The sequence below is a fragment of the Ruditapes philippinarum genome, unplaced genomic scaffold (genome assembly GCF_026571515.1).
Source record: "Ruditapes philippinarum isolate M1 unplaced genomic scaffold, ASM2657151v2 ctg1816_1_1_1_1, whole genome shotgun sequence".
Lineage (NCBI taxonomy): Eukaryota > Metazoa > Mollusca > Bivalvia > Venerida > Veneridae > Ruditapes > Ruditapes philippinarum.
Window position 1 is genome coordinate 46,807 of NW_026852786.1, and position 64,343 is coordinate 111,149.

At 32.3% G+C, this 64,343-nt stretch overlaps 2 protein-coding genes across 2 annotated transcripts; one reads left to right on the forward strand and one right to left on the reverse strand.

Annotated features, from left to right (window-relative positions):
- The first annotated feature begins 14,144 nt into the window (after positions 1-14,144).
- LOC132724238 (uncharacterized) lies at positions 14,145-21,710 on the forward strand. The gene is made up of 3 exons (XM_060709072.1): positions 14,145-14,655; positions 20,031-20,550; positions 20,844-21,710. Exons 1-3 carry the CDS (start codon positions 14,590-14,592, stop codon positions 20,978-20,980), a joined length of 723 nt encoding a protein of 240 aa, XP_060565055.1. The 5' UTR covers positions 14,145-14,589; the 3' UTR covers positions 20,981-21,710.
- Positions 21,711-31,482: 9,772 nt separating this feature from the next.
- LOC132724258 (nucleolar protein 14-like) lies at positions 31,483-57,642 on the reverse strand. The gene is made up of 20 exons (XM_060709094.1): positions 57,523-57,642; positions 53,992-54,195; positions 53,518-53,652; positions 52,718-52,859; positions 51,433-51,551; positions 50,140-50,241; positions 48,356-48,439; positions 47,912-47,980; positions 45,879-45,967; positions 45,262-45,503; positions 43,471-43,620; positions 40,945-41,075; positions 40,316-40,540; positions 39,174-39,338; positions 38,678-38,768; positions 38,025-38,100; positions 36,633-36,713; positions 35,623-35,767; positions 34,765-34,886; positions 31,483-33,745 (listed from the first exon to the last, which is right to left on the reverse strand). Exons 2-20 carry the CDS (start codon positions 54,172-54,174, stop codon positions 33,487-33,489), a joined length of 2,610 nt encoding a protein of 869 aa, XP_060565077.1. The 5' UTR covers positions 54,175-54,195; positions 57,523-57,642; the 3' UTR covers positions 31,483-33,486.
- Between the last annotated feature and the right edge of the window lie 6,701 nt (positions 57,643-64,343).

Here is a 64,343-nt window from a genome sequence, read left to right on the forward strand (position 1 = left end):
ATTAGAGAATTTCCACACAATTTTCAGCGATAGTATCTAATAAAGTACTGTATTACCGTTATGACTGCTCTAACAACATAATTGTTGGTTTATAATGAAAATAGTGTAAGCCTGCCATCACATTCTCTCGTCTGTAAACGTGATTTCACTGATGTAGAAATAAGATAATAAACTGTCTGTAACCACACAAAATAGCAATAATTATTTATAATTTGTTTACTTTATTTTTATATCTAATTTTGTGGTTTTGTAAATATTTAATCCGCCGCCTGAGATATCTTGTTGTTGCAAATAAATTGCTTGTCACAAATTAACAGTAGATGATCGTCAGAAAAAGTGGTCGTCGGCTCTCCAACACACCAGGGTTTGGTAACTTTCATGAAGTTAAGAGGAAACTTTTGGTGAAAGTAAGTAACACCAACAGCTGAACAAGACAATATTTAGTCCGGAATTAGTCTCTTTGGTGTCATGATCGGTCCAGGTGTTTTGGGAAATCTCTCTAAAAAAGGCTGTAAGGAATTGTTCTACAAGATTTTGACGAAAACTGAGTTAATCTGGAAGGCGACGGGAACATAGTATAGGTCATATGGCAATATTCCAGCTAGCTTTACTGATGGAGGAAGACCTCAGATGCTTTCCGTGCATTATTTCAGACACGGACTGGCACCTGCGTAGAACAACCGACGTTCTGTTAGCTAGCTGGATAGCTTTCTTACATGAAAGAATCCAAAGTCCCTGTCGGGATTCGAACCCACAGCGATGAGTGGCAAGTTGTTTGAAATATATCGGTACACTTTTGAAACTGAAGTGTTGAAAATAATTGAAAAATAAACAAAACTTTCATAAAAACTAAAATGATGAAAACACAGGCCGTTCACGCAGTACAAAAGTTTTACAGTTTTGTTCTCATATAATTCTGTATCTGGAACTTAATGTAGTTATATACCATCTTCGTCGTTACATAGACACAACTGACACTTATTTCATTTGATTTCACATTTATCTTATTATTTAATCTATTCTCTCAATATAATTCACTAATGTTCTTTTGTTTTAGAGTGTGATTTTTCCCAGGAACCTGTTTTCCCATGGGCACACAGTCGCTACTGTTTATTTCAACCATCTGTTTGCTGAGGAAAAAACTTTCCACTTTTAGTAGAAGTAACATAAAAGTACCGTGAGTGCATACCTTTATGTCAAAATAGTTTTTGCTGTTTTGACGTAAATGTTCTTTTTATACCATTTTCTTTCAACTGAGTCAATGTTAAACATATTTCGTAACGCATGCTCTTGTTTACTGATTAGTCAATATAAAACATATTTTCAGCCATATGGTCTTGTTTACAGGATGTTAACACGACAGATTGATGCTATACAAACAGTTATTATACTTGTTAATACTTTGATTATATATTTAGAGAAAGGATTAAATCACGTTTATGCCGTCCCTTTATCGGTAAATAGTGTATTATACCGCCAGACAGAAACGGTGTATAGCATTGAATACTTTCTCTACGATATGAAATGTCTCGGCGGTCAAGGAACCCTTATCGTCGCTTTCTCGGGCCCATATAATCCCCAGTTAATTCATTAAAGTGTTCTCTCCGAATCTCCTTCTGCAATAATAAATGAGATTAAAAGCAATTTAGAAATTTCTAGATAAAGAACATAGTTGTTTATATAAGGTGTATAAGGTGGACAATTTTAATTCCCACTTTTGATAATACATTTTGTAATAATAAGTGAATTTTGACACCTGTTTATGAAGTAAAATAGGGGCTTGAAGGGAAAGTCTTCATAAGTTCCATATTGAACCATGCTACGGCTATGTTTTAGAATTTGACTTGCATATAAGAATAGAAATAGTCCCACTGGGAATTTCACGTTTGAATATACAATAGTGCCTTTGCCTCAGAAAAGTTTTCACCAATGCTCTCAAAGTTTGTTTGGTTTTTCATGTTTTATTTCGTTTTTACCTTTCCTTTTAAGACAACACTTAAGGTCTCGTGTTTTACAATTTTGTACCTTTGTGATATTATTAGAGTTGACCAGATTGCCTTTTAAATACGATACACAAAACACATAATTATACATGAATTATATAAAAAAAAATTAAACAGTCTGTTATCCTAACAAATGTAAACAATGTGTCTATCTGCCTGATGTATTTGCGTACAATTTTAGAGGAAAGAAATTAGTATCAAAACACTGTTGACACATTTTGGTTTAATGGAAGGCTTGATTTTTGGCGATTTCATTTCCCAATTTTAATGATTCTTTACAAAAACGAAGGCCAGCTTTATTGAGAAGAATTATTTGCTGAGAGTTAATTGTATTCAATAATTTAAACATTTTCTACAACCTGCGATCCTTTCTTCCCCCTTTTAATTGATTGCCCCTATTGAAGAGCAATGAATGAGGTTTCAGCGCGAAGGAAACTGTCGTCTGCTGTAAATTAAAAGGATTATGCAAAACGGAAATATTGACATTACATCGAAAACTTCATAATCTTATCAGATGAGTACATCATATCAATAGCTTGTATTTTTTCTTGAAATGCAAACAACTAGAGTAGATTCATTGTCGCGCATGCGAGGCAGATGGTTTTATTTGTTCAAGGTGTGCGCCATGCGCCGCGTCGGGCTCTCAACGGATAATTGTGTCAATAATGAACTCCTCTATATATCACAATGACAGAAGAAATACCCTATATTTGAGGCACAGTATAATGTAATCTTTATAAATATATTTCAGAAAACAATTTTTAAATGTGTTTTTTAAGCAGTTGAAAACTTAACCGCATCAAGACTTCGCTGTTGCCGTTATCATTGTCACTATATTGTCATTATCAACATCATCATCATCATCATCATCATCATCATCATCATCATTATCATTTACACCAACGAAATGCATACACGACTTATGAATTGGCTGTGTCATTCATAAATGCTCACCATTTTCCCTTTAATTACCGGTATGAAATCTTCTATAACAACTTCAGTTATCACTAGTTAATAGGTTTCTTTTGCAATGTATTTATAACATAAATCATACGACGTCTGAGTCTAAGGTTAAATTACAAAGACTGTTAATGAATGGGTTATAATGATCCCGTATTAAAAGGTGGTCATGTCTCGTTTTGGCTATTATAGTACAACGGCACTATGTTTAATCAATTTGCATAATACGAAAAGAATTAATCACGATATTTATATAAAAAGATTCATATCTCCACACCATCACTATACTGTATACAAGTATAGTGTGACTGACACAAACAAAATGAGCCGCGTCATGACAAAACCAACATAATGGGTTTGCGATCAGGATCCATGCTGTTCGCTATCAGTTTCTCTACTTGTTATAGGGTTTGTAAGCGAACAGCATGGATCCTGATCAGACTGCGCAGATGCGCAGGCTGGTCTGGATCCATGCTGGTCGCAAACCCATTATGTTGGTTTTGTCGTGACGCGGCTCTAATGAGGACAATTGAATGGAATATCAAAGAGTAACTGAAAGTTATTTCTATGGTTAATAGTATGCCATATTTTACGTTATAATGAATCTGAATATATCATAAATTGCTGTATTTCATTGCTGTAAGTTGTATTATACATACGTGGTAAATAAAACATATATGTATACATGTGAGAAAGACTGCACTATTTAGTGCGTGTAAATGTCATACAGTGTTTAAAGCGGGACGCCTGTATATCACCGATAAAAATAAAGATATAGAGTTATCTGAATTAAATGTTTCTGGCTCGTTTACTATAAACAATTTTGCAATGTTTTGGTTGCAATGTAAATCTTGCCGGGTGTATATTGTCAAAAATAAGAAATGTGTGTATATGCTGAAAACCAGTTCCATGTTAGTTCACTGAACAAAAATATTCAATTTTGATAAATAGGACAGACTTTAACAAGAATGTAAGCAAATTATGCTCTCAATGTGTTATGTCAAATGATGCCCTAAAATAATTTGTTAAAGATGGGGAATACTTATTTTGAGATTTCCTTGCTAGCGATCCCGTCAGACTTGAATCTCCGTAGAACGTAGCTCGAACGCATTACAGTAGATAAGGATAAGAATGACGTTTCCTACAAATGCTAAAATAACAGACAGGTATTAATTCTCTAGAACAGTGGTGTAACATTGTCACACCCTACATCGATTCTTTAAAATAAAATAAAGTTTCCTTTTAAAAGGAAAGGCTTGCACAGTTGTGCCTTCATCCCAACATATTTAGTTGTTTTTATTTTTGTAAAAACGAATATTTTTGTCAAAACGATTTGAAATCTATTCTCTACTGTATTGTATAAAACTAATAAAGAAAATAATCAATCGTAAAAATACTAACGTGGAGATCTATCTATCATACTGAAAGGAAACAAGTGTGCACATTTCATTTCCACTCCGTTACGTGGTACCAATTAACACGGATTTATATGTAATATAAATCCGTGCAATTAATAAGCATCGCTATCATCACGTGGTAAGGTTAATGATATGCATGGACTATTTTTAGATTACCTCACCAAGTTCAGTAGAACTAAATATAACTCGATCATGCACTAATATTCTGTGTGAATTGGGCCACCCTTTGAAGACGGAATACTACTACAGTCAACATCCTCTATTGTATAAAACTAATACAGACAAAAAACAATTATAAAAGAAACTAACTTTTGCGTCTTGAAAAAGAATTGAAACGGAACAATTTCGTTTATAATTATTACGGTTTAAATCAATAAATCAGGTAAAAATACGAATCCTATTTATATAAACAAACCGGGATTACCGAAGTAACTAAAAATAGCTTAGATTTCCGTAATATTACTTCGTCTGATTCCGCAGCATTCGATAGTCTGGATTACCTGCCCTTTGTCTAAACTATTTGTTTACAATAGAAGCTGGGAACCAGACTAAGCATTCGATTGATTCTGCAGTATGACGGAATCGCCCGAATTGTCACGATTGCAATCGGAAGTACATCGGCTATTATCATTAATCCGAAGAGTGACGGAAAAGGCCGAAAAGTTGCGATTGGCACGATTTCAGCTGGTTTCCCGTTCAATCATGCACTTATAAATGTAAGCAGAAAACCACCTAACCGGAACAGGTTTTCCAAATGAAATGGCTTGCAGCCGTGGCTGCAAGCCAAAAATAGCAAAGGAGAGCTCTATTGGTGAAGACCCAACATGAAATATGGACAATACGGCGTAAAGCATTTACATCGCCGAATAGAGCTGTTGTGATTGAACATGGTTTTCACTCCTGACTTATCTAAACAAAGACTTTACGGGGTTTTATTCAGATATTGATCAAAAGCAAGATTTTCTATTGAACAGTTTCAATTTTGCCTATATGTCTATATGAAAACTACCCGCCTATATGACTGAAATACTGTTGGGAAAAGGCGTAAAATGAAATAAACAAACAAACAAAGATAATTGAGAATCTATATCCCACAAAAGCAACAGTTATCTCAATAAATTTTGGAGCACTATCCGATGAAAAAGGTCGCATTGAAATCCTCAATGAATATTAGGAATAATGCACCTCTTGGTTCTCTATTGGAGAGGATTCACGACTATGGGATGTGACATTCCATGACCAAGTTACCGGTCGGAGATGGACCAGGCTGTAGAAATCAAAAAGCTGACTACAGTAAGACCTACGATAATAAAAATAAATTTTCAAATTTCGAAAATTGCAATTATATCAGTACTTTTAAGCAATTTGATTTTATTAGTTTGTGATTTTTATTTTCACTTAAGGTATCTTTCTTTTTGCGCGCTTCAATGAAGAAATCAGCAAAGTTTACTAACTGATTGTTTTATATGATATAATCTTTTCGGCGAAATGAAGAAACAATTTATATACCTTGACAGGTGTAGGTAGCTGATAGAAATCTTTGAACTTCATCGAGTGAAAGTATACTGTTGTACTTGAAGTTTATAACTGTATAGAAGTTACTTCAAACATCCCGCAACAATCAATGCCAACGTCGATCATTTTATAATCAAACTCATACACTGATAATTCTAGTTAAAATAAAGATATTTAAGATGTTCTTTTTCAGTAAAACTTCTTCATTAATGTTGTACTCTTGTTTTGTATGAAACATTGCATTTATGAAAAGTTTGCGTGTTTCAGAAGTGCAATTTTTCGCATTTACGCAAAAGACAATGGATGCGTGATAATCTTAGCCAAAGAGCCTTAACTATATTCTCTAGTGTTTCTATCTTTAAAAGTGATAATGAGTTACGGATATCTTCAACCAAAAATAAAAATAAATAGTATATTAAATGCCCGGCAAATCTATCGCAAAATGACGAGAAAGGAAAGACACATTAGCCTAACAAAAACGAAATCAATTTCTGCTGAATTTATTTATCATTTCGATGGTTCACAATTAAGAAGCAGGTCAAATGTCATAAAATAGTTTTTGAAATAGCCTAAATACACCTACAACCCTGGATTAATGTTCAATCACAACGAGAATTGCTAGGTGCTGGTAGGGTTCGGGTTCCGAGGTTGTAAAGCAATCTTCTGGGTTCCAACTCAGATCTCAGGTACATGTATTTTATTGGCCAGATATCGGTACATAATGCACACTGCCGAATGAAAATCTGAGTTCGGGAAAAAAATCGAGGCCTGGTTACGATTTGTGATTCATGGGAGACTGTTTCATGTGGATATATAGCTAACAAAATAGAGAAAATTGATAAATTATTATATTGTTGTGTATTATATAGTTCTACAGGAGCCAGAAATGAATTGTTGAAAAATAAAACGCCCCTGTTTTTTTAACCCACGTTTTATCAAAAGCATATAAAACTTATTTTTCATTAAGTGAAGTTCATGATAAATTTATAGGATCCACTGAACTTGATATAAAAATTTCTATGTGAAAAGATTGAAGTTTTCATTTTTGCTTTTGGTATTAAAAAGAAGTGACCTTTGTTTATCTCGACTCATCAACAATTAAATCGCTTTTATTAAATTGCTTTCTTATCTTAACTAGTTATCGGACATTTTCATTTAAGACCATTAATGTTTTAAACACTTGTAGCTTTATGTTTGGGACAGCAGAAATTTCCCAATAGACTAGACAGATCTAACGTTTATTGAGAAAATAAGCATTCTATTCAATGAAAAATGAAAAATAAATAATAAAAGTCACTGGACGGTAAGATGTATCTAAATGATAGCTCGGGACTAGGGATGAAGAGCAAAAGATAAAACTGTCGTGGGAATATGATATATCAGAATACTGACATCAAAGAAACCGCACAATTTTAAAGATTTATATATAGATTTTGCCACAATGCGTTTAAGATAAATTTCGTAATAGAAATAAATTTTCTAAGAGAAATTAAGATTAAGTTAGTTATTTGTCTCTTATGACGGTACTTAGGGGATCGTCAGAACGATACTATTTATTACATGGGTACAAGTTTACAATTACGTGCGCACATGTTACAAAGGTAAGTTGTTTTGTTCATTCATTTGTCCTGGTAGATTTATAACCAAAAATGTTTATATAAAGCTGGAAAGTTTCCATACATGAAAACAATTTAGTGTCCATGGACGAAAGAATAACTGATTTGAAGTAATAACGACTTTTTCTGTCAGGAGCGGGACAAGCCTAAAACCAAAAAGGGAGATAATCTTATATTATGATTTATTTGGTGCTTGTCCTTTCAAGCGACCAGTTTACAGTATTCGCAGGGTATAATCAACAGCCCTAAATAGAAATAAGTTACCAGATCTTTATATCAAATTATAGTAACACAATTTCGACCGAATCTTCTGTGAAACTATTCATCAATTTACTAACCATTTAACTTTAATGAACTGTCCGGTAGATTTACGAGGTAATGCCGCATTGACAATGTCAACGCTGTCCGGGTACTAGTCAACAGTCGAGATCTGTACCCACAGCGACGTTCTTTTTACTTCACAATAAAAGGTTATAAGATGGACTAAATACTGGTTGCCCTTTTGATCTATTATAGTCCTTTATATCACAATTATAGTGACTATCTGAACCCATCTTCACTGAATTCTGCACAAGTGACCGACGTCTATTATTATGGTCGTATTAAACATTTGAGGGAAGGCGGTAGTTATAGAATTGATGGATTTATAGTTCCAATCTAATTTACTTTAAACGTTTTATCACCTGCTCTGACCATGCTATATAACAATGGAAAGTGTTTTATATAAATGTAATAAATGTCTGACCGGAGTTGACAATAGATACACACAGATAATTGTCACCTTATTCTTTTTGTCTTGGCTTTTTCTACCGGCTGCTTGTCAATATGCCTTTATACTAATTGAATAAAAAAACGCATTTAATGAAGTTGATGTGATAGTTCCGACTTAAAAACGACAAACTTCACAAACAGTGAGTGATAATAACTAAAAAATAATTGATTTTGGGAAAAGTTTTATGCTCGTAAAAATATAATTGATTTAACTGGCGGAAAAAAAAACAGAACAAAAAAAAACAAGACAATATCTGTTACACATCTCACTTAAAATATCTGATAAGATGCAACAATGTAAACTAAAATCAAAGAAGATAAAGGAATAACCAACAATGAGATGGAACACTTCTACAAGGTCCTTTTAAGGTTTTGTTCTGTGTCATTTTCAAACATCAGGTCATGATTTACAACAATTTGGTCTGGTTTACAACTCTTATGGCCCGGTTTGTTCACGGCAGTATAATTCATTTGAAATTCACCTAGATTTGTTCACAACCATCGGTTAAATTGACCTCGATTAAAGTCTTTTAATCCGTTCTTAACTCATAACACAGTTTAAAGTCTCTGTATTGTATATCTCGGTTCCGATGATAATGCTCAAAACCGCATACCCTTCTCGAACATGTTTACAAACCCATGTCTGTGGTAAACTCACATACCCGTTCTTCTACATCGTAAAAGGGTTTGAGTCACAAGGTCATTCTATGATATAAAATCCCATTATCGTCATAAAGGACAAGCTATGAGTTTAAAACCTTTGCGACCCAGTTCCTTTTCCTTATTAACACTCATTGATTGATACTATTCACATCCAAATGACCAAGAGCTTTACTACTATAATAACACAAAACAATATACCTGTAATTGTGTTAATGACCTCATGACACATTTTAACCTCTAAAGTCTAATGTTGAGTTCCTAGTTATATGGCTCGAATCAAAGTCGCAGCATAACTCTGTTCCTAATCTTATAAAGTTACAGACCCATGGCTCATATGAAGACCTTTATTACCATGTTCAAAGTCTTTTGTCATATTGTTATTAAACTCATGACGGTGTTCGTTACTTACATAAATCTATGTACAAAATCATGAACTTGTCTTAATGATCTTGTCATAGTTCGTGTCTAATGACCCTGTCTCATAGTTCCAAGTCAAATAACCAGTCAATATAATCATTATCATGATTATGAACATGTATAAAGTAACAACCTGTACCAATTGTATTTAGGCCATTGGGTTAAATCCTAGGTAAAGTAACTTTTTAGGTGAAAGTTCGGTTAACCAATTGTATAAAAGTTTGGTTTATTTTAACCAGGATAATTATATGGTTAACTTTAACCACTTGTTAAGGTTTATATTTTATGTCCTTGTTTAGTTAATACAAGCATAGTACTAATCAGAAAACAGAAATAAAAGAACAAAGTGTCAAAAAAAGGAAAGAAACCGTCTTTATGAAGACTAGTTTTACAAGTGCCATTAGAATACATAAGTATGATACATTCATTTATATCATAGAAATAGATTTGTGCAACATTATTTCATGCAAATATAAATATATATAGAGAATATTCAAGTTTTTCGTGTAAATACGAAACCGCCACTCATGAAATATTTATTTTTATATCATAAGACGAAAATAAATCCTGTATTTATAGAGAAAACTTTATTTTCTGTTTATTATATACATTTTTCTTGTTTTAGATATTATAATTTGAAATACTTCCAATTAAATATTATGAATTGGCTGAATTAAGAAGAAAGTAGTCTGGCAAGACACCAGTAATAATTCGAAAAATATGTTTCACTGCAGTGAAAAAAATAATGTTTTACAGAATGAAAATGCGCATTTTAATTCATCAATATTTCTTAATATTTCATTTATAAGTATATAACAAAACACGGTGCTGGAACAGTAAATATCAACGAAGAAAATTAATTGGTTGCAAAAGGCATTTTCTTTAACTCGTTGATACCGCAAATGCTGAAGTAAATCAAATAGAAATGAAGACAAAATGCGAGCAACATTTTGGTCTTTTTACAAGCAAGTACAGATGCCTCCTTCATAAGGCAAGGAAATCCGCTGTTAATGGACATTATATTGTGGTATAAATCTAAGGATTACTGTTCATTCATCATGATCAATTTGCGGTAAATACCATTTTATATCTGGTGCAGGAAGTTTAGTCAGTAAATGCGCATTAAAATGGAAATAATTTGAATGCAGTGATTTTAATTTACATTTTAATTTGATACAGATAAGAAAGGTATTTTAATGAATACACATTTTTAAATTGATAAATTTCCTGTCGGCTTTTTATCATCTGTTGAAAGGGTTTTGTCTTATAAGGGCAACCCACGTTATCTGCAAGAAGACCACAAAACTTGTCAACATTGTCAAATTAGTCAAAAATTTTGACAGGTGGTTTGGGTTTACACTTTGTGATAAAGATAATTCTGAGTCATACAAAATATTCCTGAGGTGAGCATAGCTTGAACCAATCCCGACTCCTACCAAACTTCTAAAATTGATGTCAAGGTAATGTTTGAACAGAATACGATGACAATTCAGAAATTTAGAAGACTTTCTTTATAACATTACTCTGCTATGTTGACAGAAATAATGTCAGTGTATTGTCGTATAATTTTGCCATCTTACCACCAGTTTGATAACTTTTGATGACTCTAGAGGGTCACAAGAGAGCCAGACGCCGAACGATAACACGAAAATACGACAAAGTCAACTTACATTGTGTCGTACTTTCCCACCGAGGGTCGCAAAAGCGACAGCACGAAGATACGACAAATTCAACATTCTGTTGTACTTTCGCTCCTCGGGGCGTAAAAATAACAACATGAAAATACGACAGATAACTTCGTGTCGTACTTTCATTCCATGGGGCGCAAGGCGAAAACACGATAATGCGACAATATGGTGACTTTGTCGTATTTTCGTGTTTTGCATGGCGCCCCAAGGTGCGAGGGCACAAATCAGCCACCATATTTTGCTTGCATTATATAAACCTTAATGGAGATCACAAGCGCAAACTGATTGTTACTGATAATGTGTTACTTAGTTGAAACGAGAACGAAGAATTCACAATCTCTTTCTATGGACTTCCTGACGTAAGGAATATTTTGCACAGAAAACATAAAGGTATTGACTGCACCAGCGGGTTGGTAAGGAAAAAAAACGAAAATAGATAGTGTGTTCTTATCTTGTGTTTATCACGTACCTTGCTTCCAGCGGGAATTATTGCATCATAAAGTAATTTATCATAAAGATAAAGAAAGTTTGCAACTCTCAAGTAAAATGTTTTCAATTTATTTAAAAGATAACGAAATTTGAATTCATTTGTTTTAATGTTCAAAGAATATTGACAATGTTCAAATAAACATAGTCATATAACTTATCATTGATTATACAGAATTAAAGATTCATCGATGAAGAATTCTTTACAAACTGATTATTTGATAAACTTTTATTATTTATTAAATTTTGATCAAAGGAATTTTAAGAGGCTTGGTTTTAAATATTTCATAACTTCCCAACGGCATAGTTGTCTAAATATTTCCATGGGAGAGTGTGTATATTTACTTGATAATGATTTTATCTCATGTCTCTAACGAAAAGAAAATCCAAATTCAATTATTTATTTGATGTGTAAGAAGAAAATCTTTATGTAAATAATAATGACTTTTTCTCTCTTAACATTCTTGTGCTGTATTATTAAATAACAGAGCGTTTAATTCTATATATAATCCATGTTACGTGCATGTTTCCAAAGACAATATTACATTCCAGCAGGCAAATTACTTTACAAAGCTTAGAGAGCAAATATCAGGAGCAATCGGTCGCAAAGATTTGTGCACGTATTAAGTAAAATAGTAAAGAAATAAATGACCATTGGCAACACAACCATGGAAAGCATTATGCTCATGATGTACTTTGGTACCATATGGCCTTTGCACCGAGTTCATTAGAGTAAAGTAGACCGGTTACGAACCAGACTCCTTGGAAAGTGTTTACAGTAAGAAACCATTTAAGGATATTCATCCGCCAGTAAACAACTTTGTAAGATTGGCAAATAAAACAGATAACAACTTTGATCCATTCTAAACTTTAAAGTAAGTCGTGGGCTTCGTTTTTGGTTAACGTTTTGATGGAAGTGAAGTGAGCTTCGGAATTTAAAGCTCAATACAAATATTAAGTATCAATGTATGATAGTGATTTGTAAATATTGAAACAGTCTACCAGAAAGCCGTAAAGTAAATAATCTTAAACATAATCATAACTATAGCCATATCAAAAAAGAAATCTTTGAAATCCTATCCAATTAATCTCTGATCGTGTCCTTTTTTGTCACATATAGGGTACATCTGTTTGATTTTTATTTTACAAAATAGTGTGATTTTCTTTGAAATCCTTTTTTATGATCAATTAATAATACAAACGACTTATTAATTGTCCCTTTTCAATTCAGGTTAAAGACGTGTTTTCGCTGATTCGAGTATAAATCTTTAAAAAAAGAAATGAAATGACCCTCAAACTACTTAAATCGGCTACAGTGACCCACACTGACCTGCACCAGGCTCGAGTGGATACCAAAAAGGGTGAAATATAAAAGGAAAAGAGAAACATCAAAATATTTTCTACACCTTTTGATTTTTAATTAAGACAAGTTTCAAGACTATTCCGGAAGTGTCGTATTCATTGGAGTGCTTGATTATAATGAAGAAAGAGAAACCTTTATAATAATATCATGTTCTAAAACCTGAGCCAACAGTAAACATAGTGATTTATTGTTCATTAAAGTATTATAATATTAGAAGAAAGATGTGAACGTCAAACATGATAGTTTTAACTCAGATATTTTATATCCTTCATGAAAATGATATGTAAATAATGCATTTCAGAATAGTGTTTCACGTAATAAATTAGTGGTTACATTTGGTGCGACTGTTGGAGAATTAATATTGAAGCCACATACATATCACATATCAGTAAGATTTACAAGATCAATGAGTTAAAGGTTTAAGGTCACTTTCAACTTTAAATTTTAAGCGAAAATTTGCGCGTGTCATGTAAGCATTATTTCTCATACAAATGCAGATTTGATATGTGCTGATAAGCAGACAGTTCGTAAGCACACAATTGTTTGTCCAGCCTGCATCAGTGTTGCTAATATCTCAGTGAAGATCGCTTAACTGACAACGTGGATATTGGTCCAAATTTTTATAAAATATTTTATATCTGTTATTTGTTCTGAAATATGGAGAATCGATTTTTTTGGGTTCTTTGGTTCATTTATCTTTTAACTTATTACTTACTTATTTGTAAAATATTACCAGTACTTATTATAAAAAAACTCAATCACAAGCTTAATTTTCATTAAAAAAAATGTGAACGAATATCCCGGAATAAAAATAAAGAAGATTGAGACATTTTTAGATCATAATGCTTGATAGTTGGATAGTTTTCAAATGAATTGTTTTAAATTTGCTTTTACGTGTTTTTTGGGTTTTTTTGTATTTTTTCTGAAGATAAAAGTGTGTTTTAAGAACGAAGTGTATTTTTTGTTATCACATTAAGAATGGAAACTCAATACTGTCAACTTATAACTGCATGTTTGATTTCAAAATATTGTATTTCTGTTAATAAATGTCCTACTAATTCAATACTACATTTGTCAAAGTAAAAAAGTGTCTCGAGATAAAAATCAAAATGTTTCAGCTTTTTTCAGCGATAACGTTCCCGCCTACTTTGCCCTACCTGAAATCTGATTGGCTAATGACACGCGGACAGTCATGAATATTTAACACCTCGACCGTAAACATGAATATTTGATCTCCGATCAACCTCAAAACAGTTTATTTTTCTTCCAGTATTGTAATATTGCATATGTTGAGTTTATTAGATGATCTCTCACTCATTTTAAATCCTTCTACAAGATATTTACTACTAAGAATAGCAGCTTAATTCATCGTTAATTTAACGTTACAAAATTAATAAACTGTGATTTATAAATCACTCCGGACATTGAAGTATCTATCAATTTAAAAAGGAGTTCATCAGTGGCATGTAAAGATTTGGCAAGGTTGGAATAAAACGTGTGACATTAGATAGATCTTATACTGTGATATTATAGATATTGTTTCTATTAGAAGACAGTAACACCTGGAAATCAAAAAGGGCGTGTCTTTGGAGCTTTTTACAGGAATGTGAAAGATATTAAACTTTAAAAAATTAAACATTTTCAACATAATCAATTGATATAAAATTATCAGACGGAGATAAATCAAAGATGGAGGGTGTTTATATTACCATGTTTCTTACATCAGTCTTGATTAAAGTGATCAATGCAGAAATTGTAAGTTGTACAAATTTATAATTATATTTGTTAATTAATTGATTACTTTGTAATCATCATTACTTTACTATATAAATATTTCAACAATTGTTTAACACCAATGTCATAAATACTTTACAGGCGGTTATGAAATATAACATAATAAAAGTAGTGGAAAATATACACGTATCAAAAGAAGAAGTGTGAAATTCATGTGATCTTCAATAAAATATGTAATTGCATAATGTTGTATCTGTCACTAATATAGATAGCTAGGTGCAATAGTTATAAATGATTAAGAGTATTCCCGTGAATTATTTATATCTCGTTATCTGATAATTAAAACTAAATATTTGATAGATGTTAATGTCCTTTTAGGCTTAAGAATTAAGGACGTACATCCAAAATGACCCTATCTAACATGCTTTTTTCTGTTATGGCTAGTTTAAAAATAGATCAGATTTACAAGAGTATTCTAGTTCTTATTTGTTTTATACGTAAATAGTCAGATTATATATGATAATGGTTACATATGTCTCTTATAAATCTTAGTTGATTGGTCTTACATGTATTTCTAAATGTACATTGTATATGAATTCCATGTACTATATTTGTAAATGTGAGAAAGAGACTTAAATAAACGAATAAACTAAAGACATTGACCAAACTGACTGTACATTATAATGATTACCAAATTACCAGTGAAAGTTAAAACAGTGTTCTTCTAAGATTTCACCCGGTGAATATTTAGAATAATAAGTTTAAAAAGTAATATTATTCACACAGGCCAAAACTTTGATCATGAACACGATATGGTATGTAAAACCTTAAGAACCCAAGATTCTTATTTCAAGTACAAAGATTTATTTTCATTTGTTTACACGAACACTGAATTCACCTATCTAAATTACAAATAAGCCCTTTAGAGAACATTCTTAACTTTAAGAGATAAAACAATAAACTTATTTTGTTTGGAGTTAAACAGGGTGTCTTTATGTATACCCAGTCATTCACTAGTTTATCTATTTCACTAAACACGAGATTATCTTTTCACTGAAATTATCCACTTCAGTCACTCGAATCATCAGAGGGTTTCGATTTCATACATAAAAAGATCCGAATAATTCATCGGAGTTAGTCAACTGTTAGTCTAACTTTTCGCTTAATATTTACGCATAATTCTGCACCCAGGTGTCCAAATGAAATCATAATATTCTAAAAGGTTTGCAGAAAATGAGTTTTGTGGTGTAAATATTTCAATCAAAGGATTTTCAACTGATAAGTAGATACATGTAAATTCGTATTTCACAGTGTCAATTTAAGTCTGTTTAAACAAGAAGCAGAAATACAGGCGATCTTTCATTTCTACCAGACTGAGTCTTTATATAGGAGAAATCACACAGCGCATGAACCAGCAAAATTGAATTGAATTTAAATATACAGTCTTTAAGACAGACAATTTATTTGTATATCTAAATGAAGCACCGTCGTCAGTACGAACAGCAACAAATAAATAATTATCTTTTTCATTCACCTTTGTTTAACATGTTACCGTGTCTTACAGATAATGTTGTCAAACTTGACATTTTGTTGTTGTCTTCGGTGACAATTTGTTATTGATAATCATATACTTTACTGTATTATTTGCTGTAAAAAAACGAGTACAAGATAGACTCGCCCAGGCATCGCTGCTCATTCATTTATATTCATAGCAGTTTATCGTTCTCTAAATTTTGTGTATATGCCAGTTACCTGTGGTAAGTCTAACATAAGCAGCTTAATGCCTTTAATCATTGTTTGATTGAATATTTGCTGGGGTTTTTTTTGTAACATTTTATTGACCGTGATGCAATCTGCCTTTTATAACTCTTACCACGCTAAATATCTAAAATGGACTTGTCCATCTTTCAATCTGGACAGAACCATTTACCAATTTAGGTACTTCTTTTAAAAAAAAAGAAGAAGAAGAAGAACATGTCGTGACTGAATGGCAAACGGTATCAGACAACATGGATGTATCTCTACACTGGTTGCATAGGTAGAATCAATATACGAAAATCCATCTAAATAGTCATTAAGTAACACTGTAAGAGCATTGGTCGGCGCCTTTAATAGTTACAAAAAGCTTGATATAACTAATTATTTCTGAATATGCGTTTTTTAATTAAGTTCATAATAAACCCCTAAACGTAGCCGTTCATTGTAGTCTCTCTAACCGTTTATGTGAAATATTTTTACAAACTATTAACGTTATATCAGGGCTATAAAAATGTTTATTATCAATTAGTTGAGTTACATTTCATCAGATTATGGTGTTAGTATTCTCTCATGTAAGAATTGCATCGCCATCAAGCATCTGTTTATCTCCATCAATCAAAGCTCAAAGTGGATTATTTACGTACTTTATGGGCTGAGAAGATTCGACTTTGTGTTAAAGGTCTTAATTCTTAACCATTATGAGACAGTACTACAATAGTTTTTTTTCAGTTTAACTTCAAAGACATAATTTCCTAACAAGTGTTCTAACGTGATAATAAAAATATTATTTACAGTATAAAACATTTATTATTCAGTCATTATTTTAAACGGGGTTTTTCCTATCTCATAAAAACGCTCGTGTATCTTAAAACAATTTTAATGGGTTAACAAAGAACGTTATTTCAATGTTTTTCGCGACTACGCCAACTTTAAATTGTTAAATAAAAAAAAAAAGAATTTTAAACACGTGAAGAGGGAGGTCTAAAGTTATAACAGACGTTTAGTAGATGTAACAGAGCAAGAACATGCGGCCGTCTCAGTGACATGTATTTTTCTACTCTCTCATACCCGTCACATCGGATTAGTTCCGGTCCCTGTCAGAACAGAGTTTTATAAAGGCATCAACGTTGATCCCCACCCTATAGAAAAACTATTTTCAATGCACTGAAAAGGAACAACGCGTATCTAATGCCTCAATGAATTTAATAATGTACGTGTTTGCAAATCCAAGGACACAATTTTCAGAGTTTTTACCTCTATTCAATTTCTGTTTAAATATTAATTACGAAAGGATTTGATGGCGAACAGTGCGCGAAGCACGTGCCGTCCCGGATGTTGCGATTTTGACCAGTGGGACGCATCGCTTATGCATTTAATGACACATAATTTACTCTCGCAAGAAAAATGTCTTGTCTCTATCTGTATAAAGCAGAGTTTTATCAAACAAATGCACTGAACAGGTGATTTCTTATCGTGTATAATCAGAAAAGAGATAAATGATTGGAGTGTGCTTTTTTCTAAAGAACTAATTTTTCAGCTGTCCTCGAAAACGTCAGCTATGGCGACACTCGATAACACTTCCTAAAGCAGACGACCCGTTGACATGGATAGGTAATAATTAAAGACGATATCCGTATGATTGCCAATATTAATGTTGACCGTTGTTTGTCATACTTTTGTCAAAAATACCGATAAAAGACAAACTGAACTACGGTTGATCACAGACAGGCATAATTAGTACACTGTTCTATTATATTGCGTGCAATAGAAACGACCCTTCCTTTTCAACATCTGTAAAAAACGAAGAAAGGACTTTAAATTATCTATGTGAAAAATCTTTTTAAAAAATCTGACGAAATTAGAAATGTTGTACTTTTGATCATTTGTTAGCATAAATATAAATGTATCACAAATATTGTAAAATAAAACTACTATTGTGAAAGTATGCACATCAAAGAGGCATGCTTGTTTAATGTTAGATAATAAAAAAAAAATTGATAGACATACTCTCTGATTTAGGCCAGAGATATTTATTTAATTTACGATTTTTACATTCCGATTTGACATGAAACAATCGGAAACATATAGATTAGCCAACGATGTTTACATACAACTGTAGAAGAAATATGTCAATTATTTTATACTAACTTTAATTTCCTCCTGATAGAACGATAACAAAATTGACACGACAATAAAATAAAACTAATGTGACACAAATACCTCCAGGATATATTCTCTTCTTTTATATTCATTTATTTTAGGTTTACTTCGTTGTATTTTGAATTCACTGTTTATATAATTATAATTAATTTAGAAAGGCAAACAAACGACAAAATATCTTGCAATTTAGTCAAAGGAGTTCTAATCTTGCATACTAATTTAATGTTTGTGCAAATAACATGTATATATAATACTACACATGTTGAAGCAGCATATTTAAAATATGAATCATGTTAAAGCATCCACTCTTAAAAACTTTATTTTGTAAGAGCATGTTCTACTTTACGTGACTACTCACAAAAAGACTTTATTACAACAAAGTTAATGTTATACTTAGATTTGCATAGAGACAAGTCAGTTAAATAACAAAAATAAACCTTTGATGTCATAGAGTGAAAAGGTCAATTAACTTTATTAAAGTTTTAGTACAACAGTAACCAGACTCTCGTAGCGAAAACAGAACTCATCTAAGCACAAACATGTCTTTATACGGGAAGAAATTAATACGTGAAACTTTCGTCTTTACGGTCACCTATATCGTGTGAAGTTGAAAGAAAACCCCTCTCCCTTTCTTTTAAAGTGAGAAAATACTATACAGGTTGCATTGTTAAATGTGGGAGTAATTGGTCAGATAGGTTGGATGTTGTTTCAAAGTAAGATAGAATGCTCGGCAGCACGGTTAAATTTCCCCGGTTCCCGTGTCAGGGGATATTTGATGCTACCCGGACCACGATAAGATCTGCACCACATGGGAAAATCAAAATCACATTAACAAGTACATGAACTATAGGTTAAAGGATTAAATCAATACTTAAAAGACAAAACAAAAAACATGAAACAACAGAAACATACAAACAAAACACACCAAAGATAGCAAGAAAAAAGGACACATAACAAAATAAAACGGGGAAAGACCCGGAATGACATGAACACACAATTAAATTAACTGGTGAAAGTGTAAATCATTACTTTTGCTTCCACATTTCTAGATTTAAACTTGATATAAAAAATAGCTTTTAATGTTTCTACTGTAATTCAAACTAATTCAAAGTTCGGACCTGAAACAAGTTCTTGTAAAGTCATAGCAATCACTTAGCCTAAGAATTACTACTTCTTGCTCTAAATGTATAATAGTAAATGGACGATTTCCTTTCTGATCTAAATGTAAATCTATATATAATCCAACGAAATTTACTTGCTGCTCTAATGATAAAGGAAACTCCTACTTTTCATATATTATAATACAAGCAGAATATAACTTCGATAATAATTACGAAGCCAATGTTCATCATGACGTGTATCTGATATTCGATGTTACTATTCGATATGGCTAGCGTCATATATTCTAGTTAAGCAATAGATATTTACATTATGTATTTTCAACTATCAAATTTAAATTTTATTAATCATTATTTCAGATTCAACTACCACCATTTTCTCAGATGAAAAAGTATTATCCTGGATTCTACAACTTTGGAGGATCTTGCAGAAACCATGAAATCATCGCACTTCTTGGAATAGAAGATAGAGAAAGTATGCTTCTCCACGATACCACCGCTCTGCGGCTATCATATACTCTAAACAAGATCGGGAACCAACATTCATTAGGAAATGACGTAATCAGACTTTCTAAAAATGGAACCGATAGTGTTTCCGGTAAAGACGGCCTTCAGTACATATTTCATCCTTTAGCCTTTGGACCATATCTTGCAGACAAATACGGCTATCCTACAGTGACAAAGATGCATTTGTTTGATTCTGTTAAAACAAAAGCAAGTTTTAGTAACAAACAAGGGATAATGCGTATAATAACTTACACTCAACATGACAATAAACCTAAAGGTCACTTAGTACTGTGGGATTGCAATGGCGTCTACCAGTCACGTGATTTCTTCTACGGCCATACACTGTTATCAGTAGAGTTCTGGGAATCACCAGGTAAGGCATTTACAAAAATTAATTTATTTTCATACACAATAGTTTCAGTCAATGTCTAGCTAAAGTTTCTGTAAATATTTTGTTCACATTCTTTAACAACGTTCTGAGCAGTGTTAACCATATTACTATAAGACATATTCATCTGTTTGAGCATCAATCATGAATCAAACGTTATAAAGTAAGACAATTGACCATCGAACTGACATTAAAACAAATTACAAATGATTTTTTATTTTGTTTTGATGAAAATACATTCCTGTTGTTTAAAATAATCTTTTATATGTATCTTTCAGATACAAACTGCAGCGATCGGCAACATGTTGAAACAAACGATAACGACAAAGACGAAGTAGACTCATATATTCTATCAGTGTTAAAAGAATCACGACACGAGTCCAGACGCCGAAGACACTGCTTACAACATGGATGATGTCGCAACACGTGTTCGCCGCCATATTTGGGATTGTGCAATGTGATAAAACATAAATAAAATGTGCCCCATGTAACATATGCAGGTTCCATGTGTGTAATATGTATGTTTCAAGTGAAAACAGTTAAGACATATAAGGAACTAGTGGGTATCAACCGGTGTTTGCGCTTGATAAGACGTAGCAATCTGTGAAAGAACTTACCGCAACATTGACGTACCTTGGTAATTGTCTCTTTAAGACATTTACTGGTTCGTATGAAAAGAGCAGGAAGACACAGCATGTTTATTTTGTGTACAAAATTAAAGCGATGTTAAAGCAAATGATGATAAACAATGGTTAGAGTAAGAATGAAAGTATGCCACGGTCATTAGTAACAGAATTTGATGTGAATGCACATCATGTTGAGAGAGTCTGTTTCGTTGAGGAAAATACAGGTTAAGAGATGTGTTTGACGGTTCAGACTGCGAGATAGAAAGACATTTTGTATCATATCTGTGACATAGCAAGGTACCTTGTGGATATTAATATATTTATATCATTACCAAAGGTAGTTTGTAAATGAATATTTTGAGAAGAGATCTATTAACGAAGTTCTGAATGCAATTTAATCTGAGTTCCCAGATAAATTCTAAAAACAGTTATGTATGTCTTGATAATGTTGTAATTCCTTTCTGTTTGTAAAACCCTTTATATACATCGAATTTATTTGAATATGAAAATAAAAGAAAGTTTGGCAGTTTGGTACATGTTACAAGCTAGAGTTAAGGATTGTCCCAATATTTATCAAGAAGAGTGGAATCAAATTAAAGTAGTAGTAACTGTTACATTTCAAGTACCAATCTGGTAAATAATTAAGTTAATTCAAGGGCCAAACCTTATAACTTGTCATTTAAAATAGATTTAATTTCGCATGAGTATTTCAAATTACTTCTGTATAGAATTGAAAAACTCAATTGTAAAATTGAACGTTATTTATTTCATGACTTTCACCAGTGCTTGAAATCATAGTATAACATTACACAATTGATACAGTCTAATTTTGGAATATGAAATAGGGTCTCTCTTCCTCTATTCAACCCACACCCTTAGCATGATTAGCGTCATTAAGGTATACAATAAGCTGTCTACTTCGGGCACTTCTACGTGAATTGCCCGTGAAGAAAGTGCCCTAGAGTGCCTAAATATTCAATGACAGCAGGACTTTCAATTAGCAATCTGACATTTCACAGCATTGGCTTTTAGCGTTCGTTAATCACATGGTAATAATTGGCCAATATCCATGCGCCGTATTCATGCGCAGTTTCATTATGCAACACACACAAGGGGAATGCAGTGTGCATTAATAATTGTCATTATGAATCCTGTCGTTGTGTAAATTTCGTCTTTCATTCTCTTGTTCAAAAAGAATAGAAATTGGCGCAGACATCAAGCCTAACTAGAAAGTGAACAATTAAAACGGGGCGGTCAAATTAGGGGTTGGACGCTGAAGATGCTGGCGAGACTGAACGTTTATTGTCTAAGATCCAATGTCCCGTCTCTAACGACTCAGTTAACAATACATCTTACGCAAGCATTGTGCAGTAATCTCATGCCCATTGCTCGATCATTGGTTCACCCGCTACTGAAATGCCTAACCGGCGGACCCTACCTTGTCTAGGAGTCCAAATATGTTCAAATTTTACTGCGTATAGAATTATAGATATAATTTGCGATGTATAAAATGTTATTATTGCAATATAAATAATGGGGGAAGTCAGGCAATATATGCAGTCCTAAACTGCCAGATATTCGATAGTTGAATTCGTGGATAAATTTATCCCTTCTTCGTTGCCATTAATGGTTATATTCACATTTTATAACTACATATATATTGCAGTATTACTCATCTTTTTATATGATTGTAAGGTAATACTTTTTATATCACAGCAATAGTGCCAAAGAACATTCAATAATACGAGTATTTACTTGAGATAATATTGGTTATTTGAGAGACCAAGAACTTTGAAAACTCGACAAACAACATGCAAAACAATGTTAGAAACGTTTAAGTTTTGATTAACGACAATCTGATTCTGTCAAACTATAATCTCTTTTTTTCTCAAGAGCAGCATTGATTGAAAGGCATGCTATCTCAGAACCCGCATATTGAATTAAAAGTTATCACAATGTCCACTTTAACTGCCCAACAAGCGGATTTTAGCCACTGTTGAAAGATATTTAAAATTAAATCGCATTAAAATGCTCTAATGCAAATTAATGAAAGATGATACGTTGATTTCTATCAATGATTTTCCTTCTCATTTATGTAAATCCGGGTAAATCAGTGACAAGCGTTTTATAGAACTGGTGTAACCATCCGCCATGTTGTTTTGAAAAGATGGCGGTAAGTGTTATTGATGAGGGTCATCAAATACTGTCCATGGAATGATCTTATCTAGATAATTACAACACTATTAAATTAAAATAAGTAAGTCCGTGTCACACGGTGAAATGCACAAACATACTTTTTGTATGAAATATAAAACGGTACTGACACATAGTTCAATATGGTATTTTACTCCTATTTTACTATGAAATGACCGTTGGAAGCGGTTTTCTTCAACCTGATTTGAACAATATCATGTATTTGTAACAACAACAACAACAACAACAAAACATTGCATTAATATTTAAGATATTTAATGGTTTTCTTCAAATATCTTTTCATTAAGTTTAATTAACATAAATAATAAACATCATCTATCAGCCTACATGTCAGGTGTGGTACTGTAAAGAAATGTTGCAAACATGGATAAATTCACATTTACTGAAAACTTTTAACATTAATATTTTAGCATTCACGCTGTTACTTGCAAAAGTAATGAAGATTGAGGATTTTAGCACTATGAAACTTTTTTCTCAGCGCTCGTGAATTTGAGACCAGGTGATGTCAGATTTTGGTATTCATGAATGAGTCGTCTGCTGGTATTATCATAAGGGTTAACCTGTAATCTAGAGCACTACACGACCATTCCTTTTCTGAGGCACATATCATTAAATTTTCATCATCAATTACATAACCACACCCACAAGATTTGGTTCTTTAACTAACTAAAATTGCGTCGTGGGGGTCACGTAATTGCGTGACACGGTTCCGTGCAAACATCATTTACGTGAAATTCGATCGACGCATGCGCTACTCCTAGTTAATTACATAACAATGGAGACGCCCCTGTTTAACATAATTTTTTGTAACAAAATATGCTGCAAATTGATTCATGTTTCTAAGTAATTATATAGCAATATGTATGCTAATTCTAACATTCAACTGCCGATGGTATATTTAAGTAAAAGCAATCTTAATGTAATTGAAGATATAACACGAGAACAATAGCCGCAAAACAGGGGTTTCAAGCTAAAGTAGAAATATTTAGACATTGTCGAATGTATTTTCTCGACAGGTGTTAATTTTACCACGTTTGTATATTTTATGAGTTCTTCTCTTTCCTTTTGTTCGATCAAATATTTTATTTGAATTTGGGATCTCTCCTTTCCCAAGGGGCGGAGTGTTGCCCTTACAAAATACAGGAAAGACGGTGAGCGTAATTACTGTACCCGCTGTGATAATCGCTAACCTAGTCTGAAGTATTCATTGATATCACTTACAAAATCTATTTACTTTAAGTTTATTAAAACACTGGTCTAGAGAAAGGCTTAAAAATTCACAAGTTCATCGTATCGCATTTCCGCCCTTATTCTACCTTGAGAAGGTAATAAAGCAAGTAACTTAATAAAATAACGTGTGGTACCTGTTGCTTAAAGAATTTAGAAACTAAAAATAAAGTAATTTGTCTGAACATGTGAAAGGGACATGTGATTTGTCAGAGGTAACAGGTCACCTCAATAGAGCTGATGGAAAATGTCAGAATCCAAATGTTCCTTTAACGGAACGCCGAAATGAAAAATAGTCACGAAGGCCCTAAAATGGTCTAGTGAGAATTCAACATGGATTAGCGGACGTATATACATATGCTCATTCCGTCATTGTTACATAGTAAATTTTATTATATTATTTTAGCAACAACGAGGTACTCTATATGTACAAGTTGGGAATGAACTTTTTTCCTTCCTCTGTAAAGTCAACGAAATGACACATGCAGGCATGGGACAAGTCTGCTTACATCATTTTTTGCAATTGGTTATAGTGCACACCACGTATCTTGTTTCAGGATGTGTTGGATCAGAATGAATATAAACTGATAACTTATCATAAAATTGTCTTTTATCCTATTTAGAAGTTATTAATCAGCCAAAAGAAGTTCAAACACAAATAATTATAGATACAGGTGCACGGAAATTCCTGCTCTACTTTAATTATGGGTTAGTTGGTTTTAAAATCACAGTGAACTTTTTTTATATCATTTAAGGATAAATGATATCGTGTGTTCAATGCTAATAAACATTGTTCTACAACTTCGGAGAAGACACATGCTCAATTTTATTCAATGTGCCGTAAACGCAACATTACACATTAAAGACCACTGCGCATGCTCGTCCGTCATGGCACGAGATTCACAATTGCAACTGGTGTCCATAAATAAATTGATCATAGTTCAAAATAGCACTTTAATGTCCGAGATTTACAGTCAATGATAATCGGTAAAAGCAAATTTGTTCACCGCATAAAACGTTCTAACAATACATGCAATAAATCGGGTCATTTTAATTTTCATCAAAACGAAGCTCGCTCCGTAATTTTTCATCAAATCCCAATACCGAAGAAATTTAATTAATGTTTATAGCACACGATTCATTCAAGTGACTCTGACTTTTTGATTTGTGGTCTTTGGATGCGCTTATTTTGATACAGCGTCTTCAAAATTACATGAAGCGGAAACATGGACTGTCATCGTTTAACAGTGGGCATGGCACAATTAGCAAACTTCACACAAAAATGGGGCTCGTAAATTAAATTTTGGGAATTAGAGTGATAGGCAATAGGTGCAATATCATTTGGCGCACACTCTAAAACTAATAATATATTCAATTACAAAATAAAATTTCAACAGTCTGAACTTTCTTGATATACGCGATTAAATTTTCAAGATTTATTTTTTAATAATTTGTCAATTTTCATATTATAAAAATATTAAATGTGATAAGCACGTGTTTCAAAAATGCCGGATATACATTAAACATTTCGACTAGCGGCCTTTCAACTCAATATATTTCAATCTTGATGAAAATTAAAGACCTACATCTAAGCTTTCAATAACATGCATTTAAATCGTACATCAGTATTGTTTTTGAAACCACGTTGAGAGCCCGTTTGTTTTCAAGGAAAGAAACCAACACAATTTTCACTATATTAACATGTTTGTAGACAAAAGGTAACCTATCATTGTAGATAAACCGTATTGTAAAAACGACGACCAGTATTTCAATGGTCTAGATTAGTCAGCTTAAGTCTACGTGGGCAACTTTATTTCAAACTTTCAGGTACATAGCACATACGTGAAAGTACACTTATCATAATAATGATAATTTATGAACTTCAATGTTTTATGAATACGTGATAGCCTGAAGATGACAAAGCATCAAAGAATTAATTAAAAATGGGTTTACATGAACTTCAATGAAAATTTAAGGGCGAAAATACACTGCCTCCTGCCAAGTTTGTTCATAACATAAAATTGTAAATCCTAAATTTAATGTTTTAGAGATGCCAAGTCTAGTTACGTATCCATCATATAGTGGAAGAAATAAAAGCGAGTAATGCATAAGTTTATTTACTTTTGTGCATAGTTTTAACAAGTTTATGATGTTAACATCACTTAATTTAAATCTTCAAAGATTCTAAAACTAAACCAAGGCATTTAACATAAAGGCAAATACAGAGTTTAACGAATGAAACAATATTTTGAGCTCGATATTTTCCAGGTATCTGTTACCTAAAGAAAAAAGAAAGCTAATGGCCCCGAATGGGTTATTTATGAATGTCTCATATCTTGTAAGCAGTCACCCGAAATGAGGAAATTAAACGGACGAGTAATGTGAACACAAATCGATTCTGGCCACTTGTTTTCTTCTCAGGTTTAAACAATCTCTTGTTGTACCTTACGCAAATAATTCATGAATTTTCTTCGTTGAGGGTCCTCCAAAGTTCTGTCAAGTAGTTCCGAATTCATAAATGCTACTTTTATCAAACTTGTTCGTATTGCAAACTATCCAAGGTTTCGCAATTTTGTAAACTGTTCATCAAATCGTTAAAAAAAACCCAGAAAGAACGGGTGTTCTGTTATTAACTGCGGGAAGCACTGTTAAATGGTACTGCCAAGTCTTATTTTATTATCGAAAGTATTTTCTTGAGCTATGGGAAACCAGGTCACTAGGATCCGGGTAAAGTGAATAATGTCCAAGGCTTTCTCAGGGCATATCACCTATTCAGTCCGATTACAATTACTTTTCCAAAATCTAGGGACATCGGAACGTTACACTAAGACATATGAGAGGAAGCTTTGCTGTCAATGGTTTAGTAGAATCGCTAAGTGACAATATGTCAAGATAAATCAGTCGCATGCACAACTAGTTAAAAGATAAATGTATACATTTTTTCGAACTGAAAGCAGGCATTTCTCACCCTTTCAACTACTCTGTGACCTAATCATGAACCTTTGGGTTTCTGCAATGACTAAGGAAATGCCAGATTATCGCAGCCTTAGTATTTTTTCAAGAACTCACGTGCACATTTTATCTATCCTCTAAAATAAGCCAATGTGGGGACATACCTTTACGTATTTTTCATGACTGTTTCCTGTTTTTTTGTGTTTTTTTTTTTTCTCTCTCTCTGATATACCAGTACAATTGGCTATTTCGTTAACCTTATTCAATCAAGACCTAACAGAACTATACCATACAATTAAATATCTTTATAAAACAAAGTGCTAGTACCCCCAGTTTAAAATAACTATTATTTGAAAAATAATTAGCATAATATACAGATATCGTTACCTATTGGACACACTATTCAAATTCAATAAAATGTTAAAATACTTGGAAGTAAATACATGTGACAAGCAGCAGAACTCTTTAGCAGGACACTGGCAGTACTGGTTTCATACCTTGGGTCACATTAAAGGAACTCCACCGAGGCCCCAAAACATTACGTTTGAAATTCTGACAAAGATCAACTGGAACACTAAACGGAAAAATGCAACAAATATATACAAGAGGGTCATGATGGCCCTGAAATCGCTCACCTGTACATAGGCCACTGGGACAAGGCCATTTTTAAACCAGGGCCTTTTATTTGAACAAACTTGGTAGACACCCATTAGAAGATGTTTAATGAAAAATATCTAAGCTCTCGCTCTTTGGGTTTTTTTATAAGATTTTTTAAGTTTTTACTATATACATATAGGGAAAAACAATGACCTCCCTCCCCCCCCCCCTGGGAGGGGCCACTTTTGACCCCAGGGCTTTTATTTGAACGAACTTGGTAGACTTTCACTAGAAGATATTTCATGCTAAATATTTTAGCACTAGCTCTTTGGGGTGTTTAAAAGAAGATTTTTTAAAGTTTTTTACTATGTACATAAAGGGGAAAAAAATGACCTCCTGGGGCGAGGCAAATTTTTACCCCAGGTTTTTTATTTGAACAAACTTGGGAGACACCCTCTGTAAGATGTTTCGGGCTTAATATCTAAGCTCTAGCTATTTTGGTATTTTAAAAGAAGATTTTTTTAAAGTTTTTACTATATACAAATAAGGAAAATCACTGACCCCTCTGGAGAGGCCAATTTTTACCCCAGGGCTTTTATTTGAACAAACTTGGTAGACACCTAATAGATGTTTCATGCTTAATATCCAAGCTCTAGCTATTTGGGTTTTTTAAAAGATTTTTCTAAGTTTTTACTATAAACAAATAAGGAAAATCAATTACCCCCCCCCCCCCGGCGGGGCCAATTTCGACCCCAGGGCATTTTTTTAAACAAACTTGGTAGACACTGACTAGATGATGTTTCATGCCAAATATTTAAGCTCTAGCTCTTTCGATTTTCTAAAAGAAGATATTTTTAAAATTTTCTTTCGGTTGCCATGGCAACCAGAGTTCTGCTTGGCTTTACATTCTTTGAACAATTTTTAAAGGTGACCAAGCAAAGGAACATTCTTGTGAAGTTTGGATAAAATTGGCTTTGAGGGTTATGAGGAGATATTGTGATCACAAAAGCTCACCTTGTCACTGTGTCAGTCCCATCTACCTCAGTGGGGTCTCTTTGAACCGGGGTTATTTTTGGCAAATGGCTCATGTTTTATACTGGTAGCTGTGAACCACGGGGGAGGAAGTGTTACACGAAGGATGGAGTTCTTATGATAACTTGTTCAAGAGTTCTTGTGATAACTGTCACGGAGTTCGTCGGAAAACATCTGTATATACTACAAAAACACTCGTTAAAAATGGTTATTTACATCGTTCAAAAATAAGTTTAGGTGCTAAATTAAACTTTAATGATTAAGCTTGTCTAACATCTTGCATTATGTGTCAAAAACTAATTCACAGGCCATTTTTAATCGACTCTTGCTTCAAATCTGGTAGTTTTGAGTAAAATTTCCAAATTACTTGCCAATTCACAAGTATTGACCGGTTTATTTCTGGTCTTCATCCTTGCCATACATAATTACCTAATTATAATGCAAAATTGCAAACATAAAGCACCGGCTAACAGATTTATACCCGGTTTTTCAAATGTCACGGAGTTCTTGTGATAACTCTAAAGATGTCACAGAGTTCTTATGATAACTTTTGTTATTGCCAGTGTGTTTCTTGCGCTAAATCACGGCACGTTTTGACGTTTATTATCATTCAATAAGATTGTAAATCATTATGAAATGCAGTACGCTCATCCTTTGCACAAAAATGCGGACAAAACGTTGGTTTTAAGTGTCTGCAAAGGATAAATAGGTGATAGGATATCATCTACAGTAAAGATTGAACCAGCAGCCACTGATATTCAGCAGTATAATGGCTTACACCACAAAACAAAAATGTCTCAAAACGTACACGTTGTTCTCAGTTCCACATGTTTTAAGCAACCACCTTTCTTCAGCAGACAATATATAGGCATGCTTCCCTTACCTAATGGCTAAGTAATTTGTATCATTTTATACCATAATAAATAAGTATATAACCAGGATAATTTCCACACCTATGTCTTAAAAAAGTACGATACATGATAAAAACTCAACTGCGGCGAACTCTAACTACCGATCTCTCGAAAAAATTTGAACTGTCCCTCCAGGTTCCAGATTTACCTAGAATGGGATTTCAGTTATTGTGCATGGGCATTCAAACAAGAATTCTCCAGGTGTTGCTTGTAAGTGTCGCAAATTCTCTAATGTAACTTAAAACAACAGACAAAACTTTGAAACATATTAATCGCTGTACTTAGTACTATTATAACTGCTGTTTTACATAGAAAACAAATGTTTCTCTGATTGATGCCGTAATATAGATGCTTAACTGAGAAAAATAGATTGTAAGTCTGGATGAAAATGATAAAGGGCCAGAAAACTGCTAGGGGCCGGAAACTGCTAGGAAACCAGTACATAAATCCTTTTTCCAGTCTACGAAATATGCGTCAAACAAAAAAATACCATGAAAAAGATACAAGGGTAAGAAATGATATCTCTTGAACTAAAATTCACTCAAAACCAACATTATATATCCTATTTTTTGCGCAAAGGATAAGCGTACTACATTTCATAATGATTTACAATCTCATTGAATAACAAAAAACGCTAAAACGTGCCGTGATTTAGCGCAAGAAACACACTGGCAATAACAAAAGTTATCATAAGAACTCTGTGACATCTTAAGAGTTATCACAAGAACTCCGGGACATTTGAAAAATCGGGTATAAATCTGTTAGCCGGTGCTTTATGTTTGCAATTTTGCATTACAATTAGGTAATTATGTATAGCAAGGATGAAGACCAGAAATAAACAGGTCAATACGTGTGAAATGGCAAGTAATTTGGAAATTTTACTGAAAACTACCAGATTTATAGCAAGATGCGATTAAAAATGGCATGTGAATTAGTTTTTGACACATAATACAAGATGTAAGACAAGCTTAATTATTTAAGTTTAATTTAGCACCTAAAACTCCTTTTGGAAAGATGAAAATAACCATTTTTAACGAGTGTTTTTGTAGTATATACAGATGTTTTCCGACGAACTCCGTGACAGTTATCACAAGAACTCCTGAACAAGTTATCATAAGAACTCCATCCTTCGTGTAACACTTCCTCCCCCGTGGTGAACTTCCATTCAAGAAAATTGAAAAGTATTTTCCTAAACAAGTCTACGTAAATTAAGTGACCACAGGGCTAGGGCAATATTAACCCTAATGAATAAATTTTGTTCTAATATTAACAAGTAGGGGACAAACAAAACTTAACATGGCAAACTTTCAGATAAAGGTATGAACCCTCCAGATATCGAGATGAACATTAACAAACAGTCAAGTGATACCTTTTATTTCATCAAATCTTAACAATTTTCAAAAATTAACAAATATTAAACAATTTCATTTTAGTCCTTACAACTCCCTGCAAATTATACTTTACAAGTACAAATGTAATGATTTGTAATGAAGACTATTTTGTTAGGTACATGTTGATATATCTTCTCATAAAATTTCTTGAAATGCAATACCATATGTAGAATTACTAAATACATGTACATGTATATCATGCATTTAATCAGTATTGCTTTACTTATGTCAAATACTTAGATGATCGTAAATTCATGAAAGATAAATACTCATTTATTAAAAAGAAAACAGTTAACAATACAAAACATATTCTCATTGAAGGCAAATGTACTTTCACTAATAACACAGCCATTCATCTATTATTTTGTCAACATGATTTGATAACAACTTGAGAACAAGAGGGCCATGATGGCCCTGAGGTCGCTCACCTGTATATAGCCCACCCCCCGGGCCAATTTTTACCCAAGGGCTTTTATTTGTTTATTTGAACAGACTTGGTAGACACCCATAAGAAGATGTTTCATGCTAAACATCTAAGTTCTAGCTCATTGAGTTTTTTAAAAGAAGATTTTTTAAGTTTTTACTATACACATATAGTTAAAAACAATGACACCCCTGGGGCAGGGCCAGTTTTCACCCCCGGACTTTTATTTGAACAAACTTTGTAGATATTTACTTAAAGATGTTTCATGCTTAATATCTAAACTCTAGCTATTTGGGTTTTTTCAAAGAAGATTTTTAAGTTTTTGCTATACATATATAAGGAAAATCAATGACCCCCGGGGCGGGCCAGTTTTGACCCCAGGGCTTTTATTTGAACATACTTGGTAGACACCCATTAGAACATGTTTCATGCTAAATATCTTAGCTCTAGCTCTTTGGGTTCTTTAAAAGTAGATTTTTTAAGTTTTTACTATATGCATATAGGGAAAATCAATGACCCCCTGGGGCGGGGCCAATTTTGACCCCAGGGCTTTTATTTGAACAAACTTGGTAGACATTCATTAGAAGATGTTTCATGCTTAATATCTAAGCTCTAGCTCTTACGGTTCTTTAAAAGAAGATTTTTTAAGTTTTTACTATATGCATATAGGGAAAATCAATGACCCCCCGGGGCGGGGCCAATTTTGACCCCAGGGCTTTTATTTGAACAAACTTGGTAGACATTCACTAGAAGATGTTTCATGCTAAATATCTTAGCTCTAGCTCATTGGGTTCTTTAAAAGAAGATTTTTTAAGTTTTTACTATATGCATATAGGGAAAATCTATGACCCCCTGGGGCGGGGCCAATTTTGACCCCAGGGCTTTTATTTGAACAAACTTGGTAGACACTCATCAGATGATGTTTCATGCCAAATTTCTAAGCTCTAGCTCTTAGGGTTGTTTAAAAGAAGATATTTAAAGATTTTTCTTTCGGTTGCCATGGCAACCAGAGTTCTGCATGGAATTAAATTCTTTGAACAATTTTTAAAGGTGACCACCAAAGGAACATTCCTGTGAAGTTTGGATGAAATTGGCTCAGCGGTTTATGAGGAGATGTCATTTAAAGCAAAAGTTCACGGACGGACGCCGGACGGACGCCGGACGAAAAGCGATCACAAAAGCTCACCCTGTCACAAAGTGACAGGTGAGCTAAAAAGACAAGCATAAACGCTTTCTAGCTGTTAATTTAATATAATAATAGTATCCTAGCTTTTATTTCAAATGAAAACCAAGAATATTCAACATTTACACCATACACAGATGGTATGCTACAATAGGTGACTGACATAAGTGCCAGTAAACTACTCTCTGGTGTTACTTTGAAGTCTTCTTTTTAATGTCCATGAGATAGATACTGCACTGCAGCTGTAGATAAACTTCTTCACATTTTATTCTCACTTGTGTGTCAAGCCTCTTTATATAAACCAATCTCCTCTTAAATAAACCTATTTCCCTTGTATTTAGAACCCAATAAAGCAATCTTAGGTTCACTCTGGTTTAACTCCTCTTTTCATTTTCTTATAGTCACCTTCCTGGTGAGCAAGTCCGCCCATTATCTCCTTCACTTTACGTTTCCTCTCCGCGTCCTTCTCCATTACCTCCCCTAGTTTCTGTCTCGCCAGGAATCTTGTATCTTTCTTCAGTTCTCTTACAGCACCTTTCATTTCTTTCTTATATTTGTGAATCATTTTTTGTTTCTCATTAAAGTCTTTAGTTCCACGCTTACCTTTCTTTCTTCCATCAAATCTGTAAAGTAAAATAAAAAAATTCTTCAGAGTAACATAACAAGCAAATAAACTTCCACAAGCTTCATCTGTATTAAATTTTAGAGACCACTCATGATGGTGCATGTATGACATTTACAAAATAATAATTTGATTCTGTTAACATTAATTGCTTAAATGGTAAAAAGCTTAATATTTATGGAATATTTTTACAAAATTAAATAATGGTAAAATTATGTTGTTCCAATAATTTTCTGGTCGATTTTTGTCAGAGTTGTAAAATATAATGTCCATGTTATTTGACACATTATGTCTATTGTACATTAGATGAATTAAGTGTCTCAGAACAAAATACTATACAGCAAATTTAAGTAAATTTTAATCTTTTAGCAAATATTTTGTGAATTGCCATTGGCTTTAAAAGAAATTAACAAACATTTCTGTCATACAGATATTCAGGAATGATTCTTTTTCAAAATTCAAACAAAGATTTTGTTAACTACAGCCAGCAGATTTACACATTTTATTACTTTTAGCATATTAAAGGCACATTGTGCTCCACAAACTCATTTATTTTCATTTCTCCAAAGCTTTTTATTTGTTGATGTACGTTTTTAGTTCCTGAAGTTTTATTCATTGGCCAATTACCTAAATCATCTTTTTCTTCTGTTGTTATTTGGCAATTAATACAGTTAAAGTGACTTAGTATTTTGTATGGAAGTTAAAATACTACTTTGTTTACATTTTACTACTTTTATGACAAATTATTTCACATTCAACGCTACTTTCCCCAGGCAACAACAATCTTACATGCCCTAAAACCATTATTTATAGGTTATTCAATTCATGTTTGCCCTTTCCAAAGAAGTCAAATTTTATTCATTTCTAAGACATAATGTGCCTTTAATTCATATTATAAACACATTAAAGACAGTGTATGATAAAATACATTCCCAAACCTTCTCACAAATATTTAAATGTACACTAACAAACTTCTAATTTCAAGTACAAACAAAAGAACTTCAACTACTTATAACTTACTTTTCTTCAACTTTAGGTTCAAACATTTTAAGAGGTTTTGGTTTCTTTTTCTGCATGACTAGTGGAGCCCTCATTCTACAGCATAAGTCTTCACATCTTGTTGTTAACTCATTTATTCTGATCTGTAATTTATGACAATATCATTCCAGTTAAATAACATGTGGAACTGGAGGTATAAGAAACATGTATAAACAATGTTTAGTGTTACATCTTCATACTCAATCATTATCTATAATCATTCTGTTACTTTACAGAAAGTATATACACTAAAACATATATTTCATGAAAAAAAAGAAGATTCAAATCAGATAGCCCATTTCAGATTATTTATGACTACTGCCAAAATAGTAGCAAATAAACTTAACTTTATGAGTAAATGTAAACAGATTTGAGGTACAATATCAAGTCATGCTTACCACAAAATAACAGTATATTAAATGACTAAACTTTTTATTTTAGTTAAGTTTGATTTATTCTTATTAAGTTTAACTAGATATCAATGAAGTTTGTTATTACTACAACAAAAAGCTACTTGATAAAAACTTGCATGTATAGGTATAAAAACACATACAACTCTGCTACAATTATCATTTTTGATTATTTTGTCTAAATCCCAGTCACTAAATTGTATTACAAAAAAATTTATTAAATTGGTGCACCTATATCCCTAGATATCGCTGTGTATTAGATTGGGCAAAAGTTTTTACACACACCGAGGTAAAAAAATCAAAGACAAATTATTTAAAACCTGCAATAAGCACTACAAAAACAGTATAATCTTGTATAAAACACAAACAATGTGTGTGCTTGTTTATTAAACATTAAAAAATATACAATATTCTTCTAATAAATTCTTACCTGTAATTTAGATGGATAATTGTGTTTTGGTAGTTTATTACACATATATAATACAGGGGAGAATATTTCCTTGAATGAAGATAAACCACAGTAGATCTTTATATATTCTGATAACAGCTGTATACACTGATATATTGAAGTGATCCTAGAAAAAAAGCACAACTTTATAATATAAAATATATAATAATGTTCATAATTATATTCAACAACATGTTGATGAAATTACTTTATTTCATGTAAGTTGAAAGGAGTTAGCACTTAAGGTACTATATCCTAAACTGTAAAGAAAACTAGAAAAGAGTTCCGCAGGAAACAAATGGCTCTACATTCCATCATGTTGCCAGTCTAAGGTCCGAAAATGTGACAGACAAGGGCAAATCTATATGCCTTCCCCTCCAAGCAGTAGGGGCATAAAGATCAAACTCCAAGGTATTATAATTTTATATCATCTTGTACATGTATTATGTGTAGTTCACCAATCAAACTGTATCATAGTGTTTGTCCGACACAGTAGAGGTCATATGGTGACATTCTAGCTTTACTGGTGGGGGAAGATCTCGGGGGCTCTTCTGTGCATTATTTCAGGCACAAACAGACACCTGAGTAAAACCACCAATCCATAAGCTAGCTGGATAGCTTCCTCTGTATCATAGTAAACAAATACATGTAAGTCTCAATACATACAGGCACATCAATAATTGTTATCAACTCACTAGTTTCAAACAGATATATATAAGATATAAAAAGTGCAGGAATGAGAGAAATTTACACAAGCTGTTGTCCTTTCATAGGCTGAATTAATTTCTATTACAAATATACATAAAACAATATTACACTACATCAAAGCAGTTTTAATATTTACATTTACAAGATGAGTGTGTCAAGTACATTTCTGGAACAAAATTATTCTGATTTTCTGCATCACACACAAATATACAACCACATTATTTTGTATAACTTAAATAATTAAACAAACATGTTGTAATTTTGCAATCAATATAAGAATTTACCTAAATTCATCAGTTCCATACAGATTTTCTTCAACAATTGGTGCTAACATCTCAGATAATGACCATTTCTCTTGTTTTATGCTACAAGAAAATATGTAAATTTTATTAGAAGGTTTTTAAACAAATAATTTAAAGCGTAATGCAGGACAGGCCTGGTATGCTGACCATATCATGATCAATTTCAAACTCAAGTACACTTTGTACAATACATTAAAACACTATCACAATCAATGTGTTGTAACATTTTTCTTGAGAATAAACATACTGGTTTTATTTTTACAAACATATACAGTAAACTCCGCTTATAACAAAACTCATCGGGACATTCAAAATCTGTTCCTTATATTCAGAGTTCCTTGTAAGCATATAGCGAATTAGTTTCTTTCATCTATTAAAATGAATTTGTATAGCGGTACCTAATAGCTATTAGGTACCGCTATACAAATTCATTTTAATAGATGTCTTGAAGTATATACAACAATAAACGGTACATTCAGCCAAGTGCCAATAAAAAACGAAAGTTGAAAATGCGGGATCTATTTACGGATAGCCGATATTTTGCAGTTTGTTATAAAAGTGTAATATTCTGTACTTTTAACTAAATTGGGACTAAGAAATGAGTTCCTTATCAGCAATAATTCCTTGTAACCGTGTTCGCTATAACCGTATATTATTATATTAAATAAAGAAGGGCAAAATTCGGGCCAAAATAAATTGTTCCTTATAACCGGAAGTTCGCTATAACCGTGTTCGCTATAAGTGAAGTTTACTGTAAACTAGAAATAGATGCCCCCATGGTTCCTTCACTATACAGACGGACAGCATAACAGCCTGACAGATGGACAAGGGCTATTCTATATGCCCCATCTTAGTGGGGGCATAATCATTGTCTCAGTACCAAACAAAACTGGAAATGCAAAATCACTAACCCGTGTTTTTTATAATAAAATCCAGACCATCACAAATAGACAAAGAAATAGTTTTAGTGTATTGAAGTAAAGTTAATCTAGAAATCAAATTCTATTCAAATATGAAATTTTAAAAAGCACAACTATTTTTTAAAAATAACATTAGAATATTCTGATCAAATGCCCAGTATTAAAATCATAAGAGCCATCATATGTATTTTGAATACTCTCCAGAGAACATAAATAAATCTCAAGATTAAATAAAATATCATGAAATTTGTAGTAATCATATTACGATTCAATCAAATGTGGTATTATCAAATCTGAGCTTGTCCTTTGAATTTAAATTTCTTTCATTGTTATTTATAGAAATTAAATGAGAAGAAAACATTACAGTTTGGTCAGACATCATAGATATGTGAGATGATCTGGCTCTATAATGGTGAAAAATCTATTTATACCAGCTTATAAATAATTTATTTACCTTTTAACTGTGTGTGATATATGTAACAAATTGATGCATTTTCCGACTGGTTTAAATGGAGGTATCACAGATTCAACTATATGAGAAAAAGAAAACAAAGGAATAGAAACTAATAAAAACATAAATAGTATAAATATGAATGTCGATCTTGATATAAAAATATGTTTTGTTGTTCCATATTACTAGCTGCTAACTGTATGCCAGATTAACCATATCACTGATGCTACATCTATTTACTTTTTGTTTTTACCTTCATATGAGAACTTTTCAGCTTTTCTAATGGAGAAAGACCCTAAAGTTTATTCAAGACATAGAAGTGTACCTGAAAAGTGCATAATAAATTCCCATATGTCAGCTGGATAGTTAGTTGGTAACATGGAATAAATAAGCATCTGTGTAGAAAATGAGAACTAACAAATATCAGGCACACAATCTATATTTCACATGACATAATAACAACTATGTCTAAGTTTATTTAATGTCTTAGATTTGTATAACCTTGTTTCTTTTTTTGAAATACATCATAACATGTATTTCAAATCTTTCCGAATGTCTTTTGGAATAACTATGCCATATACGAGACAAATGTTTTCTAAAATATAACTCGACACAAATAAAACTAAACACATGAATAACATGAAATGATTCCTGACCTTTTTTACTATCTTTATCAGCAGCATAAAACAGCAGCCCATGTAGGAAAGATATAACTTCAGGAATATATCTTTTTGACATTGATACATACTGAAATACATATGAATTATACAGTGTATATCATACACAAGACAATTACATTGTTTATGCTTCATATTAACTTTACTTTAATCACACATGACGAGAACTTCTCATCTCATGCAATAAAACATATAACATTCAAGACAATTTAAAGTTATCAGTATTCATTACAGATTTAATGCCTTAACTTTCATCACTAAACAAAAAGCAAATTTTGTATAATTGTCACATGTTTTATGTAAGTTAATACATTTTATCATCTTTGTTATTGTCAGTATATAGCTGTTAGCTACTGTTTCATAATTGTAAGAACTGTTTTAAAATAAAGCTTCTTGTCATATTTTCACTATCAGTTTACATATAAAATGAAATGACAAGGATCATATATTTAGTTTTAAGATCAAATGTTTATACCTCTAGACAAAGATTGCACAAGAATAGTCCAGCGACCACATCTCTACCAGAGACCACTGGTGACTGTCCTAGTATCTGACACATAAACAACAATGATGGCGTTGTCACAGGGTGCCGGAAATCTGATGTCGGAAACAGTATAGACACCAGCTTGAACAGTAACAACTGAAAATTGAATGATCTCAATTAATTGTTATATCAATATTTATCACACACCCTTGCCAATTTTGCGACTCCGTAAATATGGTATTGCACGGCTGTGCATATATTTTGATGTGACGTCATTAGCGTTATACATAGTGTAAAGATGCGCTAAATGTTAACGTTATTCTAGGCGCTTCAATGAAAGATGACTCTTATTTCACTTTAAACGGTCTTTATTTTGGGTATGTGATAAATAGAATATTAAATTCATGTAAGTTCATTACTGAATTTATTTCACTCGTTGAATAAAATAATATTATGCTAGCCAGAGGCTCGCATAATATAATTTTATTCAACTCGTGCAATAAATTCAGTATTGAACTTATACTCATTCAATATCCTCTATATAATGGAAGCAATAACCATATATGACTAAAACAGAAATTCGCATTAAATGTATATCAATTATTCAGTGTTCGCTATTACAGCATTCATTAAAACTACAACAGAAAAATCTTAATTTGTCTGTAAGCTGTATCTCAAAACACTGTTTGTTACAGCTGTTAGATAGATTATGAAACTTCTGTATACATGCATTATCATACCGGAAATGATTCAGAAGGGCATCTAGACTCTATAGCCACAAAGCAGTAAGTCAACTTATGACAAAATTTAAAGCTTTAAAGTTGGAGAAAGACCTCAGGTGCTTCATTATAATTTTAGGCACAAGCTGGCATCCAAGTAGAACCACCAGCCTTCCATAAGCTACAGTTTGATACTTTCCTTACAAGAAAGAGTTTGAAGTCCCTGATGAGATTCAAATCAACAGCAGTGAGGGACATATGGATCAAAGTAACCAACCTTGAATACTTTGCCACCGAGACTCCGCTGAATTTAGTAAGTTATTTTAAAGACATGTTTAATTACAGCAGTTCTCTTCATGTGAATAAAATCTTCTTAAATAAATATATAAAGTTATATATTGATAGTATACATACAGTATCTAGACCAGGGTATAACCCTCTTCCTGCCCTACTCTCACATATTTCAGCAAACTCATCTTGTCTGTTCATAAGATTAGCTGTGATAACATTCCCAGCATTCTCCGGAGACATTTGTGTGAGCTCATATAGTGGTGTCACTAACCTAGTTACAAAGTCTAGCTGGGGAGGATCTTGTATACATAGATCACAATAAAACTGTACCAGGTGACTGAATAATTTCTGTAACAAAAATAACATATAGATGACATTTAATGACAAACTGTACACAAGATCTGAAATACCGCAGATAATGTATTGTCCATGTTTGAAAAATCGTTATCAATATTAAGTTTTCTACTAATATCAATCAAAACAATAATGGAAAATAGCAATTTATTTATCATAAGTGATAGTTTTCAAATGAATAGAAATTACCTTAAAAGTTTAGAAAACATTTCAAACATTTACATCTTAAAATGCGCATAATATTTTCTCAGATTTAACTATCAAACATTTTTTTATTAGAATGTGATCTTTCTTAGTTCTTATTTTGAAAGCAGGAACATATGAACACTCTGCAAATGTAATCAATGTATATTTTCAAAACATAATTAACAAGATTTAGTGCCAATAAAAGATAGTACCTCTAATTTATCTTTGTTTCCCTCAGCTAGACTAGGATGGTGACATTTCCTTATTCTATCTATAATTGTCAACTGATCTACCATGTTATGTCCCTCCAGGATATCTAGAAGTTCATCATATGATGCTGGGGCTGTATAATGTCAGAAATATTTTGTAATGTAATATTTATACACCACAAATGTTCTAATTTTATTTCTCAAAAACTTTGTGTGTCCTGTTACAGTTTACTCTTTGGTAATTTACCTAAATTATCTTCCGTTTCTATTGCATATTGGAAATTAGTACATTTATAGTGATTATGTATTTAGCATTGAAGTAAAAATACTACTTTATTATATTTTGTTACTTTCTTGACAAATAATTTCACATTGGAAGCTTCTTCACTCATATGATAAGAATCTAACATGCTCTGAAACCATTATATAAAATTTAATGAAACAAAAGGGCTCGAATTTAACACTCGCAAACTTGCAAAATGCTAGTTGAAAAAAGATTTTGCGAGTTAGATTGATGACTTCTCGCAATTTTTTGCGAGTTGAAGAAAAAACAGAATATGCTCGTCAGGAAAATACGAAATATAAATGGGGCGTAATATTCGCAGGTGGCCGATTTATAAACTATGCGCGCACTTGCTGTCTGGTTTACATTTCCTCGCTTAAAAAAGTACATAAATTTAAACCAGTCCAAATGTCATTTTGTCCGTGTAATTCAAGCGTGATCAGAATAAAATATCTAAACGAAAAATAACGAACTTCTTCCCACTTAATGAAGCAAAATTTTTAATGTGTCTTCCGATAACAACACTCTGAGTACAGAAGATGATTCACAGTCTATCAAAAGAGAGACAACCAGACCTTTACTTAAACCGGTTAAAAAATGGGAGAAAGACTGCACGTCAGTCTTACGTACGAACTCGATGACGATGGAAATGTTGCCAAAATATTTTGCGCTGATTGTTGTGCGCATAATCTAGACCAGACATCGTCAGTATGGCGACAATATTGCATTATTATTTTTTTACATGTAGATTGACATTTGATAAGAATCCCTGTCCCCTAAATCAAGTTTTTGAGTAGAAAGTAACGTACCCCGGGCAGTTCGAACTCGTCCAAATAAATTACAATTTTAATTTTGTTATTCTCTATATCCAGCAACAACTTTGTCTTTCAGCACATCAAATAATTAAACTTAAAATTGAAGAACAAAAGTTTAAACAATTTTGGAATTAAAAAATCATTGTCGTAAAAAGTGCTAGTTGAATTCAGTTTTTGCTAGTTAAAAATTTGTCCACTAGCAATTTTTTGCTAGTGGCCAAAAAAGTTAAATTCGAGCCCTGAACAAATTCATTTGTTTTTTTGGGATGATGTAACTTTAACACATGTTAAGTTCTGAAAAAGAGAGATTATAACAAAATTGATAGGTATAATCAATCCCAAAACTAGGTTTGAGTTGAAAAATTTCTTATGCCCCCTAGCAAAGCTTACATAAGCAGTATCTAATTTTCAAATACAAACTGTATTAGAATGGATTATTTTTACAGACTATAAAAAATATTTCAGTACTAAACTTAAATTTTCCCCACCCAATACTTCTGAATAAACTTTGTAGAAAGGTTTATAAAAGCATTATATTACATTTATTGAAATGATTAAACAACCCACAAAATTAACAACTTTAAAATAACATGGGATCAATTGTATTATGACATCATTATTGAATTTTATTTGTACATTATTTGTGTAAAAAAGGTAATCTGAATGCAGTCAGATTTCTTAGCAGGCAAGATGAAACTGCTGTATGACTTTAAAAGACATGCAACAAAGTTCTCTCCCTTCACTAACTAATATTCTTCATAACTAACGAATCAATTAATCACATGGGTACAGAACCTGAAAACCCTGCCTGTAAACTTGTACACATGTAACAGGGCTGCCAACAGCAAATTGCAAAATCAGAGGAAAATACGCCGAGGTTCCAGGTGGGCTGCGCAAACCCCCTTTGCAGGTCCAGGGCAGAGCCCTGGTGGGGGGCCCCCGGAAGCTCCTGGATTCTGATGATTTGGTATGCCCTAAAATCAATTTCCTGGACTCTAAAGTTGACTTCCTTGGTTGCCTTTAAAGCCATTCAGAGACACTTTAGTTGGACTTCAGGTTTTCATCAGCCCTCAAAACAAATATCCGACATTTTGACAACAGACAAGAGCGACAATGTAAACTGTAATTTGATTGGTTATTCTAAAATAGAATGCCGGAAAAGACTCGATTTGACCAATGAGAAAAGCGCTTACAGACGTACCATAGACGGCTAGCGTAACGATAAAAGCCGAAGCTTGTCGGTTTTTGGGTACTGTATAAAATATGATGAATGAATTTATTGTCTTTGTCGAATTTACATCGATCTCAAAAATGACCCAGGAGCTCACGAAATCCGCAGATTTCCGCGAATCCGCGGAAAATCGGCAGCCCTGATGTAATCAGGATTTGAGATATTGTCTCTTTAGTTGAAATACAAGGCTGTAAATTTACCTTTGAATGTGTATGGTAATTCTTTATTGGCTTGTTCTATCATATTCAGTCTTAGTTTATCATCAACATGTTTCTGTTGTATATTGTCAATATCATCATCATCTTCTTCTTCTTTATCTGATTCCAGATCTTCATAATTATCTTCTTCCTCTGTAACAAATATCACACACTGTATACATTGCGAATGTTATAATAACATAACATCCATTATTATACATTATATACAAATAGCATACATTATATACATTGTATATTATAATATTACATCTATATGATATTTTATTTATGATATTTTATTTCAGTTGCAGTCACATCAGCATTGATAAAATTCATGTGACAGATTCCAAGTCTACCCGACAAAGGTAAACACAAAATGCTTAATAATGTAGTACAAAGTCTAACATTCACAGCAACCAAATTTCCTAGAAATGGTCCTAACTCCAGGACTTTTACTGATAGTGATTTACCTGTTTGCAAAAACAGAAACAACAAGAGCTGTCACAGGAGACAGCGAAGCTCGACTAATAAAATGCTGGACACAGTAAGGAGGACAAATCTATGAAAGAAAAATCAATTATGTATAATTATGTATTAAGTTATAGTAAAAAAATAACATTTGTTAACATAAATTCCAAGATCAAGGGGAATAATTCTAGAAATAGTCATGCTAGACCTTGCCACAGAACATTTGTGTAATGATAAGAAATATATATTTGAAGTTTGAAGTAGATACCTTAAAAAATAAAGAAGTTATTATATATCTTAAAGAAAATCCTAAGTTCAAAGAGAGATAAATCTGTAAATATTGCTTCAAGAGTTGTGAACATTGTCACATAAAATGTAATTGATGATAAGGAATAAGTATTTGAAGTTTGAGGTAGATACCTTTAAAAATAAAAAAGTTAAAATAAAAAATAACATTTTTCTAGTAAATAAATCTAAGTTTATGGGGAGATAATTCTTGCAATATTGGTGCTAGAGTTATGAACCTTGTCACATAAGATGTGGATGATGATAACGTAAATATATTTGAAGTATGAAGTTGATCCCTTTAGAAATAAATAAGTTACAGTAAAAAATAATATTTTGTATGGAAAATTCTAAGTTCAAAGAGAGATAAATCTGAAAATATTGGTGCTAGAGTTATGAACCTTGTCACATAAGATGGGGATGATGATAACGTAAATATATTTGAAGTATGAGGTTGATCCCTTAAGAAATAAAGAAGAAACAGTAAGAAATAGTATTTTTGAGGAAAATTCTAAGTTCAAGGGGAGATAAATCTGAAAATATTGGTGCTAGAGTTATGAACCTTGTCACATAAGATGGGAATGATGATAAGGTACATATATTTGAAGTATGAGGTTGATCCCTTAAGAAATAAAGAAGAATCAGTAAAAAATAGTATTTTTTAAGGAAAATTCTAAGTTCAAGGGGAGATAAATCTGAAAATATTGGTGCTAGAGTTATGAACCTTGTCACATAAGATGTGGTTGATGATAAGGAACATATATTTGAAGTTTGAAGTTGATACCTTAAGAAATGACAAAGTTATAGTGAAAAATATTTTACTGCACCAAAACTTTAATCTAAAATCTGGACGCGGACGCCTGGGCGAGTAGGACAGCTCTCCATATACTTCGTATAGTCGAGCTAAAAAATTCAAGTTGCTCACTTTTTCATTAGTTGTGGGTTAGTTTCAAATGATACATTATCTACAAAAGTTAATCTGCTGGGCAAAAAAAACCTATCAAAATAGATGTATGGGTTAACTCAATGAACTGCACACACCTGAACTACTTTCTTCATCTACAGTCTTTTCTTTGTCTCCCATATCATCTTCATTTTCAGCATCATCCTCATCATCATCACCACTAGCTTCAGCATCATTTTCATTGTCTATAAGCTCAACATCTTCACCATCGATGTCATCATCATCATCACCATCATTATCTTCATCATCATTTGCTTCTCTATTAAGTTCACCATCTTTGTAACTGACATAATCAAAGTCTTGTGGTTCCAAAGCAAACCTTTGATAGAAGTGAAACAACAATCTTTTAAAACAGGTACCAGTATAAATATAAAGTAAACAATTTTATGTTTCCAAAAAAAAAGTGCACCTTTAAAGCTTTTACTTGGATAGCTTACATAATTTTAATTGATATTTTAATAGTCTTTCAATGTCCTTTTAAGTATGAAACATTGGTAAATTTACATAAGATGAAAAGATAACAGAGGGTGAAATAGGGTCCGTATAACTGAATTTTAAAATTACCAGTACATTCTGGGATTACAAAAATTACAATCATACAGTACACAAATATCTATTATAAATAAAAGCAATTTATTATCCTATGAAAATCATTCTTAGATCAACAAAAACTGAGCAAAGTTATATCAATTACCCATCATCAAGGTCATCCGCTGATTTATGTTTAGGTTTAGATTGACTATCTTCCTCTGTCAGTCCTTTCATACGTCTAATTCTGTCAGCCTGTACAAACATATAACAACCTTTAAAATAATATTTGAGTACTGTAAATTCTCTCTGTTAAGACCACTGATGGGACTGACTCAAAGTGGTCTTAATAGTGAATTGGTCTTTATAGTGAATAAGCCATTTTAAGAAAATATGCAGTCCAACTTATCTTAATGTACATGTACTCATGCCTCAGACTTTGCTTTACATTTTTATCTTTCTCTAGATTTTAACTCTTAAAGTTTTCAAATTTAATTATATTAATTTTCTATTTCCAGGATACAATTTTTGATAGACTGAGCAAGCAATGATAAGAATGCAAACAAAAGTAAGACTGAGGTTTAAAAGTTTTTAAGTTATAGATCACTCTTTCTGGTGCATAATCTCATATAAACAATTTTATAACAATCAAGCATAACAGATGACAAAGAATTAAAACTTTTGATCTTACGAAATTTGCAAGAAAATTGGAAGACAAGAGGGCCATGATGGCCCTGAGGTCGCTCACTTGTATATAGGTCCCCCCCCCGGCAGGGCCAATTTTAACACAAGGGCTTTTATTTGAACAAACATGGTAGACACCCATAAGCTAAACATCTAAGCTCTAGCTCATTGGGTTTTTTAAAAGAAGTTTTTTAATTTTTTACCATACACATATAGTTAAACCTGGGGCGGAGCCAGTTTTGACCCCAGGGCTTTTATTTGAACAAACTTTGTAGACACTTACTAGAAGATGTTTCATGCTTAGTATCTAAACTCTAGCTATTTGGGTTATTTCAAAGAAGATTGTTAATTTTTTGCTATACAAATATAAGGAAAATCAATGACCCCTCGGGCGGGGCCAATTTTGACCCCAGGGCTTTTATTTGAACAAACTTGGTAGACACCCATTAGAACATATTTCATGCTAAATATCTCAGCTCTAGCTCTTTGGGTTCTTTAAAAGAAGATTTTTTAAGTTTTTACTATATGCATATAGGGAAAATCAATGACACCCTTGGGCGGGGCCAATTTTGACCCCAGGGCTTTTATTTGAACAAACTTGGTAGACACTCATTAGAAGATGTTTCATGCTAAATATCTTAGCTCTAGCTCTTCGGGTTCTTTAAAAGGAGATTTTTTAAGTTTTTACTATATGCATATAGGGAAAATCAATGACCCCCTGGGGCGGGGCCAATTTTGACCCAAGGGCTTTTATTTGAACAAACTTTGTAGACATGCATTAGAAGATGTTTCATGCTAAATATCTCAGCTCTAGCACTCTTGGTTCTTTAAAAAAAGATTTTTTAAGTTTTTACTATATGCATATAGGGAAAATCAATGACCCCCCGGGGCGGGGCCAATTTTGACCCCAGGGCTTTTATTTGAACAAACTTGGTAGACACTCACTACAAGATGTTTCATGCCAAATATCTAAGCTCTAGCTCTTAGGGTTTTTTAAAAGAAGATATTTTAAGTTTCTCCTTTCAGTTGCCATGGCAACCAGAGTTCTGCATGGAATTAAATTCTTTGAACAATTTTTAAAGGTGACCACCAAAGGAACATTCCTGTGAAGTTTGGATGAAATTGGCCTTGTGGTTTATGAGGAGATGTCATTTAAAGTAAAAGTTTAGCGACGGACGGACGCCGGACGGACAAAGGACAGATGGACGCCGGACGAAAAGCGATCACAAAAGCTCACCCTGTCACTTTGTGACAGGTGAGCTAAAAATTAACCCCAATCATGCTGAAGCTTGAATACTAAAGGTATATCATAAATCAAGCATCTTATAAACCAAGATAGATAATGACTTCAATTGTCAGTATAATGATTATTTTTCTCAATGAGCAAAGAAAGCAAATATTTTGTACTTTTGAAAAATGGCTTAATATGTTGTAATAAGAATTTAACATGGAAACAGGTGGCACAGGACAACTTTAAGATAATTTCTTCAAAGTGAGTTATACATATATATTTACCTCTAACTTTTCAAGTCTTTCTTTTTCATCTTTGGCAAGCTCTTCCTCTGACTTTAATCTGTCTGTAGCCTGGAATCATAGTTCTAATAACATTTAAACATTGAAGAAATTTTCATACTATTTAATTATACATAAAGTATTGAAAAACAATGAGTAACATGCAAACAACACAACTTTCAATTAAATACATATGTAAACCCTGCTTACCAGATACAACAAAGACATTTTAACTAGGTTGTGTACACTTTCTATTGTGTAACATTTACATAATTGTTCTTGTACTCTTTTATTCAATGTAGACAAATCTAAATAGCATGTAAATTCAATTATATATTCAGCCATACAAAAGATACAAAACTTTTAAAAAAGAAATTCTATTTACTAAAATACAAAATTAAAGCAACAAAACTCTAACTGTACAACTTTAGTATAAGGTAAACTTACCTGGCCTTTCATTTCGAATTGTAAAGATCTAACAGCAATGTCATAGTCATCTGTTGTTTTCTTCACTTCATCATCACTCTTACCCTGAATAATAATAATAATATATAGCTCACTTGCCCTGAATAATAATATACAATAGTTAACTTGCCCTGAATAAAAATATACAATAGTTAACTTACCCTGAATAAAAATATACAATAGTTAACTTGCCCTGAATAATAGTGTACAATAGTTAACTTGCTCTGAATAATAATATACAATAGTTAACTTGCCCTGAATAAAAATATACAATAGTTAACTTACCCTGAATAAAAATATACAATAGTTAACTTGCCCTTAATAATAGTGTACAATAGTTAACTTGCCCTGAATAATAATATACAATAGTTAACTTGCCCTGAATAATAATATACAATAGTAAACTTGCCCTGAATAATAATATACACTAGTTAACTTGCCCTATACAATAGTTAACTTGCCCTGAATAATAATATACAATAGTTAACTTGCCCCGAATAATAATATACAAATGTTAACTTGCCCTGAATAATAATATACAATAGTTAACTTGCCCTGAATAAAAATATACAATAGTTAACTTGCCCCGAATAATAATATACAATAGTTAACTTGGCCTGAATAATAATATACAATAGTAAACTTGTCCTGAATAATAATATACAATAGTTAACTTGCCCCGAATAATAATATACAATAGTTAACTTGTCCTGAATAATAATATACAATAGTAAACTTGTCCTGAATAATAATATACAATAGTTAACTTGTCCTGAATAATAATATACAATAGTTAACTTGTCCTGAATAATAATATACAATAGTAAACTTGTCCTGAATAATAATATACAATAGTAAACTTGTCCTGAATAATAATATACAATAGTTAACTTGTCCTGAATAATAATATACAATAGTAAACTTGTCCTATACAATAGTTAACTTGCCCTGAATAATAATATACAATAATTAACTTGCCCTGAATAATAATATACAAATGTTAACTTTTCCTGAATAATAATATACAATAGTTAACTTGCCCTGAATAAACATATACAATAGTTAACTTGCCCTGAATAAAAATATACAATAGTTAACTTGCCCTGAATAATAATATACAATAGTTAACTTGCCCTGAATAATAACATACAATAGTTAACTTGTCCTGAATAATAATATACAATAGTTAACTATACAATAACCTCTCAACTACACCTACTAGTACATTAAAGACATTTTAACTTCTGTGTAGAAATATCAGTTAGTTCTTATCACAGCCTTAGTCCTAATGATTTAGCCAACAGCAAATTCTACTCTTGATGGATACATATAATCCTTGTAGTGTAATCAGACTCTATATTGTTGGTAGCTCAAGTTTTTGTATTATGATACTGAAATCCTTTAAACTTTGAATTCAAAGCAGGGCAAATCCTTTACACAAATTCAACTTGTTAAGAGTTAAACATTTGGATTTCACAAGTAAAATACTGGTTTTCAAAGTTTGAAAAAATTAGGAAATTGGATGGACTGGCAAAATCTGATTCAATTTACTTTCTTTTTTATATGAAACATACTTTTACTTGTATGCATGATATTTATAATGTAAATTCTTGGAACATTTTCACTTGTCCATAACAGCTTTGGGGCAACCTGGGCAATTGATTTTTCCGCCCCTGCTTGGGATTACTTTAAATTTAAATGTAGTATAAAACTTGTTTGGACAATAGTTACAGGTTGCTACAGAAATAACTGTGAAAGTAACCTACCTTCATTTTATTTATACTAATGAGAGAATGTAATGATTTCCATTGTTCATCTAATTCTACTGTCATCTGAACTGTTTCTTCTTTCTCCATTTGTCTCTCATGCTGAAACATAAACAACATATCAATATTATATCTTCAATTCTTAATATCTAATTCTAGTGTTTTTACAGTAATATGCTCCATTTATTTAATTTTACCCATGAAATATGGTGCTATATCAGTCAAATATATTTCATATTTTTAAAAAATAAATATGAAATATAACGGAGTCAAAACTCATATTTATTTTAAGGGACTTCTTTCCCCATTTTGTTTGAAAAATCTGATAAATACAAAACAACTTTTTGTTGAATTTTGCTTTGAAAACTATCTAGAATGATAGAAAATGGTCTAACAAAGAAAATAAATCTAAACACCAATATCTTTAATTGAGTTATTAACGCTGTACAGACGTTTAAACAGTTGTTTATGTGACGAAACAATGTAGCGTCAATTATCGTGTGCAAAACAAGACGCAAAAATATATTATTGCACGCTGTACAATTGCAGTTGCGTAGTTCATAACCATTTTCTTTGATATTGAAATTAAATAAAAAGGTTATTTTTTCGTTTTTCGTGAAATATTGAATATATTTTCTGGCTCGTGAAAATATGTGGCATTTTATCATTTTTTGTAAAAATACATTCCATATTTCACACAAACGAGAAAATATCCTCTTAATATTAACTGTTGTTTTAATAAAATTTGCCAGTTTATGTGAAATCATCATCAGAAACCTTTTGACACATTTCACCTTTATTTTTTACTGCTTGGGTTTTATTTACGTCACACCAACACAGTATAGGTCATATGGTGACTTTAAAGCTTTACTAATGAAGGAAAACCTCTGGTGTCCTTCTATGTGTTATTTCAGGCACCAACGGGCTCCCAAGTAGAACCACCAACATTCTGTAAGCTAGCTGGAAAGCTTCCTCACTAGTAGAATCCAAAGTCCCTGTCAGAATTCTAACCACAGCTGTGAAGGCCAAGTTGTTTGAAGTCCAACTACCTTAACCACTTGGCCACGGACGCCATAAACACTCCAGCTGTAGTGGTGTACAATGAGGCTTTTAAAGAAAGTAAAGCAACCTTGGCATAAACTTTTATAAGTACTATCTTTTAATCACTGAATGTCTAAAGAACAGTTTTGAGGTAAGTAAATTAGACTTTATATCTGCAAATATTGCTTCTTGGTAATGTATTTGTGGGAGGGATCACTTAAGGAATCTAATTTGCATAAATTTTGCTTTCACCTTTTTCTTTTTTGAGTCTTTAATCATGTCCTCCATTCTTTCTTTCCACGACTTCTTTTCATCTTCAGGGTCTCTTCTCTGCATAAAACCTCCAAAATGTTCTGTGGCAACAAGCTTAGCTGAAACAATCCAAACAGTATTGAGTTATACAAGTAAGGTCATAATTGCTCATGTGACCACATGTATTAAGCAAACTTTTTTCTTCAGCAACCATTTTGAATTCCATCAAATCATTAGCTTATGATATCAAATAGGTCAATGAAACTCATCAAGCCTTTGTGTTTTTAAAGAAAAACTTTATGAAAACAATTGTGTTAACAACGAAACAACCGGTGTCAACAATCTCTGAACAGAGGAAATTCCAGAACTGAAAGCAAATGCAAATTAAGTTATGTAGGGTGATTTATTCAATAAAATTGATAAGACACACACTGTTCCTGTCAGTTGTCTGCAGTAAATTGAGTGTGTACCAGGAGTAGAACCACTGTTCTGTCAGTTGTCTGCAGTAAATTGAGTGTGTACCAGGAGTAGAACCACTGTTCTGTCAGTTGTCTGCAGTAAATTGAGTGTGTACCAGGAGTAGAACCACTGTTCCTGTCAGTTGTCTGCAGTAAATTGAGTGTGTACCAGGAGTAGAACCACTGTTCCTGTCAGTTGTCTGCAGTAAATTGAGTGTGTACCAGGAGTAGAACCACTGTTCCTGTCAGTTGTCTGCAGTGAATTGAGTGTGTACCAGGAGTAGAACCACTGTTCCTGTCAGTTTTGTCTGCAGTGAATTGAGTGTGTACCAGGAGTAGAACCACTGTTCCTGTCAGTTGTCTGCAGTGAATTGAGTGTGTACCAGGAGTAGAACCACTGTTCCTGTCAGTTGTCTGCAGTGAATTGAGAGTGTACCAGGAGTAGAACCACTGTTCCTGTCAGTTGTCTGCAGTAAATTGAGAGTGTACCAGGAGTAGAACCACTGTTCCTGTCAGTTGTCTGCAGTAAATTGAGTGTGTACCAGGAGTAGAACCACTAACACATAGTAAGCTAGCTGGATAGCTAGCTCACATGTAATAATTTGAAGTTCCTGACGGGTTTTAAACCCATGACAGTGAGGGGCAAGTGGTTTGAAAGCAATGACCCTAACTACTCTGCAACAGATGCCTGTAACTATTTATTATGAAGATGAGATATAAATAGGACTTAACTTTCAATTAATTTAAATATACTATGTTTATAATACACCTATTCTGATTTAAGGTGCTATAAAGTAATATTCAATTGATAGGATAAGGTTTATTACCAGCTGCTCTTTTGTCATCATCATCGTCATCATCATCACTGATGACTGGTTCATCAAACTTTTCTATATCAGCTAGAGACTGTCCATAATGTGTTAACTCTTCCTCCTCATTTAAGTTAAACTTGTTCTTTACTGTTGATTTCTGTAATGCATAATTAAATACAGATTATATAAAGTTATAAAGTAATCACTTTTCACATTTGACCAATTCAAGTGGAAAATTATTGGTTTTGGGGAACAACCTATCAGGTGTACAAATATTCAAATATGGGTAAAAACATTCTGCCAAGGTGAAGTATCCTTACATGTATTGGGGGTATATAGTCCATAGAGACAGAAGATCAAAACCAGAACTTTGCTTATATGACTCCCATTAACTGGAATAGTAATTCTTTATTAAGAAATTAAATGAACAAAGTGTATACAACAATTGTTTGGATTTTCAAATATGACTATCTACAGTCAAACCTGTGTTAAAGACCTCCTCTGAATAAAATCATCATGTAAATAAAAGCCACTTTACAACAATCCTTCATTGATTTAAAAGAACAAAGTAACCTCCAAATAAAGCCCACCTGTGTCTCCAAAGGACATGTTTGGTCTCCCTCTTGAATGACCTATGTTCACACGTTTGACTGTACCTGACTTTTAATAAAAGATCCCATGTTGAAACACTACATTTCAAAATTGTTTTTCGAGCTTGTATTAAAATTCGAAAATAGTTAAATTACCAAACAACAAAATTTAAATCAATGCCTCTCTTTAAAAAAATTGAAGCTAACGAAATGATTTAAGCTTACAGATCTTTCCATAGCATATCTTTTCATCATTTTCTCCTCCAATGACAAGGCTGCATCATGCTCTCCTATTCTTTTATCAATGAAACGATTCTTCTTGAACTGTTGTTCATACTCCTTCAGCAAGGTTGCCTTCCTCTATAAAATGGGTTAAAACTTTATGTGACTTTATCATTAAGTTAGTAAAGATTTATCAATAACAATGTAGAAAAAAACTCAGCAGCACCATTTTTTTTCTTTTTCGTAAATTATGCATACTTCTATTACCAAACATAAGCAAATACTGGCAATCCTTAGTCAGCCCTTGATTTAATACAAGAAATTATCCTGTCTAAGGAAGAATCTACAGATTTTACAACAAACTTAAATATTTATGAATGAAAATTATCACAGGCAAACCTTATTGTGTAGAAAGTAAGCATTGTAAACACATGCAACTGTTAGCAACTGACAATAGAAGAAAATGTAACAACTTACCCTCTTTGTTGCCTTAGACCTTGAAACACCAGGCATGCCCTTATCAAATTTTGACATTTTTCTACCGAGAATATCATGTTTTTGTCTGTTCACTTTCACTTCAAAAGGATTTATCTTCTTCTCCTGATGTTTTCTCTTATTTCTTGTATGATCAGCAGTGGATTTGTTCTTTTTCTTCCCCATTGTGTAGTTGTTACTCAAAATCTGTAAATTATAACATGTGGTTATGATTCATTTTGAAGTCCATAGATCAAAATAACATATTAAGTTCTCTGGAAAAATCACAAATATATAAGTAGAATGTATAGAATAATTAGTTGTATATATCAAAAGACTTTATTAATGGTGATTGATCAATAATTGACTATTACAAATATTTACAAACTGAACATTGCTGATAATTTCCAAAGAATACTCAGAGCTTCAGATAGCATGTGTATCAGTGTGAAATATGCATAGAAAATCTAAAATACTCATCACTTTAAGAATTTGTGCGTCAAAGTTACGCACAACAAAATAAAAATACGCTTGTATGTCAGAATATAAGCATGAAGAATAGAAGTGTAAACATTTGATAATTAAAAAGGGAATGTTTTGAACATAAAAATACAAAATATTTCTATTTTATTGCATTAAAAACTGAAAATTCTGTTGTCAACGACGCATGTTAAAAGCGAAAGAAGCAGGAAGTACAGAAGGGAGGTAATTCCCGTACCTGAAATTATTGATAAAATTGATAACATACAGTATAAAGTTTGTTTAGACATCCATTGTCACCACAAAATCATTCATATTTCTTACAGTACAAAATACCTGCATTTACTTATTATCTACAAAGTCCAAGATAGATGTGGTTTATATACTGAAAATTTTATGGTTGTTATCAAATTAATTATAAGAACTTTTTCCATAGCGCATAATGCTTACAGGGGTTATTGATTCCTTTGAAGTCGTTTATCATAAAAATTAAAATTGTAAACAAATATGACAAACTGTAGAGTTATTTCAATTTTACCACTCACCATTTACTCTTGGGTGGACATAAGAACTGTTCATTATTTAGCAATAGGGCACAAGATGTGTAAGCGGCCAGCTAGCTCAGTCGGGCAAACTGTGCAGCCTGACCGGGACTAGTTCTGGCTTCCATAACTTTATATGTCGCTTTTATTTTGACGTTGTGTGACAGTAGTTATGGGTCAACCCTATTTACAAAGGCTACCAGAATTTTGGCAGTTTGTGTGCCGTACATAAAACCTATTAAAATCACCCTTATTAATCAAATCTGGGTTGTATAAAAATACCATTTGATAAACAAATCAATTTTGAATCAATTCATGTTGTTTTTTTTTAAATGAAACTTCAATTACATTGTGTATCCAACTATATGTTAGGGAAATATGTAGAGAATGTTTACTATATGGAGTCTGCTTTGAAATGAAATCTAGCGGTTTTGGGAATTCTAGCATCTATTTTTAGTAACAGACCATACACTATTTTTAGTAAGTGTATGATTTTAAATAAAAACAAACAAATAATTCATGAATCATCACTCAAAACAACATAAATCCAACATGTTTTTGGTACAATGTCTGTTATTGAATAAATACACCATTATTCATAATTGCAAAGTCATGATTTCAATTAAAAATAGCATTTGGGTCACGGGTCACCAAATGTCATGCAAAGGTACATGTAACCTAAATTCTCGCTAGTCACGTGATAATTAGGGCAGCAATGGCGACGAATTTTATGAAATGTGAACCCACTGATAAACTTTGGGGCATTATTTCATCAATCTAACGTTCTGTGTTCAAAAATATAGAATGAAGTGTCCCAAATATATCTAACTACCTGTATTAAAATAGCTTTTGTTCAGATCACGCAAATTTATTGAATTTCAGCAGGACATAAATATGTCATGGTTCTGGTTGACTTTCGATACGGGATTGGCTTCAGCGAACAGGTCTAGCAGTACTATAAAACCTGTTCGCTGAAGTCTCTTTAGCTAGACCGGGACTAGCACCAAGGACCCTTGCAACACCGGTCTGCGCCACTACTTACTGCTTACTTAGTCCTAATTATAAGACCTATACGTAACCTATTTCATTTTTATCATTCATTAATCTGATATTTTACATTTTTCATTTTACATGTTACGTTAGGTCTTAACAGATCTTTGTAAAATCGTGTAGCAAAAAAATTGACATTAGACATCGATTTAGATCTAATGAATTTAAACAATTAAAACAGCGTGTAATTACATTAATTTTGACCTATTTATGAACAAAACTAAAAAATAAATACCCTTTAACAAATAATTGAACTGTCACGTCCGAAAAGTCATGATTAAGTCCTCTCATTTAATTAAATTCTTTGTACAGCCGATATACAAATGGCCGCCATACAATGCGCGAAATCTGATTGGCTAATTCAAATGCAAGCGTTTAAATGAGTCCAGAAGTTTCTAACGGAATATTTTTTCAACGAAATAATTGCCCATGCACTGTAAGTGTGTTGGAATATATTTTTCCGTTCAAAAAATTGGAATCAATCTGTAAAACGCTTTACTTTACCAGTATGGCCGATGAGCGAAATAGACTGATATTTATACGGGGAAGTCAAAGACCGGGCCCGCGAAGCGGGTCCGGGCTTTGGCTTGCCCGGCTATAGACTACACGTGTATATTTAAAAGAAAATCAAATAAAAAACATTTCAAAAATATATAGAATTCTATACCTATCAATGAAATTTTCAGTGTCAGTTCTACTCGGGCGCTGCCATTTACAATGTAACTCAATGATAAAAGGCGTGGTATTCCGATAACGGAACAAATCTCAACTTTTCGGATAAATAATAAACGTCGAGTGTTCCGAGTGAAAACGGAAGCGGTGCATGTAATACCGAATGACAATTTTAAAACGAAAAGAATGAAAGGAATTTTTTAACGACTTCCCCGTTCATAGGCTTTGCCTAATTTCATATTATTTTATTTTTAATTGATAAGTGCATTGTTTGAAAGTTTTTGTTAATGATAGACCATGCAATTGAAAGAACAGAAGATAAGCTTCTGAATAAAACTTGAAAGGCAAGTCAACAGACATTTTTTATTATTTTCAAAATGCTACGCGTTTATGAGCAATAACTATTAGACGTCAGGCTTGACCAACAAAAAACTATAACAAGCCTGTAACGTCTAATCTATAAATTTGGACTAACTGCTTACTGAGCTATCCAGTTGCTTACATTTCTTCTGGGTCAAAGTGCCTAAATCTTACAAATCATAAATTTATAAATAGTTCATTAACATCATGAAATCCTAGATCTGATAAAAGCCTGTTTGGCTCTGCTCTGCAATTTTTCAACTAAAGCTATCGCGAATATATGGGACAATTACGAAAACCATAATTCAGAGGAGAAAGGTTTGTCATTTAGGATTTCCGAAGAAAGCAGAAAATAATCTGATTTCATTTTAAAATGTAAATATGTCTCACAACAGTAAATTACAAGTGTTAAAATTAATAATTTTCTCACGTGTTTTCTTTTCTTGTGTGTGCTAGCTTTCAAGCAAAATTTACGTATTTAGAATAATCTATCACAGTACGATATAATGAACAAGAAATTTAGAAAATCAGTTAGGAATCACTGCAGTTATACATCATAAATAAACTGCCAAATATTTAACATTAAAACTTATTATTCAAATTCGACACTAATGAAATTTACTTTCGTGCAAATAATTTCCGTACCATGTAGAATTCGTACATAAAATTGTTCGAAACAAATACTGCGCAAATCTACATTGAATTCTACAAAGATTAAGGATCATTAATCTAAATAAAAGTAGACATGATCCACTCCCTTAATTTTCGTCAAACTGAGCTCAGAAGTTTATATGCTTTGTTCACGTATTTATATTATGTAATATAAATCCGTGGCTATGTTATCCGTTTTAGGAGCTAATTGGTTTCCGCTCCAACTCCCTCCTCCCGCATATGCCTCGCGAAGGGTACGACATAGTTTAAATATATATAGATCAAAGGGCTGCAAGCTCTGTGGTATTTTCTGATATTTGCAATCAAAATCGTACTGTATATCTGTATGTATTTTCCTGTATAAGCTTATTTTTATGTACTATAATTCATCTTGCAGGGCACCAGTTTGATAGATACGGAATTTTTTATAACTAGAGTTGCATCAAAAAATCATTTATGTTCATTTTTTATGACAGACACACTTTATCCTTGCATATCGTGGCTACTTCCTTAAAAAAGACACTTAAAAAAATAGATGGCTCGACTGGGATTTGTACCTCTCACACATTACACGAACGCGTTACCCCTGCACCACGTAGAAGTTATACAAACGATGCCTGAATAAAATCAAGTAATTCTAAATTTAGAATTTCCATTGCATTTCGGGTTTGAAATCGTTATTAATTTCGAGGTATTTTGTTCACGATAAACCTGTTGTTTAAAATTGATGTAAATAATTTAGCGAAAATCTTCTCGCCAAAACAGTTCGACATGTATAGAATCTACATATTCCACTATTCGACAGTCAGATTTATTTGTGTAGTATTCGGTAATCGACATTGCTAAAAATAGCATTTTTATTTTCGTCCGCGTAATTTGTGATTGTGCATTTATTGACAATTCTATAAGCCAACGCTACTTTTAAACTTTGATTACGTTATAATTTGTTAGATACTTGTAACAAAATAAAAATATTTCTTTTAAATCGCTAGTTTTAAGCTGTTTTGAGAAATACTTGTTGTTATAGGTGTCAGTAACCGCTGTGTCAGAGATTGAATGTCAGCTTTAAATAGACTGATATGTTTTTTTATAGAAAGAAGATATATGAAATGTTATTACTGGTAAAGTTTAGCGGCATTAAATCCATGTAAAATGCTAAAACCAATTTTTAATTAGTTTATTTGAAACATATTGACATAATTATATAATCATAGCTCTAAAATATTAAGGAATAACGACAAGAATAAATCATAAGCATTTTAAGGATATAAAAGTTTCATTATAAAAAGGTTTATTTAGCCTACCAAAATTCCGTGTAACATCTTTTTTCAATAGCACTGTGTAGAAATCAGGTTGAAAAGACACGGACAAATTAGTTTGTCCAGCTGTAAGCATTTCATTTGAATTTAAGTGAAGGCAGGCTGATATATTTTAACTTGCAACATCGTTTATTTACTTATATGATTTAAAACATTACTGTATCTAAGTAGGACCTTGGCAAACACAAAATGTTATGATCTTTGCCCAGAATGCTACCAACCTCTGTGTGGCAATGCTTCACGTATTACTCCTTAATGGTGTCAACAATACTCTCCACAATACTCCATTGCATTGCCCTCAGTCGTTGGTGGTGGTGTATTTTCTTTCTTTTCTTTTCATTTCTTTTTCTTTTATACCAGCTTTTATTATGATGATTACCAATGTTTATATTACAATATTATACGTATATTCATGATTACTTCATTGTATTTTTTATTGCAATATCATGTTTGTTTTATCTTGATGTATTTTGGGTCGGAGGCCTATATGTCACAAGAAAAAATAAACTTTACTAAAAAACTTTACTTTTTCCCAGGAAAATGACTTATATCATATGCAATAAAATTTCTTTTTAACTCTTCAGCACTTCTATCTACATTACGCAAATCATCTGTCCAAAGAGAATCCTCTTTGGATAAAAATATTAATTAAGAATTAATTGATGTATCTATTAGTTTGACAGCTTTATTAATAAAATTGGCTTTGAACAAAGCATGTTTTAAACTTTAAACTTTTAAGTTTAGCGAGACCCTTCTACTTGACTAGAGCTGGTACGAGTATTCGAGTACCCGGGTATCTAGTCAGATAACACATCTACCCAGACACTGAATCATCATTGCACGGGTATCTGTAAATCATATAGTAAAGCTTAGTTATTTTATATCTTGATAGCCCGATCTGTCTTTGAATCAAATCTTAATAATTTCACCAGAAATATATAAGCCTGTAAGGAACACTATTCCAGGAAAAGAAAACTAAAACAAGTTAAATCATATGTCATATCGCTGTCGCAAAACATCAATAAATGTTTTAGTGATACTTGTATTAATCATACATTTCATAGAGATAAACTTAGTTTCTTAAATGATTTTGTCGGAACAATTAACCATGCGACAAGACGTCACCGTAACGTACGCAGATCATCGACAATGTCTGATTTTGGAACTTGGTTCACGCTGTGAACAAAAAGTTCAAGGGGCTCAGACTTCATGGTAAGTGATTCCTCCGACGACGCATGCGTACTTTAGAGATATGCACCATGAATTTATTGTACTTATTCAGAAATTAATTGCATATTCAACTGACGGACCTTAACTTGATCGTTGATTTATGATCGTATGACCAACAGCGCTGAAACAAGTTCAGATTGAATTGAAGTTGTCGAAATGGTCACAAAAACATATTGCCGGATACGATAAGTCTGGGCATCTTAAATGATTCCTTTTCCATTGAGCAATATTGATCTGACTTGGTAGGCAAGATATTCTCTGGTCATATTCAAAATATTCTTTGTTTACGTCATCACAAAGTTCAATTATATCACAAACGATAAACTATTGAGAACTGATGTGTTTCTTTAGCTTGATATAAGTGCTTAGTTTGTTACCATTTTATATTCAAGTAGCCAATGTCATATACATAAACGAGTCTTGAAAGAAGCTGGTACTCGGGTACGCACGGATAATACAATTGCGGGTCTCCAGGTACAACATTCCTATATATCCATCCCAGCTTGTAAGAAAGATAATTTCAAATAACTGCAAAATGTATGCAATAATCTGCTACACTGTTACTTAAAGCAATCATTTTAACATGACCTGCATTTTTCCAAATTGAACATAAAATGTGTGTGTAATTCCTCGAATCCGAACTCGAAACAGTGATTTTAGTTAGCGTTAAAATCACTGTTGGGGAAATATAATTTCTTAAACAGATGCATTTTTGTCTCAGATAAAGTGTATTATAAATATATACATATTTAAACTGACCTTGAACTCATGTACGCATGTCCAAAAGAAATAAGTTATCTGTCTATATATATATATATATATATATATATATATATATATATATATATATATATATATATATATATATATATATATATATATATATATATATATATATATATGTATATATATATATATATATATATATATAGACAGATATATATATATATAGACAGATATATATATACGAGGGATGATCAAAAATTAACCGGACTTTGTAGATGACTCTTTACCTGTTAAATAAATTTACATAAAAATACACGGAAAATAAATCGGAATATATCCCCTGAATGATACAAAAAATACCAACAAGAAATATTAACAAAGAAAAAAGTTATGCTGTTATTGGCATGTACATGTAAAGCAATGCGGCGCAAGGTATAACTTTAAAATTGTCGTTAACGACGTCACAAGCGTATTTTTCTAAACGGAGCAGTTTTTTACTCATTCACGGGGTAGCCCAATACGTGGTACAGTCATGTTGTTGATGCGGCGGATCCACTGCCTATATATATTTCTGTACAAGTGGGTATCATATTGTATTGTAAAAGAATGGATGATGATAAAGAGCTCCTGTAATGACGCAAACTTCCGTTCTTTCCTTCTGTAACTTGATTGTTGGAAAAATCGCACATGCAATAAACTATATTATGTATTACAAATAATGTAAAATAATGTTGCTGAATGATAATGTATCATACATAAGAAAAACTAAAAGAATAATACAACTATGAACAAAATTGTCATTATTTTAAAATAAATAAAACTCATAGCCGATTTTGAACAGTGACTGTCTAATTGTTGACACAATTTCTCCTTAAAACTTCTGCGTAAGATAAGACAATAATTTATACAATTTCAATCCAAGAATACAATATATGTAATTAATGCATTAATCATTATCATTTTAAAATCCTTAGAGTTGACTGCACCGTCCCGTAGCTACTGTCGAACATCGTTGACAATTTCCGCAGTCAATCGACGGCCATTTTTCAACGTCTTGGAGATTGACGTCACCAACGTCCTTGAAAATTTCTTTTTTTCTGTCTCTCCCTTACTTGTTTTCTATTTTTTCTATTACCGTTTCTTAATTCTTTATGCTAATAAAATAATATGCTGTGGTTTTCTGGGACATTTCCCGTGATAGCCATAATCTTTTTCTGCGTTTTAAACAGTTTCTCGTCTTATTTTTGACACATTTTTCTTATTGATCGATTTTCGAGACATTCCAACGATATAGTTTTAACGGGGGTATTTCATTAACATGTGACGTTTGAATAGTGATTGCAAATATAAATATGGTTTAAATGAAGTCATTGTTACTGACAACGTCAAAGATTTGGTTCCTGACGATTTGGCGTACTTTGAAATCTAAATGTGCCATATTGTAAAATATACGCAGCTTATGGCGCCTGGTGTCAAGGCGAATTTACGCACTGCGCCGGGCGTGCGTTACCATGGTTTGTTAATTCGCTGTTACGGAGAAGTTTTTTGCGTTATCAGATTAGATAAAGCATCAGTTTACAGGTATTGTTTTCCGATTAAGTGTGATATATAACAATAAGTGATAGGTCGGAAATTCTTCAAGTGACAGTCACAGTCCGGTTTATTTTGATCATATATACAAATATGGTGATATACATTCCTGTTACATTTTATGTATTTCAAAGTCAAGCTGCTGAGTTATGTTACTCTGTGATTTTTATCATTTTCTTTTATTTAAATTATTACTTTTCCCCCTGTAAAAGTCATAGTAGTAGTAGCAGTAGTAATAAAACTAGTGGTGGTGGTGATGGTAGTTGTGGTGCTGGTAGTATAAAGACAACATAACATAACTACACATGACATGATATGGCGTAACTATCGTAACGTAACGTCACGCAACACAACCCAAAACAACATAACATAGCATTACCTGATAACATAACATAACCTTTATTTTTTCAATGCAAAGCATACCAATATGAGGAATTTACAATAAATGCTATAAACATATGAGGCTTACAAAGGGTGAAAGGAAGATATCTTGTAAATCAAATCAATAATTACAAAGTTGACAATCTATATCTAACCTAATATCCTTTGAATAATACCTTTTACAAAATTAGTTGAGGTGATGCTTTTGCAAGAGGTTTTGTTTACCTTTATACACGGTGAATTATATCTGCTCTGGTGTGTATCATATATTGTATTGTATTGCATGCTGTATTGTAATGATTGTATTGTATTGTAATTGTATTGTATTGTAATTATTATATTGTATTGTAATTATTGTGTTGTATTGTATTGCATGAATATACATTGCATTGCCTTGCCTTGTATTGTATTGCATTGCATTGTATTTTGTTGTATTGTATTGTATTGTTTTGCATTGCATTGCATTGAATTGCATAGCAACGTATCGTATCGTATTGTATCATATCATATCATATCATATCGTATCGTATTGTATTGTATTGTATTGTATTTTTGTTTGAGGATACATACACCTGTATAGTGGTATACTGCGGTATCGTATTGTATCATATCATATCATATCATATCGTATTGTATTGTATTGTATTGTATTGTATTGTATTTTTGTTTGAGGATACATACACCTGTATAGTGGTATACTGCGTTGTCTATTACAGATAAACGTTAGCTTATGTTCTCAATATAAATCGTTAATCTTTAATCTGAGATATATTAATTCCTTTTATTAACAGTCGTAAATCACATTAGAAAGTAAACAACATTTTGCAGGTATTTGGATATTATTTGATCGATTTTGTTACGATTATGAAATCTGCATTGATTAAAAAAGGGGACTAAGTTATTTTTTATCAAAACAGATAACGTTGACTATGAATCAGTGCATTTTATTTATTAACAGTAAATGCATACGTAACCAAGAGGTGTGTGACTTAATTATATGTGCCGCACCATCAAACCAAAAGTAACTACTTGCGTCTATATATATACATTTTTATTAAATACTGTTTTAAGCAACAATTATAAAAATACAATACAACAATTGTTTAATTGAAATGCATGAAAAAATAAATGAGTATTAAATTAAAAGTGATATCGTATCGTGTATGTAATATCAACGCAATGTCTATTTCGATGCTCAGATAAAGATGGGGATTAGCCTACTTTACATAAAATGAGGAAGATATGAAAACTAGGATGATGTTTACACGTAAAGACATGAATAAGCTTGTCATTTTGATATCACGAAACCATCCTCAACAAATTCAACTTTGAATAATTCCATGTTATTATCGTA

Coding starts and splice junctions, on each gene's coding strand:
- LOC132724238 (XM_060709072.1), top strand. CDS start 14,590: ATGGAGGGTGTTTATATTACCATGTTTCTTACATCAGTCTTGATTAAA. Junction 14,656..20,030: donor AAGTGATCAATGCAGAAATT/GTAAGTTGTACA, acceptor TCATTATTTCAG/ATTCAACTACCACCATTTTC. Junction 20,551..20,843: donor AGAGTTCTGGGAATCACCAG/GTAAGGCATTTA, acceptor TGTATCTTTCAG/ATACAAACTGCAGCGATCGG.
- LOC132724258 (XM_060709094.1), bottom strand. CDS start 54,174: ATGGGGAAGAAAAAGAACAAATCCACTGCTGATCATACAAGAAATAAG. Junction 52,860..53,517: donor GATATGCTATGGAAAGATCT/GTAAGCTTAAAT, acceptor TATGCATTACAG/AAATCAACAGTAAAGAACAA. Junction 45,968..47,911: donor AAAGACTTGAAAAGTTAGAG/GTAAATATATAT, acceptor ATGTTTGTACAG/GCTGACAGAATTAGACGTAT.